The sequence below is a fragment of the Mytilus californianus genome, unplaced genomic scaffold, assembly GCF_021869535.1.
Source record: "Mytilus californianus isolate M0D057914Y unplaced genomic scaffold, xbMytCali1.0.p SCAF_12, whole genome shotgun sequence".
In the NCBI taxonomy this organism is placed as follows: Eukaryota; Metazoa; Mollusca; class Bivalvia; order Mytilida; family Mytilidae; genus Mytilus; species Mytilus californianus.
In genome coordinates, this window is record NW_026262604.1 from 28802705 (window position 1) to 28874793 (window position 72089).

Below are 72089 nucleotides of genomic sequence, written 5' to 3' on the forward strand. Positions count from 1 at the left end.
AGAATATGGGTGTTATCAGAATATCAGTATGAAAATTGAAGAAACTGCAAGATCTTTTAACTGACTAGAGAGAAAAAATAAACACATGTTAAATTTACTTGAAAAAGAAAGAAGTCTTTACTTAAATAGGTAAATGAAATAAGAACTTTCACCATTCTTATATTTTATATCATGGCAGATTCTTTTATTTGGTTACAGTTTATTTGTTTTCTGCTTCAGCTGCTGTAATTGTGGCAGTCAAATTTTATTAAAACCATTCATCTGATGAAACAATATGGAATTGCCCTAAATGCAACATATCCATATTGTTGTCTTATATTTAAGCCATTTGGTATGAAATCTTTACCTAAACAGTTAAAAAAATCTAAACCCGTGTAGGTAAAGAAATAAATAAATTAAATAGATGTTTTAATTGAAAATTATTTGGATGAAATATTTCAGTTTCTCCCAAATTTTGTTTGTCAACAAAAAAAAAATCTGTTTTATCATGTTTATTACATCCGTCCATTTTCTCTTACTCTAAAAGGAGAACACCTTGATGTTTAGGTATTTCCAAGTCACTTAATCTGTCCATATGTCCACGTACCTTGTAAGCACAACTCATTCTAAATCATTGAACAGGTTTTAATGAAATTTTATATATGAAGGTTGAGCACCATACATGAATTTATATGTGTCAAACTTGCACAGATCTGCATACATTTAGTACATGTACAATTAAATGATACACTTAGGTTTATTCTTTATCAAGAAAGACATTGTGTTAGAGTTTGCCATGATAAATGAACAGATATCGTAGCAAGAATATAGGTGTTATAAGAATATCAGTATGAAAATTGAAGAAACTGCAATATCTTTTAACTGACTAGAGAGAAAAAATAAACACATGTTAAATTTACTTGAAAAAGAAAGAAGTCTTTACTTAAATAGGTAAATGAAATAAGAACTTTGATCATTCTTATATTTTATATCATGGCAGATTCTTTTATTTGGTTACAGTTTATTTGTTTTCTGCTTCAGCTGCTGTAATTGTGACAGTCAAATTTTATTAAAAGGATTCATCTGATGAAACAATATGGAATTTCCCTAAATGCAACATAGCCATATTGTTGTCTTATACTTAAGCCATTTGGTATGAAATCTTTACCTAAACAGGTAAAAAAATCTAAACCTGTGTAGGTAAAGAAATAAATAATTTAAATAGATGTTTTAATTGAAAATTATTTGGATGAAATATTTCAGTTTCTCACAAATTTTGTTTGTCAAAAAAAAAATCTATTTTATTACATCCTTCCTTCATTTCTTACTCTAAAGGGAGAACACCTTGATCATGTTGATGTATAGGTATTTCCAAGTCACTTAATCTGTCCATATGTTCATTTACCTTGTATGCACAACTCATTCTTAATCATTGAATGGGTTTTAATGAAATTTTATATATGAAAGTTTAGCACCATACATGTATTTATATGTGTCGAACTTCACAGATCTGCATACATTTAGTACATGTACAATTAAATGATACAAGGTTTATTTTTAATCAAGAAAGACATTGTGTTAGAGTTTGCCATGATGAATGTACAGATATCGTAGCAAGAATATGGGTGTTATCAGAATATCAGTATGAAAATTGAAGAAACTGCAATATCTTTAACTGACTAGAGAAAAAAAATAAACACATGTTAAATTTACTTGAAAAAGAAAGAAGTCTTTACTTAAATAGGTAAATGAAATAAGAACTTTGACCATTCTTATATTTTATATCATGGCAGTTTCTTTTATTTGGTTACAGTTTATTTGTTTTCTGCTTCAGCTGCTGTAATTGTGACAGTCAAATTTTATTCAAAGCATTCATCTGATGAAACAATATGGAATTGCCCTAAATGCAACATAGCCATATTGTTGTCTTATATTTAAGCCATTTGGTATGAAATCTTTACCTAAACAGGTAAAAAAATCTAAACCTGTGTAGGTAAAGAAATAAATAAATTAAATAGATGTTTTAATTGAAAATTATTTGGATGAAATATTTCAGTTTCTCCCAAATTTTGTTTGTCAACAAAAAAAAATCTGTTTTATCATGTTTATTACATCCGTTCTTTTTCTCTTACTCTAAAGGGAGAACACCTTGATGTTTAGGTATTTCCAAGTCACTTAATCTGTCCATATGTCCATGTACCTTGTAAGCACAACTCATTCTAAATCATTGAACAGGTTTGAAGAAACTGCAATATCTTTAACTGACTAGAGAGAAAAAATAAACACATGTTAAATTTACTTGAAAAAGAAAGAAGTCTTTACTTAAATCGGTAAATGAAATAAGAACTTTGACCATTCTTATATTTTATATCATGGCAGTTTCTTTTATTTGGTTACAGTTTATTTGTTTTCTGCTTCAGCTGCTGTAATTGTGACAGTCAAATTTTATTTAAAGCATTCATCTGATGAAACAATATGGAATTGCCCTAAATGCAACATAGCCATGCATATTGTTGTCTTATATTTAAGCCATTTGGTATGAAATCTTTACCTAAACAGGTAAAAAAATCTAAACCTGTGTAGGTAAAGAAATAAATAAATTAAATAGATGTTTTAATTGAAAATTATTTGGATGAAATATTTCAGTTTCTCACAAATTTTGTTTGTCAACAAAAAAAATCTATTTTTTTACATCCGTCCTTTATTTCTTACTCTAAAGGGAGACCACCTTGATGTATAGGTATTTCCAAGTCACTTAATCTGTCCATATGTCCATGTACCTTGTATGCACAACTCATTCTAAATCATTGAACAGGTGTTAATGAAATTTTATATATGAAGGTTGAGCACCATACATGTATTTATATGTGTCAAACTTTCACAGATCTGCATACATTTAGTACTAACCTGAATAACTCAGTCGTTATATTCCACTGCTCTACGATGGCTACATTAACGCCTGAAGGCCTAGTCAACGAAAAATCGTCAAAAAATCATTCGGAATTAGCTCGGGATTGACCTATCTCGATAACATTTAGCTGTTAGCTGATTGGCTCTCTCTCACAGAGAGCACCAATCAAAATCCTGGATTCGTGACACGTTTTTATCGTATAAAGAGTTCAGGCCCTAGCGACTGGGAGAGTCGATCACGGGGAGGGACTGAATTATTCGGGTTAATTTAGTGCATGTACAATTAAATGATACACTTAGGTTTATTCTTTATCAAGAAAGACATTGTGTTAGAGTTTGCCATGATAAATGAACAGATATCGTAGCAAGAATATGGGTGTTTTTAGAGTATCAGTATGAAAATTGAAGAAACTGCAATATCTTTAACTGACTAGAGAGAAAAAATAAACACATGTTAAATTCACTTGAAAAAGAAAGAAGTCTTTACTTTTATAAAAATCGGTAAATGAAATCAGAACTTTGACCATTCTTATATTTTATATCATGGCAGTTTCTTTTATTTGGTTACAGTTTATTTGTTTTCTGCTTCAGCTGCTGTAATTGTGACAGTCAAATTTTATTAAAACCATTCATCTGATGAAACAATATGGAATTGCCCTAAATGCAACATAGCCATATTGTTGTCTTATATTTAAGCCATTTGGTATGAAATCTTTACCTAAACAGGTAAACAAATCTAAATCTGTGTAGGTAAAGAAATAAATAAATTAAATAGATGTTTTAATTGAAAACTATTTGGATGAAATATTTCAGTTTCTTCCAAATTTTGTTTGTCAACCAAAAAAAATCTGTTTTATCATGTTTATTACATCCGTCCTTTTTAGCTCACCTGGCCCGAAGGGCCAAGTGAGCTTTTCTCATCACTTGGCGTCCGTCGTCCGTCGTCCGTCGTCGTCTGGCTTCGTCCGGCGTCGTTCGTCGTCGTCCGTCGTCGGCGTTAACTTTTTACATTTTGAACTTCTTCTAGAGAACAACTGAATGGAATGAAACCAAACATGGCATGAATGTTCCTTATGAGGTGCTGACCAAGTGTTGTTACTTTGTAGCTGATCCATCATCCAAGATGGCCGCCAGCGGGGGACTTAGTTTAACATAGGACCCTATGGGAAATGCATACAAATGACTTCTTTTAGAGAACCACTGAATGGAATGAAACCAAACATGGCATGAATGTTCCTTATGAGGTGCTGACCAAGTGTTGTTACTTTGTAGCTGATCCATCATCCAAGATGGCCGCCAGCGGGGGACTTAGTTTAACATAGGACCCTATGGGAAATACATAAAAATGTCTTCTTTTAGAGAACCACTGAATGGAATGGAACCAAACATGGCATGAATGTTCCTTATGAGATGCTGACCAAGTGTTGTTACTTTGCAGTCGGTTCATCATCCAAAATGGCCGCCAGCAGGGGACTTAATTTAACATAGGACCCTATGGGAAATACATACAAATGTCTTCTTTTAGAAAACCACTGAATGGAATGAAACCAAACATGGCATGAATGTTCCTTACGAGGTGCTCACCAAGTGTTGTTACTTTGTAGCCGATCCATCATCCAAGATGGCCGCCAGCGGGGGACTTAGTTTAACATAGGACCCTATGGGAAATGCATACAGATGACTTCTTTTAGAGAACCACTGAATGGAATGAAACCAAACATGGCATGAATGTTCCTTATGAGGTGCTGACCAAGTGTTGTTACTTTGTAGCCGATCCATCATCCAAGATGGCCGCCAGCGGGGGACTTAGTTTAACATAGGACCCTATGGGAAATACATACAAATGTCTTCTTTTAGAGAACCACTGAATGGAATGATACCAAACATGGCATTAATGTTTCTTATGAGATGCTGACCAAGTGTTGTTACTTTGCAGTCGGTCCATCATCCAAGATGGCCGCCAGCGGGGGACTTAGTTTAACATAGGACCCTATGGGAAATACATACAAATGTCTTCTTTTAGAGAACCACTGAATGGAATGAAACCAAACATGGCATGAATGTTCCTTATGAGGTGCTGACCAAGTGTTGTTACTTTGTAGCCGATCCATCATCCAAGATGGCCGCCAGCGGGGGACTTAGTTTAACATAGGACCCTATGGGAAATACGTACAAATGTCTTCTTTTAGAGAACCACTGAATGGAATGATACCAAACATGGCATTAATGTTTCTTATGAGATGCTGACCAAGTGTTGTTACTTTGCAGTCGGTCCATCATCCAAGATGGCCGCCAGCGGGGGACTTAGTTTAACATAGGACCCTATGGGAAATACATACAAATGTCTTCTTTTAGAGAACCACTGAATGGAATGAAACCAAACATGGCATGAATGTTCCTTATGAGGTGCTGACCAAGTGTTGTTACTTTGTAGCCGATCCATCATCCAAGATGGCCGCCAGTGGGGGACTTAGTTTAACATAGGACCCTATGGGAAATGCATACAAATGACTTCTTTTAGAGAACCACTGAATGGAATGAAACCAAACATGGCATGAATGTTCCTTATGAGGTGCTGACCAAGTGTTGTTACTTTGTAGCCGATCCATCATCCAAGATGGCCGCCAGCGGGGGACTTAGTTTAACATAGGACCCTATGGGAAATACATAAAAATGTCTTCTTTTAGAGAACCACTGAATGGAATGGAACCAAACATGGCATGAATGTTCCTTATGAGATGCTGACCAAGTGTTGTTACTTTGCAGTCGGTCCATCATCCAAAATGGCCGCCAGCGGGGGACTTAATTTAACATAGGACCCTATGGGAAATACATACAAATGTCTTCTTTTAGAGATCCACTGAATGGAATGAAACCAAACATGGCATGAATGTTCCTTATGAGGTGCTCACCAAGTGTTGTTACTTTGTAGCCAATCCATCATCCAAGATGGCCGCCAGCGGGGGACTTAGTTTAACATAGGACCCTATGGGAAATGCATACAAATGACTTCTTTTAGAGAACCACTGAATGGAATGAAACCAAACATGGCATGAATGTTCCTTATGAGGTGCTGACCAAGTGTTGTTACTTTGTAGCCGATCCATCATCCAAGATGGCCGCCAGCGGGGGACTTAGTTTAACATAGGACCCTATGGGAAATACATACAAATGTCTTCTTTTAGAGAACCACTGAATGGAATGGAACCAAACATGGCATGAATGTTTCTTATGAGATGCTGACCAAGTGTTGTTACTTTGCAGTCGGTCCATCATCCAAGATGGCCGCCAGCGGGGGACTTAGTTTAACATAGGACCCTATGGGAAATACATACAAATGTCTTCTTTTAGAGAACCACTGAATGGAATGAAACCAAACATGGCATGAATGTTCCTTATGAGGTGCTGACCAAGTGTTGTTACTTTGTAGCTGATCCATCATCCAAGATGGCCGCCAGCGGGGGACTTAGTTTAACATAGGACCCTATGGGAAATGCATACAAATGACTTCTTTTAGAGAACCACTGAATGGAATGAAACCAAACATGGCATGAATGTTCCTTATGAGGTGCTGACCAAGTGTTGTTACTTTGTAGCCGATCCATCATCCAAGATGGCCGCCAGCGGGGGACTTAGTTTAACATAGGACCCTATGGGAAATACATAAAAATGTCTTCTTTTAGAGAACCACTGAATGGAATGGAACCAAACATGGCATGAATGTTCCTTATGAGATGCTGACCAAGTGTTGTTACTTTGCAGTCGGTCCATCATCCAAGATGGCCGCCAGCGGGGGACTTAGTTTAACATAGGACCCTATGGGAAATACATACAAATGTCTTCTTTTAGAGAACCACTGAATGGAATGAAACCAAACATGGCATGAATCTTCCTTATGAGGTGCTGACCAAGTGTTGTTATTTTGTAGCCGATCCATCATCCAAGATGGGCGCCAGCCGGGGACTTAGTTTAACATAGGACCCTATGGGAAATGCATACAAATGACTTCTTTTAGAGAACCACTGAATGGAATGAAACCAAACATGGCATGAATGTTCCTTATGAGGTGCTGACCAAGTGTTGTTACTCTGTAGCCGATCCATCATCCAAGATGGCCGCCAGCGGGGGACTTAGTTTAACATAGGACCCTATGGGAAATACATAAAAATGTCTTCTTTTAGAGAACCACTGAATGGAATGGAACCAAACATGGCATGAATGTTCCTTATGAGATGCTGACCAAGTGTTGTTACTTTACAGGCGGTCCATCATCCAAGATGGCCGCCAGCGGGGGACTTAGTTTAACATAGGACCCTATGGGAAATACATACAAATGTCTTCTTTTAGAGAACCACTGAATGGAATGAAACCAAACATGGCATGAATGTTCCTTATGAGGTTCTGACCAAGTGTTGTTACTTTGTAGCCGATCCATCATCCAAGATGGCCGCCAGCGGGGGACTTAGTTTAACATAGGACCCTATGGGAAATACATACAAATGTCTTCTTTTAGAGAACCAGTGAATGGAATGAAACCAAACATGGCATGAATGTTCCTTATGAGGTGCTGACCAAGTGTTGTTACTCTGTAGCCGATCCATCATCCAAGATGGCCGCCAGCGGGAGACTTAGTTTAACATAGGACCCTATGGGAAATACATAAAAATGTCTTCTTTTAGAGAACCACTGAATGGAATGGAACCAAACATGGCATGAATGTTCCTTATGAGATGCTGACCAAGTGTTGTTACTTTGTAGCCGATCCATCATCCAAGACGGCAGCCTGCGGGGGGCTTTTTTTAACATAGGACCCTATGGGAAATACATACAAATGTCTTCTTTTAGAGTACCACTGAATGGAATGAAACCAAACATGGCATGAATGTTCCTTATGAAGAGGTGACCAAGTGTCTTTACTTTGTTGCCGATTTACTGTTCAAGATGGCCACCAGGATATTTTATTAAATAAAGGGACCAATATTAATCAAAATTTGGCCTCAATCATTATTTGGGTATCTGTTATGATTTTTATCTATCTTTACATGATTTCTAAAACCAAAGTAGAGTCAGGTGGGCGACACAGGCTCTAGAGAGCCTCTAGTTCTTTTACTCTAAAGGGAGAACACCTTGATGTTTAGGTATTTCCAGTTCACTTAATCTGTCCATATGTCCATGTACCTTGTAAGCACAACTCATTCTAAATCATTGAACAGGTTTTAATGAAATTTTATATATGAAGGTTGAGCACCATACATGTATTTATATGTGTCAAACTTTCACAGATCTGCATACATTTAGTACATGTACAATTAAATGATACACTTAAGTTTATTCTTTATCAAGAAAGACATTGTGTTAGAGTTTTGCCATGATAAATGAACAGATATCGTAGCAAGAATATGGGTGTTTTTAGAGTATCAATATGAAAATTGAAGAAACTGCAATATCTTTAACTGACTAGAGAGAAAAAATAAACACATGTTAAATTTACTTGAAAAAGAAAGAAGTCTTTACTTAAATAGGTAAATGAAATAAGAACTTTGACCATTCTTATATTTTATATCATGGCAGTTTCTTTTATTTGGTTACAGTTTATTTGTTTTCTGCTCCAGCTGCTGTAATTGTGACAGTCTAATTTTATTAAAACTATTCATCTGATGAAACAATATGGAATTGCCCTACATTCAACTTAGCCATATTGTTGTCTTATATTTATGCCATTTGGTATGAAATCTTTACCTAAACAGGTAAAAAAATCAAAACCTGTGTAGATAAAGAAATAAATGAATTAAATAGATGCTTTAGTTAATTGAAAATTATTTGGATGAAATTTTTCAGTTTCTAACAAATTTTGTTTACCAACAAAAAAATCTGTTTTATCAAACCCATCCTTTTTCTCTTACTCTAAAGGGAGAACACCTGGATGTATAGGGTTTTCAAAGTCACTTAGTCTGTCCATTCGTCCATGCACCTTGTAATCATGTAACTCATTCTAAGTCATTGAACAGGTTTTATTAAATGAAATTTTATATATGAAAGTTTAGCACCATACATGTATTTATATGTGTCGAACTTCACAGATCTGCATACATTTAGTACATGTACAATTAAATGATACAAGGTTTATTCTTTATCAAGAAAGACATTGTGTTAGAGTTTGCCATGATAAATGTACAGATATTGTAGCAAGAATATGGGTATTTTCAGAGTATCAGTATGAAAATTGACGAAACTGCAATATCAATTACTGACTAGAGAGAAAAAATAAACACATGTTAAATTTACTTGAAAAAGAAAGAAGTCTTTACTTAAACATGTTAAATAGGTAAATGAAATAAGAACTTTGACCATTCTTATATTGTATATCATGGCAGTTTCTTTTATTTGGTTACAGTTTATTTGTTTTCTGCCTCAGCTGCTGTAATTGTGACAGTCAAATTTTATTAAAACCATTCATCTGACCAAACAATATGGAATTGCCCTAAATGCAACATAGCCATATTGTTGTCTTATATTTAAGCCATTTGGTATGAAATCTTTACCTAAACAGGTAAAAAAATCTAAACCCGTGTAGGTAAAGAAATAGATAAATTAAATAGATGTTTTAATTGAAAATTATTTGGATGAAATATTTCAGTTTCTCACAAATTTTGTTTGTCAACAAAAAAAATCTATTTTATTACATCCGTCCTTTATTTCTTACTCTAAAGGGAGAACACCTTGATGTATAGGTATTTCCAAGTCACTTAATCTGTCCATATGTTCATGTACCTTGTATGCACAACTCATTCTAAATCATGGAACAGGTTTTAATGAAATTTTATATATGAAAGTTTAGCACCATACATGTATTTATATGTGTCGAACTTAACAGATCTGCATACATTTAGTACATGTACAATTAAATGATCCAAGGTTTATTTTTTATCAAGAAAGACATTGTATTAGAGTTTGCCATGATAAATGAACAGATATCATAGCAAGAATATGGGTGTTTTTAGAGTATCAGTATGAAAATTGAAGAAACTGCTATATCTTTAACTGACTAGAGAGAAAAAATAAACATGTGTTAAATTTACTTGAAAAAGAAAGAAGTCTTTACTTAAATAGGTAAATGAAATAAGAACTTTGAACATTCTTATATTTTATATCATGGCAGTTTCTTTTATTTGGTTACAGTTTATTTGTTTTCTGCTTCAGCTGCTGTAATTGTGACAGTCAAATTTTATTAAAAGGATTCATCTGATGAAACAATGTGGAATTGCCCTAAATACAACATAGCCATATTGTTGTCTTATAGTCTTATATTTAAGCCATTTGGTATGAAATCTTTACCTAAACAGGTAAAAAAATCTAAACCTGTGTAGGTAAAGAAATAAATAAATTAAATAGATGTTTTAATTGAAAATTATTTGGATGAAATATTTCAGTTTCTCACAAATTTTGTTTGTCAACAAAAAAAAATCTATTTTTTTACATCCGTCCTTTTTCTCTTACTCTAAAGGAAGAACACCTTGATGTATAGGTATTTCCAAGTCACTTAATCTGTCCATACGTCCATGTACCTTGTAAGCACAACTCATTCTAAATCATTGAGTGGGTTTTAATGAAATTTTATATATGATGGTTGAGCACCATACATGTACAATTAAATGATACAAAGTTTATTCTTTATCAAGAAAGACATTGTGTTAGAGTTTGCCATGATAAATGTACAGATATTGTAGCAAGAATATGGGTGTTTTCAGAGTATCGGTATGAAAATTGAAGAAACTGCAATATCTTTGACTGACTTAAGAGAGAAAAAATAAACACATGTTAAATTTACTTGGAAAAGAAAGAAGTCTTTACTTAAATAGGTAAATGAAATAAGAACTTTGTCCATTCTTATATTTTATATCATGGCAGTTTCTTTTATTTGGTTACAGGATTGTTGTGTCATGCTAAACTATTCATGGCATTAAATTAATGTACACTATGTTAAATTTTTCAGTTTAACAATGAACTCCCCAGGATTACAAGGTACAGACATGACAAGGAACACACCTGACCACCTTGGTATGTATAGGGCAGTTAATTTATTGGAGCCTATTGTCAAAGGACAGTACAAGTCCAGTTTTTATACGCCTGTTTATGGGATGTATTATGGTATACCGTTGTCCGTCCCTCGTCAACATTTCGGATATTTACCCCAAAACGCTTTAACCAATTTGCATAAAACTTTGGTGAATTGTTTATATCTATTGACTTTAGTTCCTTTTCGTTTTTATAAATTTTAGATTTTACGTTTCCAAGTTATGGGGTGTTATTCATTAAAAAAAGGGGGATTTTCAAGTTTTCGGACAATAAATCAAGAATGCTTTCACCAACTTGCAAGAAATTGTGGTGAATTGTTTACATCTATTGACATGGGCTCCCGTTTGATTTATTTATATTTGAGTTTTTACGTTTCCGAGTTACAGGGTTTTATTCATAAAAAAAGGAGGATTTTCCAGTTTTTGGACAAAAAATCAAAAATCCTTTCAGCAGTTCTTATGAAACTTTGGTGAATTGTTTATATCTATTGATGTAAGCTCCATTTAGAATTTTATAAATTTTACATTTTACATTTCTGAGTTATGGGGTTTTATTCATTAAAAAAGGGGGGATTTTCCAGTTTTCGGACAATAACTCAAAAATGCTGTCAGCAATTCTCATGAAACTTTGGTGAATTGTTTATATCTATTGATGTAAGCTCCCTTTACATTTTCATAAATTTCTAATATGACATTGAGAATTGATTGAACTTTAATTGTTTATAGTCTGACAACAGATTTACTAAGTATTGCGCAACAGCACAGTGTATTGCACACCAGCAAGAAGTCTTTAATTGAATATAAATTCAATTCATATAACCAATTTCAAGTTCTCTGACTACTTTTTTCAGAAACCTATAATATGTCAAATATTTAATACAATCCAAATTCAGACCTGTATCAAGCTTGAATATTGTTTCCATTTTTGCCCCAACTGTTCATGGTTGGACCTCTGCGGGCGTATCGAGCTGCGCTTAGCGAAGCAATTTATTCTTTAGTTCTTACATATGTATCCATGACTGATTGCAGTGTCCACTAAGGCCAGTCTATATTGACTTAGTAATTATTATTGCAATATCATGGGGTTGTCACTGTTGTCATTAAAAACAAACACAGCCTTCACAGTTAACTTTTAAGTCCACAAGCCCAAAGCTCATTTTTTTCAAAATTTAAGTTGGATTCTGTTGGCTTGTAGAGAAGAATTTTACAAGTCAGAAAGCAATTTTACAAGCCAATGCCGTAGGACTTGTGGTTAAGCGTGAAGACTGCAAACAGTTGTCTATCATGCCTGTGAGTGCTAAAGATCCATTGCATTTGTTTATCATAATACATGTACATGTAAAGTACGCATAGAATTGAATGAATAAGTGTTTTAATTCATGTCCTGAAGCTTCTCCTTTGTCTCATTACTTTCTGTATGCATTGTATATATAAATATTAACACTTTATTAACCTCACCATTTTTTCTGTGATTTCACAAAGAAAATCAATCATAGTATTAATACCATTTCAGACACTGAGAGTTTTAGTTGTTTTGTTTTCCTCAAGATTACTTTCATTTGACTTTATCCTGCAGAATAGACATTCATTTTTTCTTGTTCGTTGTGCTGATATGGCATTTATATGCACAATCAGATAATAAAAATTTAAAATGGCTGGACTGCAGTCTGCTGTATTAATTGAATGTTCAGATGAGCTTAAAAAACATATTGATAAACTTAATAACTTTTGTCGCTTATGTCATAAAGTAATTTCGAAGCAGTATAACAAACTATCTTTTGCAAGGGAAATTTTAGCTTTATTTGGCATAAATGTTGAGGGTGAACCAAAGGAAATCTTCCCATTATATGTGTGCCACACATGTTCAAGACATTTATACAGATACAGAAGTGGGACAGACATTTCATCTTTACAAACATTACAATCAATTAAATTAAAATTTTACCTTCCTCATAGTAAAGATTGTGTGATATGTTTTATCAATGAGCCATCTGCCAAAGGTAGACCAAAGAAAAGAAAGTTGAAACATGTCAACATTGAAAATCAAGATTCCATTGACTATATACAAGAGTGTGATATATCTGAGAATATGAGCCAAGATTTGGGTCCGACAGACAATGGAGTAATTACTGTAAATTTTGGGAATGCAAACCAAACAACTGATATAATGCTTCTTTTAAAACATATTCAACATGTCATATCAAGCAGTAGCAAAGAACAGCATGATGATTTCTTTTCCAAATTTTTAGATCTATTACCAACAAACAGTTTATCAATTTTGTGTGAATGTTTAGGAAGGAAACAAAAACAATCCATTTCCAGAGATGCTGATTCTTTTTTCCTTATGTACAAAGACATGGAAGCAATGTCCAGTTTTGACATCTTTGATTGGGTGAAGAAGAGAGACCAAAGTGTCACGGCATATTTACTTGGCCTAGCTGGTTGTGGTGTCAATGCTCTTGAAAAAAATCCCAGAGATGCTCTCATAGTATCACGTGCAGTAGAACACATATATTATTTATGCAGCAGAAATTTGATTTCCCCAGTATCATTCTTAGCAAACCTCACATCATATGCCATGACAGGTAGCAAGGTTGTCGTTGATATCTTTGGAAACTCAAGTCCTTCAGGTCATTATAAAACTGTCACAAACTGGCTGAAAGATCAGGGAAGTCAACCAGTACAACTTCCATCTAATGATTTAATGAATGTATTTGACAATGAACAGGTAGTTGGCAAAACTTATTCAATTAAACCTGGCAATAAGGTACCAGTTTCTGTTATAACCAACAAAGGATTTTTAGAATTAAACATGCACTCTATTGGTAAAACACTGCAAGATGAGCTAGCTCTTAAACCTGAAGTGAAACTGAATCTTCAGGGCCATAATGTCATGACGAATAAATCATCATCTGAGGATAAAAGTGAAAATGGAGAAAATAGTTCATATCATAATGATAAGGAAGTCAAGCTAAGATCTGTGATAAATTGTATGATTGATCAAGTCAGTGAACTGTATGTTAAAATGGAAACTGACCATAATGAACAGCTTTATCATTTTATAGACCATGCTATTGAAGTTGTACTTGCTGAACAGCAAGACATGGATGGTTGTTTTGAAGATCCAATTGACTTAAAAGTTAGACAGGATATTGTTGAAGAAAATTACATCAAATGTGCCTCATGTGGCACCCTCAATTCAAAAAGAAAACAGAAATGTACTGGCTGTGATGAAAGGGAAGGTATCAAAAAGGCTAAACTTGACCAGAAAAACACAAAACCTGATCCAAAGAAAAAAGAAAAGATTCCAAAACTAGTATTCATTCACGATGAAGACCAAAGCAAAGTAAGCACTGTCACAACTGAATTTACTCAATATGACCATATCACTACAAACCATAAAGGAAAACATGAATTAGTTTTGACGGACCCAGTGAACTGCAACCCAAATAGTATAAAGTCAGTCGCACTTGTCTTGAGGAAAATTGGGGAGGAGAATGGAATTCATAGATATGGTGGGAATAAACGTCATTGGACGTTTGTTTGTTGTGATGGTTTGCCTTACTTAATTATCAAAAAACTGAAAGAAGAAGCATTAGTTTGTGCCATAACAGGCTGCCATGAATCATTTCTTTCCAGAGATTTGTATGAAAGGCATTGTGAGCAAACTCATCAAGGATCACAGAAACAGTTTATGCATGAGTTTGACTGGATGTATCTTAGAATTGGTGCTGGCCATTACGAAATGAATCTTGTTAAGTCCTTTTTTGAACTGAACTGGACTCCATTCTTAGAAACTTTATGTGAAATTATGGGTTTCTGTACAGATTCCTCTAAGCAGTTTGCTAAATCCTGTAAGGACCATCATAAAAGTTGGCGCCTGCTACTCATATTCCATCTGAGTTCTTTACAGGAGCTGGTCCTTCCATATGTTAGAAATTGCTTGTCTTCTAGATGTCCCCCACAGCTAAAGGATTCTTGACATCAAGCATAGAGAAATACTCATATGGAAATTATCAAAATTTCAAATACATGTTAGATCAAGTTTGCAAATTTTCACAGGGAATAGTAAATTTTCGAATGGCAACTCGTAGGAACAATGCAGATTTAATGAAAAGTTCCAAATACATGACCAAGGAACTATTCCATGGCAGGAACCACCCTAAGTACCAGAAGATTGAACTATACGATACAATACAGGACCGAATGATGCCAGACGATGTCAGGGAACTAAATGACCTTTATGCATCTATTACTACAAGTGGTAACCCCTCTGCAGGTGAAGATTTAGACTTTGTTTTAGAGGAAAAAAATAAACAGCTAAAGGCATGGATACCAAAAGGCATGCCAACAGATATCATTTGGCAAACAGTCTGCAGAAACAATCGTGCATTAGAAAAAATTAAAGACCACTCTCTTTCCCTTTTTGGTATTCAGTCCACCAAATATGTATCAAGACCACTAGGTATTGAGGATGCAATAACAGCATATAGAACTTGTCTCCGTAGGAGCAATTATTTGGATAAAGAAAAAGATCACACTTCCATCTCCGGAATGGCCCTTGATGAAGGACTTGTAAACTTTGTACAAGAGTCAACAAAGAAAAGAATAGTTATGCTAAGAACAGAATTTCTGGGAGAGATATTTGAAGAACAATCAACATTCAAGCACCCATTACCAATAACCCCGAGTGAAAGAGAGAAATTGCAAAGCTTTGGAAATATGACTATAAAGCAAATCCAAAAAGAAATACATAAAATGTTGAACAAAATTCCTGACCCCTTTCAGTTTGACTACCACAATTATATCTATGAGCAGGAGGTTAAAACCAAGGGGAAAACAAAACTTCTAAACTTCTTGGAAGAATTGAAGAGAGTCATGGAAACTCTTGACACAGAATTTGAAGATCAAATAAGGTACAATTTGCATGGTTACGCATGCCAAGATATAAAGTCAGACATATTATTTGGTAGCATGTGACACTGTCAATTCAACCTAATTTCTCTGATACCTTGGCCCATAACTATTAATAATTCCTACTGTCATGACTGTCATGAATGTACAAAACTCGATTATTCTTACAAAGTCATGAAAATGATGAATGAACTGTGAATCAGCATGATCTTTTTTACAATGCTAGTCTTTAAAATATTGCATGATGTATGTTGTAATTGTTATATAACTTTATCTTTTTTAGATCGCATGTATATCTTAGTGTATCCCATAAGTACAGCCATAATGATTGTTGGTGTGTTAATCTTCCTGATTTTTTTTTATTAGGAAGACAAGAATTAGAATACATGCAAGGTATTCATATATTCATTAGTTTTTCATTTCACTTTTTTTATACCCCCACAAACAAAGTTTGGGGGGGGGGGGGGTATATAGGAATCACCCCAATTTGTGGTAACAAGTCTCGTAAGCGCAGCTCCTTCTAAAGGGCTTAATCAATGTTGTTGAAACTTTACACACTTGCAGAACACAACCTAAGAATGTGCAAGAAGGAAAATAATCCTGGTTCAAAATATTTCAAGGGAGATAATTGACCTTAGTTTAATATTGCCATATGTGGTAACAAGTCTCGTAAAGGCAACTTCTCAACAGCTTGATCGGTATTGATGAAACTTTACACACTTGCAGTACATAATCTGACGAAAATAAGGTGACTACTGGCCGCTTTGGACAGGTGGCCGCTGAAAAGAGTTAAATTATTTAGAGAAAACGTTTGGGGGGGGTCTGAAAGTGGCCATTCATGGCAGGTGACTGTTAAGGCAGGTTTGACTGTATTGTAAAATTTTCACCAATTCAGAAAAAAAAAGTTGTTCAAAATAAAAGGTTTTATTTGGGGGATTTGCTAGAATACATAAATTTGGTTGATTTGCCAGTAACTACTGGCTCCTGTATAAATACGCTTTTATTGGGGAAAATATTTTACCTGTGCATATGAGCATGTAGCATGTCACACAAATGATTTGTTGACTGCACAAGTCATAGACAAAGAGTTGACTTGAACATTGATTTATATAGTACAATAGGACATTATCTTGAAGCTAAACTACTGAGGAATATTATTGACTGCAAACCCATTAAAGAATTTTATTAGTACTCATAAATTTACTTAGCACCATGAAATCAAATATTCATGAATCTCACAATGTACATGAGATGACTTATGTCATTTGGTCCCTTGTGAAGAGTTGTCTCATTGGAAATTACACCACATCTTCTTTTTTATATTTACATCTGTATAACAACTAAATGTTAATTGAGGAACATATTAAGAAAGTTTACCCAATGCATATCATGGAAAGAAATTCATTGAAGATTTTTAGCATTTGCACTTAATGACATATTTATAATTTTCATTTTTTCTTTTTAAGTTACAGAAGTGAGGCAGAGAGTGGTGGAGGCTCCTAGCTCTCCACGGGCAAAAAAACATCCATATAGATACAAAAAGAAAAAACCAGGGGTTAAAGTTAATTATACAGACAAAATTGATGAAAGAAAACACAAAAGAACAGCATTGGCTGCAGCTAAATCAAGAGCTGTATCCAAGCTGAAACAAATTGCTCTTAAATTAGAAAGAGAACAAATTTTTGATCCAGTTGATACACTCTTTATAATCAGTAGAAGGGGATCAGAACACGTACAAAAGTGCTATGGATATGGAAGTCTTTATAAGAAATTTATAAAAGGAGACAAATTGACTACATATCCACCATTTGAAAATAGAGTTAAACCAACAATGCCAGTAATCAAAAAGGATAAAGTAACATCTTTCCTGACACCTGGAAAAGGAGCATACTCATTTGCCCAGGGAAGTGGACAAAGTATATCAGAAACTCAAAGAAAAGATTTGGAAAATATCCATATAACTGTAAATGAGGATGACATTTCAATGTAAGTACTAATAAAAACAAGTTGAGTCTTATTATTTCCCTACTGGCAATGCCTAGTGGACTATAGATTTGTACACTGTCTGTCCATAGGTTCTTCCGTCAATCAGTCAGTCTGGCAGATCAGTTTTTAACACTTTTTTGTCATGCTTGAAGATTTGGTATGAAGTTTTAGCATGACATGTTCTGATCTGATATTTTTTTGCATAGCTTGGATCCCACGACATAAAAATTCAAGCAATCATTTTGCGACACTTTTTTCATCATGATTTAAGATATTGATTTGGTTTAGGGTATATAGATTTAACACGACAAGTTACAGATCAGGTTTGAATATTGTTCTTGAACACTGTTTTCCAACTGGTAGGGGACTATGTACTGCCTTGCAATACTCTCAGAATGTTAAATACTATGAATGCAGGTCTGTGTCTACACTTGTTCATAACATGATTAATGACATTATCTAAAACCAGGAGAGAACACTGTTAAATTTGCACAATGTAGTTCATCTATGTCAGGTCAAGATTTAAGACAATCGTGAATCATTTCATTTCATTAACAATACTTTAGTCATGTTAGTGGAAAAGGAAACCCATATTGCAGAAAGAGAAAATAAACATAAACAAAATGTGTCATTTAAAAGGATGAAACCAGATATTATGTATCTAAGCTCATATTCACAATAACTAAAGTAATACTTTAAATTATAATAGATCTTGTTCTTGTCATGCATGTACACTGAAATAATCATTTTTTTATGTATTTCTAGTGAACCGCCTAATGCTTTAGAAGTTCCTAAAAGAAGAGGAGAGTTGAAAAGACTTTTTTCAGAAAGGTGAAATGTTTGTCTCATATTTATTTTTTAAATTTCAATTTGTCAGGACAGAAAAAGTAAAAGAATGTGGAAAGTTCTAAACAGCCTGTGATTTAAATGATTTTGAATTGATAATGATAACTCCGGTGGATTTTTTTTTTTTTTTTTGGCTACTGCACATTGTCTTAGACATTATCGGTATTTTCCATTAAAAATGTTATGTCCTACTGACATGACTGACTGAGAATGAGAATTCTTAACTAAATGGAACACAAACAGTTTTAAGTAAGACAGACAGTTTTATCGGTCATACCAGTATCTTATTATCTCTCCTCATCAGGCTTGTTGCAAAACATAAAACTCGTACAATTTGCATTTATATTTCTGCTCATCTGATCTGTATCTTCTGTCTGTTTTATAGATCCAAAACAAGAGGCAGCCGGGGCAGAGGTCGTGGTAGAGGAAGAGGAAGAGGTGGAAAATCATCAAAAGTACTCTTGGAAAATAACAAGTATGTATCATCTGAAAGTAATTTTGATATAATATTCGTGTACAAAACAATAGAAAAAAGAAGATGTGGTGTAATTGCCAATGAAAAATCTCTTCACAAGAGACCAAATGACTCAGAAACTAACAACTATAGGTCACTGTACCGCCTTCAACAATGAGCAAAGCCAATACCGCATAGTCAGCTATAAAAGGCCCCGAAATGACAAATGAAAAACAATTCAAAGAAAAAACTAAAGGCCTAATTAATGTACAAATAAATGAACGAAAAACAAAAATGTAACACAGCAACAAACAACAACCACTGAATTACAGGCTCCTGACTTGGGACAGGCACATACATACATACGTTGTTTGCAAAAGAAAAAAAGGGAGGTCTATGTGCTTATTTTGAATGTGAAGAAAACAAAAAAGATTTTCAAATGCTCAAGATTTTTGCGCTAAAAAACGTCACAGTGTATGATTATTGGGTCATCATTGTGCATTTCTTTGCATCTTTCATCCAAACATTATACAAATTATTCTTCACATCAAATTTTTATATGTCAAAACATAAGATTTCGACTTTTTAAATATACAGCATGTTTGTTTTCGATTGCAAATGCATTCATTTCAATGTAACCAATTAAATGACTTCAGTAATTTTTCGATGCTTTTCTTAAGTAACGTTTCGAAAACAACATTTTGAATTTGGATTCATTATTGTCTGATCTTGCTAATGTAATGTATGCTTAAACTTTCTACTTTATTTGGTCTTACATTTATTTTGATCCGAGCGTCATGATGCGTCTTATATTAGACAAAATGGCGTCTGGGGTAGAAAAAAATTATAAGCCTGGTACCTTTAATAAGTATTTATGCCCTTAAATTCTTAAATAGTAAGTAACATACAATTGTAATTGTAGCAACATTGAAATGCCAAGCAGTGATGACAATGAAATGAGTCCTGTTTATGCCTTAGAAGATAATGTTGATTCTGTGAAATTGAGGTAAAAAGTTTTTTAGATAGTTTAACGATCATTCTTGTTCTCAGTTTTAGTTTCATCCATGATGATTGTTTAAAATTTCACACATGTATACTTTTTTTACAATATCATATGACAAATTAACAAACAGAAAAATATTTCAGTTCACAGAGAATAATTTGATGTTATTTGATGTTACTTTAAACTTCTTTTTTTTTCAGACCAAAGAGGAAAACAGCAAAGGTTCTAGTCTATGAAGATGACAAGTAGGTATTATCTGATGAAAACAACATTCTTAAGTACAGCTGTCTACTCAAATATTGGTGACTAGAAAAAAGAAATGTTAACAAAAAAAATAATAAAACACTTGAAAATCCCCTGTTAACCTTTTAGTTTCAAATGAAATCATTAGAAAATTGCACAGACACGATCATTTGTGATGTCCTTAAATATTCTGTAAGTGTACAGTCTACTCAAATATTGATGACTAGAAAAAAGAAATGTTAAAAAACAAAAAAATAAAACACTTGAAAAATCCCCTGTAAACCTTTTAGTTTCAAACGAAATCATTAGAAAATTGCACAGACACGATCATTTGTGATGTCCTTAAATATTCTGTAAGTGTACAGTCTACTCAAATATTGATGACTAGAAGAAAGAAATGTTAAAAAACAAAAAATAAAACACTTGAAAAATCCCCTGTAAACCTTTTAGTTTCAAATGAAATCATTAGAAAATTGCACAGACAAGATCATTTGTAATGTCCTTAAATATTCTGTAAGTGTAAGTATTAGACGTAAGCCTCTCAATTGTAAGGGGATACCTCATCACTGTATATTTAACATTATTTGTATTGTATAATAAGTTTGCTGTCTCTTAGGGTTTTACTGGTTAATTTATCAAAATCTGAACTTTTTGCTGAAAAATGGTAAATGATGATAAAATTCTTATTGTATTGAAATGGAAGTTCCAGACAGCCGGGAAATGAGTCCTGTCATTGTTTTGGAAGATGTTGTGTTAAATAGTTCTTTACTAAGGTGAGCATGACAGGATATTTCTCTTGGATATATACTTTAAAGGGACTTCTGACTATCATTATAAAGATACTGCTTGAAAATGTACAACTCTGTATCAACTTTGCATGGCGTGCTCACTTCGAGTGCCTCGTCCGGGTCAAACCAAAGACTTGAAAATTGGTATTTGCCGCTTCTCCACCAAGCACATGTCATTGAGGAGTTAGAGCAAAGACTTGTCGGCCCAGAGTCAGAATAATGTGTCCGGGTAAGTTGACATGTCTTCCTGCAACCTGTAACCTTGTGAGCTAGCACATTAAAAATCCGGCTCAGCATGTCTGTCTCGTACAAAGCAGGGTTAATATTCATGTATCATTATCATGTTCTCGTCCTGAATATGCCACTGGACGTTAAACAACCATCCATCAATCCATCAACTATGCATGTATGTAAATCATTTCTTATAAATTAATCTTTCAAATTTTTGGATGAATATCATTTGATATGATTTTCTTTTTCTCAATTTGTTTAAAGAAGTTTTAATTATTTCTTTTTACATTTGACAAAGTTAATTACTTTATTACAGAGAGGCCTCTGTCCTGATGGAAAACATGGATTTTTATGTTGATCCAACAGAAAAAGTAAGTACATACATCTTAATTATCCTAATTTTGATCATGCGTTTCTTGTTACAGTCACCTGTAATAACTATTCTAATTTAGTTGCCATAATCATGATACTGTTATAAAATAATCCATCAAATACAAAAGAGCAAATTTAAGACAATGTCTATATCTATCCTTACACTCTCAACATTTAACTCAACAACATGAACATCACTTGACTGATTTTAACCAAATTTGACAGGAATGATGTATGGTATAAAACTAAGCAAAGATATCAGGCTAAAAATATTTGTGCACGTCAGACAAATGTTTCTCCTACATTAGAATCATCAGTGATGCTCTAATGGAAAGTTAAAAAGCTAAATCAAGTTTAAAACTGTAAATTTATAAATATGACTATATCAGTCATATATCTTGTCAACACCTAATAACAATCAACTTTTGGTGTAGCTTGATCAAACAAGATTAAGAGATTCAAGCTCTATAGCGCCTCTTGTTTAGTAATATTTTACTTTAAGAAACAAAAATTATTGAATCAGATAATCAATAATGATTAAATACTGTAATTTAAAGGAGCCAACTGAAGCATCTAAAAACCAAGAGGAACAACCAGAAAATACACAAAAACAATCGGAGGAACAACCAACCCAACCAGAGGAAACATCAGAACATTTTAAGGTTCAACCAGAGGTACAACCACAGAAACAACCAGAGGTACAACCAGAACATCTAGATGTACAACCAGAGGTACACCCAGAGGTCCAACCAGAAAAACTGGAGGTACAACCAGAGGTACAACCAGAGGTACAACCAGAGGTACAACCAGAGGTACAACCAGAGAAACAGCCTGAGGTACAACCAGAGGTACAACCAGGACAACTGGAGGTACAACCAGAGGTACAACTAGAACAACTGGAGGAACAACCAGAGGTACAACCAGAGAAACAACCTGAGGTACAACCAGAGGTACAACCAGAGGAAATTTTAAGTAAAGGTATACTTTGCTACTGTCTTTCATGTTGCAATTTAATTGTATTTACAAAATATTCACACATTAAAAAAGGGAACTGCTGGAAGATTATATTCATAAACCACATTTATATAAAGCAGTTAGTATGTTCAGAAAGGAAATGTTTCAACTTCTTAACTGTTCTTTCAGCATTGACAGCAATTATAACTCACTTTATCAGGTGTCTTTAGGGGACGAAATTAGTTGTGGGAAACACTTTACAATTATAGCCTTTGTATGAGGTTGATACAAGGATATATTGACCTGAAAAAAGTATATTGACTGAGGACGAAGTCTGAGGTCGATATACTTCTTTGGGTCGATATATCCTGTATTGACCGAATACAAAGGCTATAATTGTTATATTATTAACTACTGACCATATCAGTGTACTATAATATTCCCTTTTTTGATTGTTTTTTTTTTTACATTGTCTCTTAGACAATTTCATCATATTTGTTCTGATTGAAATTTTTTATGTTCTTGTTAGTACATTTTATATATTTTGAAGATTTTTTTAAACTTGATCATATATATACACTTTTTTAAAACAATATCATGAAATTCATTAGTTGACATGAAAAAGTATATCGGTTCTTAGATATTCTAAAAATAACCATGCAATATCACTTTTCTATAAAATACCGTGCAATATCACTTTTCAATCTGCCGTTTTTCAGTCTACCTTAGAAAATATAGTTTAACATGTGACTATCCCTGAACGAATCAAATTAGTTAGAATATACAAATTAATAATATTAATTAATATATATTTTTTTGGTTTCAGGTGATTTTGTTCTAGTGGAACTTCAAGTTGAAAAGACTTCAAGAACAAAGCAGTTCATTGGAAAGGTTGGTAAACAATAGCATTCTGTTGAAATGTTAGACTGCACTTGTTCTGATTTTATGTATGGGCCTTATATTTTATTTAAATTGATCCATAGCTTAAACATGATTGACGACTGTAGATTAATTGAAATAAATAGCAAAGTATTAATAATAGAATAAAATAATGTTTTAGAAAAATATTTTAAAAGTAACAGATCCTGATTTTCAACAATTTATACAAGTTTGTAGCTTTATAAATCCCTGACAAGGAAAATAAGAATTTGCATGAAACCTCATTGTGAATCATTCTCGCTTGAATTGGGTACATTCTTTCATGAAAGAATTAGAAAGCAAACCAAGAAGCCAACTTTACTCTTCAAATGCTTTTTTGTTAAAAGCTGTGTCCACAAACTAATTCCAGCAAACATATACTTATACCATTGTCCATAGAAACATGAAACATATTGTGTTTGTATATAATTTCTGTAAAGACTTTTAAAGCCTTGATGTGTATATTATATACATATAAGTTGCAGTTATTTCTATTTAAACCTGATTTGACCTTTCATAAATATAGAAAAATGATTGCATTTTAAAGTTTATTTTTAGCTCACCTGGCCCAAAGGGCCAAGTGAGCTTTTCTCATCACTTGGCGTCCGTCGTCCGTAAACTTTTACAAAAATCTTCTCCTCTGAAACTACTGTACCAAATTTAACCAAACTTGGCCACAATCATCATTAGGGAACTAGTTTAAAAAATGTGTCCGGTGACCTGGCCAACCAACCAAGATGGCCGCCATGGCTAAAAATAGAACATAGGGGTAAAATGTAGATTTTGGCTTATATCTCTGAAACCAAAGCATTGAGAGCAAATCTGACATGGGATATAAATGTTTATCAGGTCAAGATCTATCTGCCCTGAAATTTTCAGATGAATCGGACAACCCGTTGTTAGGTTGCTGCCCCTGAATTAGTAATATTAAGGAAATTTTGCCGTATTTGGTTATTATCTTGAATATTATAGATAGAGATAAACTGTAAACAGCAATAATGTTCAGCAAAGTAAGTTCTACAAATAAGTCAACATGACCAAAATGGTCAGTTGACCCCTTAAGGAGTTATTGCCCTTTTATAGTCAAATTTTAACAATTTTTCGTAAATTTTTGTTATCTTTTACAAAAATCTTCTCCTCTGAAACTACTAAGATGAATTTAACCAAACTTGGCCACAATCATCATTAGGGTATGTAGTTTAAAAATTGTGTCTGATGACCCGGCTCGCGAACCAAGATGGCCGACATGGCTAATAATAGTACATAGGGTAAAATGCAGTTTTTGGCTCATATATCTGAACCCAAAGCATTTCGAGCAAATCTTTCAGAAACAAAATTGTTCATTAGGTCAACATCTATCTGCCCTAAATTTTCAGACCATTCAGGCAACCCGTTGTTGGGTTGCTGCCCCTGAATTGGTAATTTTTAGAAATTTTTTCAGCTTTTGGTTATTATCTTGAATATTATTATAGATAGAGATAAACTGTAAACAGCAATAATGTACAGCAAAGTAAGACCTACAAATAAGTCAACATGACCAAAATGGTCAATTGACCCCTTAAGGAGTTATTGCCCTTTATAATCAATTTTTAACAATTTTCATAAATTTTGTAAATTTTTACAAAATAATTTCCACTGAAACTACTGGGCCAAGTTCATTATAGATAGAGATAATTGTAAGCATCAAGAATGTTCAATAAAGTAAGATCTACAAACACATCACCATCACTAAAACACAATTTTGTCATGAATCCATCTGTGTCCTTTGTTTAATATGCACATAGACCAAGGTGAGCGACACAGGCTCTTTAGAGCCTCTAGTTTCTATTTATTACATACTTAATTTTAAAATCCAACAAAATCGATTTATTTTCTTTCCAGGTCATAAGTATAGCAGAAGAAGATGTGGATGTTTCTTTTATGAAAAAGAATCAAAATGAAATGTTTATATGGCCAGAAATGCCAGATCAAAGTATTATTGAAAGAAAAAGCATTATAAAGAAATTGCAACATCCGAAACAAGTTAAGAAGAGGCGTTCAATTGAGATGTTTTTTCAAGATACATGTATGTGAAATGTCATGTCAGAATGTATATAATAGTCCAGTTCAGTGGCTATTTACCAGACACCTGATATTAATCTTTACTATGACATTAACTGGCTTATTGTTACTTAAATTTTATATATCATGTATACACTTTCCCCCATGTTTGCCATCACTTGGCGTCCGTCATCGTCGTGCGTCCGGTGTTAACCATTTTAAAGATCTTCTCCTCTGAAACTATTGAACCAATTCTAATCAAACTTAAGCTGAATGATTGTTTTGTGTTTTATTTTCGGTTTCTTAAAAAAACATGGCTGCATTGACTAAAAATAAAACATAGGGGTCTAGTATAAAGCTTGTGTTTTATTTTCTTTTATGTCAAGAAAAATAGCCACTATGGCTCAATAAGAACTTATGGGTAAAATGCATTTTTTTGTTTGCCTTTGAAGACAATAAATTACAGATACAAAGAATAGCTTATTATTTATTTTTAAGCACACATTTATATATACATTAAAAAGCTAAAAAATCATTGATAACAGATTTAAGTAAAGAATTACAGGTGAGCAATTCAGGCTCTTGAGAGCCTCTGTTTTTTTAAAGATATCTATGTGGATGTTTTATTAGCAATATGAATAGCTATATAGTGTAACATAATTGTATATATGTTTTTGCCTAGTCGTTATTTTTGAACATTATTACGAACATTTTATACTTTGTTTTACAATATTCTTGTAACATGTTAAGTCAGTTTTAAAGCTTGATGCTTCGTAACAAAATTTGTTTACATTTTTTATTTCAGCTTATTGGTATTATCCAGAATAATCCTTTACCCATATGAATATGTCGTGAATGAACCGTCCAATACTTTTTATGATCTATTTGAGCATGCACATCCCATTTTAATGTGTATTGCTGATGAAAAAAGGTTGAAATATACCATATACATGTAGGGCCTTTTTTTTAAATATTGTTACTGTTGTATTTAGGTATATGATACTTTTTTTATCATGTTCATTGTTACTGAATTTATCAATGTTCACTGTTTTGAAAGCAATCGTTTTATAAGCACTTTATTGTTTTGATAAGTTTTATATATGTTTGTAAGTCCCATATGGTGCTTTTATTTTTCTCCATTGAGCTTTCTTGGCTCTATTAGCCAAGTGAGCTATTGTTGTCACTATTTTGTGATTTTTTTCACAAAAAATCTCAGGGATGTTATCAAAATTCTAGTGGAATAATCTCTTTAAAAAGGAATATGACAGCTCAAAGAGGATTTGAACTAATTTATCTGATTGTTAAGCCTTATTTTCATTGTTACTTTCCCCTAAAAAAGGGGGGTGGCTGTATCTTGGAAACCTCTTCTCTAAATTGCTTTTAAGTTTACACAGCTTCTACTTCAATTCTTTGCTCCTAAAAGAAAACTTAATAATGCATTGTTTTTGCACGGTCACTTGAGAATATCTCATACATTGCATTTCAAAGTTGATTGATGTGGTGGTGTAAATTTCTACATTTTCTGAAATAGATCGGTGTTTCATGCGCTCATTGCGTAGCAGTTTGTTTTTTTTTTTTTTTTTTTTTTATCAGAGAACAAACTTTACCTGAATCCAAAATTTTGTGATTGATTTAAAAAAAATATTTTGATATTAGTTGGAAATTTAATATTAAAAACTGGAAGAATTATTTAACTCTTAGATAATTAATCCTAATATTATTTGAATGCCATGATTCAATTTTCTTCAATTTTTATTTATGGATGGCAATCTCAGAAATATGAAATTTTGTTATTCACATTGTACATGTATGTAAATAGTATTCATGGTAGATAGAGGTTGTATTTTATTTCTACAATGTTTTTATTTTCTGTACTTGTGTATTTCCTATTTTATCTTTGTGTTAAGCAAGTATTTTTACCATACTTAGTTTTTTATGAGGTATTGTTTGCCCACAATGTTTCACCAGAAATGACACAAATGTTGAAATCATTGACGCATTCCCCATACTCTATTCTCAATTTTATTTTAGATGTAAACAACAGAACTAACAGCGTTATTTGTTTTATATGACTTGATTTGACTGACCGAAATTTTGTAACTGAATAGCATTATTACAGCCATTGTTTCTTTGTACAAATAACCTACATGTATTATTTCAACATAACTCGTGAAAGGAGATAACCTCATTAGAATTCACACAATAACAGTATACCTGTTATTTTCTTGTGTTAAATTATTCAATTGACTGAAGATAATGGATCTCTATGTACCCGTCCATGTATCTGTTTTACATGTAGAACAACCTTTAGTTGAAAATTTAATTTAGCTACTGATAGCTTTTTCTAGTCATGAAAGTGGTTTAACAAATGATTAAAAACTTCTTTTGTTATTTGAACATTTGATAAGATGCATGTATATGTATATGGTCTGTGTCCACACTTGTTTCTATATATTTCATGAATGATTTTTGTTCAAAAACACATATTCCTTTAGCTGTCAGTTGTTTAGTTTTATGTTGATTAATAAAACATATTTTTACACTGTATTATTCCTTTTCCTTGATTCAACAATAACAATGTACCTCCTAATATTCGATATAGAATTTGTGAAAGTCATTGAAAGTTGTCTTTTGAATTCAAATTAATTATAGTATTTACTTAAAAAAGTAAACAAAAATAAGGGAGGTAATCAAAAAATCTAGTGGACTAGGAATATAAGATGATCAAATAAAAAAAAGATCATTTGTCAAAGGGAGATAATCCAGAGTTCTTTTTTTTTACCTATTTAGGTAAATTCAGCATATTTGCATAGGTAAAAGAATTTTACCTGTTGAAGTTATAGGAAGTTTACACAATCAGGTAAATAATATTTACTTCTGCCAGTGAGACCCCAGACTGTACTACTGCGAAATAAGAAAATTAAAAAATAGCTCTCTAAATTTGCGGCGTTTGCCGCGGATTTCTATTTTTACTTTCATCAGGAACAGTCAAATTAAAAAAAAAAACTGCACGCCATACATTGACTGGAATCGCCATGTCATTTGTCCTTAGGCATCTGCTTGTGTCATATTTATGAAAAGTATCAAGATATGTAGCAGACCTCTTATTTGCATCAGTAAGAAAGAATGAAGTTAAAAAAATATGCATGTTTATTTGATAAAATAACCTTTATTTTAAACTGTATCACGGCACAGGGTATAAAATCGTGCCAATAGCTTGTCTGAATTTAGTATCATATGTAGGAATTTGATATATTAAAATAATTATAATTTATAATTATTCAGTATGATGTGATCATTTTTCAAATCCAATCTTTATTTCATTCATGTTATAAAATCTGACATTAACATTTTAATTCATCATGTTTTTGTGTGTTCATATACAACACATTTGAGTTCTTGATATATTATGATTTAAAAAGTAATAGAACTAGATTAGTGTACATATAAATTATATTGATTTACTATCAAAATTGACATCTGGAGTCATAAGGTTGTCTTGTACATATCATGTTTATAAAAAGACACTTTTCATTGTTTTGACAAGCTTCATTTTAAACAGTATAGATATATCCTGTTTCTATTAACTCTCTGGAGTGAAATGGGCTTGAAACTTCCAGTTATGATTGTATCTTTATCTTTTTTTTTCATTTGAAAGATTATCACCACACATTAGAATGAAATATCTAATACACAGAGAGACATTTATAGTTTCCATAATGTCGAACGAGAGGTCTACAAAATGTAAGCAATGATCTGATGATATTATTATATTTTAGTAGGTGTAAATAATAATAACTTTTCTGCCTCACTCAGTTCATGCAGTCAGCACAGCTAAAGTTATAAATGAATAGCATATTGATTAAGCAGTGATTTGATCTCAGGAAATATGTTTTAGTATCATGTGGTTTAAACTATATTGTAATTGTAAAGAAACTTTTTACTAAAGAAATGCATCTTTAATTACAAATTCATATAAAAGTTTACTTTTGTGTCATTTAGAAAGATCAAATCTAAAGTGTTTACTATTTTTCATTACAAACTGTGCTGTATCAGCCATCCGTGATGATATCGATATCAGTCACGGTTGCAAGGGTTTTATTAAACCCCTAAACTGTATTACGTCACGTAATCAATATCAGTCACGGTTACAAAAGCTTTATCAACCAAATATGTATTACGTCACGTCTCGAGAAAAATATCTAAGGGAGATTAGTTGTCTTTGAGGTATATAATAAAGTGTATATGATATGGCTTTTTTAATATCACACACCGTTTCAACCCTTAACCAATATAATCCCTCGGGCGGAACTCTTTGGATTATATTGGTATCTCGGATTATTACAGATGTGATATTGATAAAAACAAATGATATTTTATATTTATCAGATCATATATTTTATACCAACGAATTTGAAAATTGTCAATAATAATGTTTATTATACTTTTTACAGCGTAAAGATTACTTCAAAGCAATGGTATTATACCACATAAGGGAGGTAAATCAGAGAAAAAAATTGTGCACTGGCTTTTTTTGAAAATTAAACACAAGGAAGTTGTGTATAATATAAATGTATCTAAGGACACGAATATCCCCGCCCAAGCTTTGCAATTTTCCAAGTTAAAAAGGAGCATAACTCTAGAACAGTAATTGACTCACAACCCAAATTTGATCTCTGTATGTGTGCTGTAATTCTTAGCATTGTGTATGAGTTTCATAAAATTTGCAAACTTAAGTTAGAGTGCGGAAACGAAAATGGAACGAACGGAGGGACGGACAGACGGTCAAGGGTAACACTAAATGCCCCCGTTGCCGTCGGAGGCATAAAAATACAGAGATGCTTTGGTATTGACATACATGCATGAATAAAATATGTTAAAAAATAGATTTGAGAATTATTTTAGATATATCATAGAAAACTAATTACTGTGCTTTGTATAAGATGATTCGTGATATGTCACATTTGAATTAAAAGAAAAACTGAGGAGTACAGCAATTTTCAGTATGACAACAAATGAATATCAATGTATACATTGATTCTGGAACATAGAAGACAGAGAAATAAAAGTATAAATCAGAGGAAAACTGTGTATTTGTTTCGTATAGGGATTAACAAACAAATGAAAATTGTCAGATAATATGTCATTGTGATGAAATGTTTATGAATATGTGTGACAATTGATACTAAAATGTCAATACAGACTGATGGATGTGCTTTTTTGAATATTAATGTATTATGCTGATTTGTGGCATGCTAAAAGTGGCCTTAAAATAAATCAGTTGAAAAACATAGAAGTGAAAAAATGTTAGTATTACAACAAATAGACATCAAAAGAAGTAACCATCAACTAATTTGATTCTAGAATATGTAGGACAGAGACATTTAAATGTTTAATATGAGTTTGATATATTAAAATAAATAGTGTAGCAGGATTTTATAGTTTCTAAATAAATGTGAAGCAATGTTTAGAACAGAAATATATGAAGATTCATCAGATATCATTATAAATCTTCTAAAGTAGATATTTACTATTTTATCCTTCATTGATGCTACATTTTGAACCCACAAATCAAAAGCTTTCACTATCACACTGCAAACTATTGTATTTGAAGGTAAATAAATTTTTTAACCTTTCTCAGAAATTCTCTTATGTTATGCTTTATATTTTCTTTTATTTTTATCATGATTTTTTAAAGTTTTGAACCAAATGCAAGTACTTCATGTACTTGTTTGATTAATGTTAGAAAATAACTAAGTTTTAAACTTGGACAAATGGATTGATCGTTAAAAAAATATAATTGATGACATTTGTTGTAGTCATTTTGTCTAAACTTGCCCAAGTTTAAAACTGACTTAATTGTTAACACTAATCATGTCAAAACTATTATGTCTAGCAATTGATAAAAAATCTATTGGCTTTTTAATAATGAAGACAAAACCATTTATGTATACTTTCAAATGTCATGCAAACTAACTATGGGATAAGAAACAAATAAACTCATCATAGATACCAGGATTGACATTTTGTATTTACTCCAGACGCGCGTTTCGTCTACAAAAGATTCACCAGTGACGCTCGAATCAAAAAAAGTTAAAAAGGCCAAATAAAGTACGAAGTTGAAGAGCACTGAGGACCAAAAATTCCTAAAAGTTTTGCCAAATACAGCTAAGGCTATCTATTCCTGAGGTAGACATTCCTTACATATATGTTCACATATTATTTCTGTAAATCTTTTGTATTATGACATTATACAAAGGATATAAACTGTACTTAAATCTTTAAATATAATTACTCAAATAATATCATGTGTCAGAACATAGTTTATGTTATTGGTATCTCTACTTTGATCGTTCTATTCTCATAACATATATGTATCTGTGTGCCCCAAAATGGCTCCGAATTGGAAGTAAAATAAGTTTGATGTTTATACAAATACTTGTCTAACATACACCACATCGTATCGCTATTTAGTCCAATCCGGTTCAAGAGTCGCAAAACCAAAGGTAATCAGTAATGAGCTGAGGTAGGATAGCTTATTTTGATAGCTTATAATCCATTGTTTTAAACATGAATTAAAACTAATAAAAACAGGGCCCCAAAATAGCTTTAACTTAATTGTGACTTCATGAAAAAGTTGTGTAATTTCAGAACTTATCCGGATTGGATTAAATAGTGATGAGGTGTATTGTGTGTGAAATATGATACACCCAAACCCTATTTTCTTTTTCAAAAAACTACTTGCATGTTAAAAGAAAGGTATTCTATAATTAAAGAATAATATTAATTTTCGATTATTAGTGGTTTCCTGAAAATGCATGCTTGATATTATTAGAAACAACAGCGCTAGTATGTTTTAATTTTTCAAATTGAAATTCCCATAAACGCACTTTTGGAATGTTTTACCTGGATTACCTCCGTTTCCCCGATCAGTAAAGTGTTTTTTCACTGGTCGCCATTTCAGACGATATATGCGGACAACAAATAAACGAGTAGAACAAGTTACCATCAGTTATTATATTTCAAACCCCTTGAGTTGTTTATAGAACAATATTGCAGCTTATTGACAATTGCTAAACGCTCGTACAATTTTTTTGTTCAATTGAAAAACGAAGTATTTTTTATGATAAAGGTCACAACAACGGACGTGAATTTCTGGTTTTCATATTGTTTCGATATATGTAAAGGAAATAATTTTCAGTGAGCGATCACCAGGTTTATGGACTATACGGTATCTTTTACCATACTGTAAATTTTCACGGCGAAATTTTAGTATGGGAACGTTTTCAATCTACAGGCTAAAATATAAGGTAATTAATCATATCGCAAAATCACGTTACGATAAAAATGTTATGAAAATAGCTCATGTGGTCTATTAGGCATAGAGAGCTAAAGAGGGATAATTAAATCAGATCCTGGTTCGTGTAATGGTATATGATGCTAATTTTTCCAAAGTACCATCAACTTTAATTGCACTAACTGTTGATTTACTTTGACAATAAACAGATTGATTATAGTTTTTTGACATTCAAGTTAAGTATTTTAAATGAAATAACCGATAGCACTTGGGAGGTTGTTTATCTACTACAAAAATACAGACTGATAATTTTCATCAAATGTAATTATGTAATCCCACCATATGTGTCCGATCCAAGTCAGGTGCATATAATTCAGTGGTAAAAGTTTGTTGCTGTATATCATATTTGTTTTTTGTTCTTTTTTTTTTTTTTATAAAATCAAGCTGTTAGTTTTTTCGTTTGATTTCTTTTGCATTAAATTTTGTAATTTCGGGGCCTTTTATAGTTTTCTTTGCAGTATGGGTATTGTCGATTGTTGAAGGCTGTACGATGACCTATAGTTGTTAACTCCTACATCATTTTATGTCTGGTGAAGAGTTGTCACATCGATAATCATATCACATCTTATTTTAATACAAGATTATATCGTACTTACAGCTACGCTCGCCATATACTTTACAATATTGAACAATTAAACAACTGTTTCCTAGGACCCTGGATCCACCCATGATTGTTGAGCTATAATATTTTCATATTTCAATATAATCAAAAATCTACTTGTCATTTTCACTGCCTTATTTGTGTATCCTACCAAAATTACTTACGGGGAAGACCAGTTGAATTTGAAGTCGGTGGGTAGGCAGTTATTGTGCCACTTTTTGGACAAGCAGAACATATATATTCTGGCCCTCGTCTGAGTGAAAATAAATAATCCAGTCGCTTTCAAGTTGGAAAAACATATTCTGACATCAACAAAGTTGCCAGGCCCCCTCAGAATTAAATTGTTGTCCCTTTATAGCTGATTATGCGGTATATATTTGGTCATTGTTGAAGTGCACTATAGTTGTTAACTTCTACGTCAGTTGGTCTGATGGACATCTTCTTATTTTTATATGAAGTTATTTCATGCCCACAGGTAAATTATATTTTAAGACCAAACAGTAACGCATTTATATTGAAGGCCGTACGGTGACCTGTAGTTGTTTACATCATTAAACGTATGTGCTTAGGTGATATTTGTCTCATCTGTTTATATTATCACCGTTATGTAAATGTTGATTTTTACCTTTAAAGGAATATCTTGTTTGGAAATTTTCCGGTTAATTATTAATTCTTAAAAGCAAAAGACCAAAGCTTCAACGCGTTTTTTTTAAGTGAAACGGATTTGGTTGTAAATTTCAATGAAGCAGCAACCTATATTACAAGCTATACTTCCCAACTTAAAGCCTATTGGTATAAGAGACAACTTATATGACCATATCTACAACTATTTATTCATTAAATAATAAACAAAATAAACAAACAAAAGATCAAACAAGATTAGCATACAGACAGAAAGATCATTTGTAGTGTGCTTTCCATATTTTTATGGTTTTATCTAATGATAAAAAAGAGTTATTTTGCAGAAAATATATTTCCAGTAATAAAACATAAATATTTTTATACGATATAATGTTATTAATTGAATGTTAGTTGCGTTGCAATTATATCATGCATATCCAGTATCTACAAGTAATACTTTCATAATTGTCCATTACGATAAACTATAATCTTTTTAGAAACGAAACGCACGTGATTCGTTGATTGTTTTGTCCTTTGTGACGATTGAATATCAACTTCTTTGTTAAAGAAAAGCCTACAACAAAATGATGAAGCAAGAAGAACCCAATATAAACTGTTTGTTCTAGGATTAAATCTGGTGCTCTGTTACTCCTGTAAAAATGCATTTGCGAAACAACCGTTATCAGATATCATAAGGACATGGATTGGTTATTTTCTTTATATATGTTTTCATTTATAAAGAATCATTGCTTTATGCAAAATGCCAAATTGATGAAACGTTGGTTTAAATTGAATATCTCACAGGTATTTATTATAGTGATTCCGTAAAATTGGCATTCATTCCATTATCATTCTTAATAGATTTGTATATGTGAAGATTCACTCATACTAATGAACACAATATTTTGGGATAAAGAGCTGTGCAAGAAACGCTTGATACGCCGATCGCTTTTTCAAAGAATAAAGTTCCATTACTCGTCAATGTCATATCAGAAATTTATTTAAAAAACTAAAGGGATCTTATTTTATTAGATATAAACCAGTTTCCAAAGTTTCATGAAAACTGCACTAAGCAATTTTGAGTTTCTGTCCGAAAACTGGAAAAATCCCATCTCCCCCTTTTTTTATGAATAAAATCCCATTAATCAGAAACGTAAAATCTAAAAATTTATATAAATCGAAACGGAGCTTACGTTAATAGACATTAACAATTCACCAAAGTTACATTAAAATTGGTTTAAGCGTTTTCGAGTTATTGTTCGACATGTTGACGACGGATGGACGGACAACGGTATACCATAATACGTCCCCTAAACGGGCGTATACAAATGGGCTTAGACTGTTTAATATTAAATATTTAATTGAAAAAAAAAACAAAAATTTATTTCAAATGAGATGAATAATTTGATAAAGGATAATGTTCCCTTTTCTTGTATCAGTGCCAAACGTATGGAAATTATATAGATTTCTCACATAATGTCCCCTTGCACTCTTAAATTTGACAATTTAGTACTTTATCGTAGATGTACATAAAATGTTTATAACATATTCAAGTAGTTTTGCTATGATGCGCTCGACTTAAGTATTTTAGCACTAACATGGGTAAACACGTCGCAATTTATGTGTAAAATGTTATACACAACACAATTGTAGCAAAGTCTTTCTTGTTTTACAAGAGAAAAACTTTGGCTTGATTTGTCACGTTTTGCCTTCAATGCAACGAAAAAATATAAACCATTTACGTAATCGATGTTTCTAAATGGCATATTTACTTTGTTTGTTATTTTTCTGGTTTGATCTTAGTGCATTTTGAAAATTTCATTATACAAATGCCTTCAAACGAGGTCTTCAATCGTAAACAAACAGCCATTTTATATACTTTAGCGTAAAAATATAATATCAGCAGAATACTCCATCCTAATTCTGAATTTAAAATTCTTGCGAAACACCAAAAAAGAGAAAGACACCTACACTAAACTGGTAAGTTTGTTAATAGAAAAATGCGACATGCCAAGCTTAGGTAAACATAGCATAAATATTACATAATGGTTTATTTGCAATGGTCTAGGGATCACTGAACTTTGATTAAAGGTCAAAGTAGATGCTAATGACTCATGTTAGTATATAAAGAGTTGTCATCTGTAGTTTTTCATTTTCAATGTTAACTGAAATCCGTCAAAAATGAACAAGGTATGTTTATTTTATCTGAGTATGCTTTATGAAACAAAAACTGGGATAAAATATGTAAACTTTAAATTAATTGAATTCACAGACACATTTCTTGTTTAAGAAGTTTGGCTGTTTTTAATTTAGATGCGTTGCTTTTTTTAAACTTAGGACAAAGTAACGTTATGTTTGTTGTGAGATTTTAAAAAACAGAACAGTTATATCGAAATATAATCGACTATACGTTAAATAGTATTACTCGTTTTTTTTCAATTTGTGTTCTAATGTATTAGCTGTGTACTTTTGGGAACATTTGCAGTGCTTTGACTTGTTTGATATATGAACAAACAACATTATTGAGCCATTTTCCAATTACCATGCATTTCTTGATATATTTACAGTTGACTACCAATGATGCCCTCCATTCAGCTGTCGCTGAGAAAAAACTCAAATTGTTGAAAATTCTGCTTGAAGGTGGATCCGAAGTTAATAGTCGTGCATACGATGGAAAGACAGCTTTAATGATCATATGCTGTAATTTCGGAGTGGACCACAATGAAGAATACATAATTGGTGTCATTAAGTTACTCCTGAAGCACAAAGCTGACCCGAACGTTCAGGATCGTAAAGGTAGAACCGCTATAATGTATGCCGTGCGAAACATTAAGCCAAAAACAGCAGTTAACTTATTATTAGAACATGGTGCAGATCCATTAATTTGTGACAATTTCGGGAAAAATGCAATAAGTTTTATACGAACAGAGTGTTGGTCTCAGTACATGGACAGCTGCAGTCAGTATGTGGAACCAGCGAAACAACAATACCTTGTAATTCCGACAACTGCTTCTGTAAACGACAAATATATTGACAAGATAAAAGCCTGTAGATCATCACAAGTGGAAGAGAGACGTAAACTCAGCTTAGGCTATCAAGATAACATCTGCAGACTATTAACGTGTACAAAATTAGACGAAATAAAAAATAAAGCATGTGTTTATAAATATTGCCGTTGTTCTGACGATGTGTTTTGTCCACATTCTGCACCACCTGTAAAAGAAGATGCAGTTACTGGAGAACATTTACTAGTGCATAAAATATCACACATTCCAAGTTACATAAATGAAGATATTTCATGTACATCGGTGATAGAAGAGGCAGAGTTTGGTAACGCACGTCAAGAAAGGGTCAATTCAGACCCAACTACAGAAAGAAAGTCTGTTTACCAGAGAGATCGTACATATTCTTTACAAGGAAAACAACGTCGTCAAAAGCCATTACGGCGACATTCTAGTCAAGAAGAAAGTACGATGTTCATGCTGAACAAAGATGATGGAGGAAGGACATTGATGCTCAGAAAAACGGACTGCACGAGCAACTCTGACACTGACATGTCTTTAATGGACAAAAACATCCTTAAACATGGTGTTGTGAGATGTTTCCCTAAACTTCCTCCTATTGAAAAGATTCCAAGGGAAATAATCAAGTATGCTTAAAAAATATCGGAGCAGACATTACAGTAACTGACTTGTCGTTTTGACAAAACTAGTATAACAATGTTGTCATTGCTTTCATATTGTAGGAAAATATGTCATCCAATCACAATAATACTTGATAAATACAAATGTACTATAAAGATGATAAACAATAAAGCTATATACCTTTAAAATAGTTTCAAAGGTCACTGCTGATAGCAATGAAATTAAAAATAGAAACTTATGAATAATCTATCAAATGCATTTTTAGATGTCAACGAGACATATATAGATTGTCAGACATCAGTATTTATACTTTTATATATTGAATAAAATATTTCCCACAATGCATTATGGATATGTTTTTCGTCAAAGTACGGTCTTCGACACGGAGCCTTGGCTCACACCGAACAGTAAGCTATAAAGGGCCCCAAAAATTACTAGTGTAAAACCATTCAAACGGGAAAACCAACGGTCTAATCTATATAAAAAACGAGAAACGAGAAACACTTATGAACCACATCAACAAACGACAACTACTGAACATCAGATTCCTGACTTAGGACAGGTGCAAACAAATGCAACGGGTTTAAACGTTTAAATGGTACCAAACCTTCGCCCTTTTTCTGAAACAATAGTGTAACATCACAACATAGAAATACACACTATAAAATATCAACTTAAATAGTTTACTCAATCAAAGGACATATTAACACCAGTGAACATACACTGAACAAATAAATTTGACCTATGATACAATGTGATGTTTAAACTAAACAAACTAGTTTATTTTATGTGAATACCATGTTATAGAAAAAAGACCACTGGATGACATATACAATATTTCATTAGTTTGACTGGTATCTTTTGTCCCTCTTTTATCTACGGAATTGTTTGTTTAATTAATTAGTATATTCTATCCCTGATTGTGGTTCAAACATTTAAATTCGTGATGTATGTGCGTATCTTCTCGTGTAAGGAGTTAACTAACAAAGCCCGTTTCGCTCTCCTGTCAAGTTATTCGAGGTAATTGGCCAAAAGCTTAAAATAAATTAAACATTTTAAGCTGATCATTTTTACTGTTTACAGTTTCTTACTATGTATCATAGTTTTGATACAATGCGGTCTATGATAATAATTCATTAGGGGTTTAATTTACCAGTTGTGGCATGTTGACAATTTGTAGATCTTATTCTGAAAACCCCAGTGGTCATCCCTTGGTCTTCTTCCAACCGGCAGTGAAATCGTTGCCAAATTGGGCCGTCCGTTTGACATTGCGGGATGTATAGTCAGAATTTGGACGTTAAATCCAATGACTCGTAAAGACAAAGTGCCACGCTCTGTGTACATTAGGGACCCTTGCAACAACTCTTAGAGGGGCCCATAGGTGGCCTGGTGCAAGGCTACATATCTGCTTTTATCCAATATACCCTAATTTTCTAGTGGCATTCCAAATTTCCCACTATTTGTCACGGTAGACCACTATTGCAGTACCTACATCATTGTTAGCGTGTCTTTCTCCTGATCAAGCAAGAAAGAAATATTTGCCACAGGACGTAAAGCAAACAACAATCAAACACGTATTTGGATGAAGATTTTTGCTATGATTTTTTTGTCTATTACAGTGTCTGCCAAAACACAATAAATTAACTGAAACGTGTTAACATTTTCGCAATTTTCCCCCCATCAATTATACTATACCTCCTTCAAGATTGGGTTCAAATAGTCATTCGTATAATAACTATGGATTCTGTCATTTGCAACTTTATGTGAAGCAACCAACAATCAATCAATCCATCGATCCTGTCATATAAGAGGTCAATTGAAATTTCGACCATGTTAACCTTTTGTTGATATTAATGTGCTGCTTCTTTTTTCCGACTTGAAAACTCAATTTAGGTTCGTTATTTTTTAATTAAAAAAGGGTAAAAATCATCAGTATTTCTCTTATAAACAAAATAAACTTTATTAATTTGGTGCGTGCGAAGCGCTTAACTAACATTTCCTTCCACAGGAACGCCGCTAAAACTCAACATGAAAAGCTAGGGATGTATAAAGACGTACATACGTTGGAGTAAATGTCATCTCCTAATTTTCATATTGATCACTGTTTTAATGAATGATGATTTTTACATTTAGTTTCTAGAAAATGTTCCTGTAAATTTAGAATAATATGTACGATATTTCCAGATTATAAGGAGTCAATTTACGATCTGAGCATCACTGATGAGTCTTGTGTAGACGAAACGCGCATCTGGCGATTATAATCCTGGTATCTTTGATCACTAATGGCCATTTGATTTATTTGTCCTGGTAATTTTGACTTTCGAATTTGACATCTTCCTTAAATTGTTTTCAAGATAGTAATAAAAACTAAATTTGCTAAAAAATGTTTTTAAGGGCAATAACTCCAAAATGGGTTCACTGATTTTTCTTAAAATTCCATCGGAAATATATGTGCTGATAATGTTTATCCTAGCCAGTTTTGATGTTACTGCTTTGGTTTTTGAGATGTTATCTATAAACTGCGTTATTTTCTTAAAAAAAATATATGGCAGGACCAATTATTACAAAATGGATTATTAGATTTTTCTGAAAATTCCATAGAGGAAAGATCATGAAAATTTTATGGAATTTTCCCGGATATATCTTTAAAAACTGCAATGTAGATGTTTGAAAGAATTGGCCTGGCTTTGTTTTATTAAAAAGAATTGCCAACCTAGATACAAGTATCTTGTCATATGGAGGGATAAATCGTACTTGTAAAAACTTACTGATTCAACCAAAAAATTCTCTAAATCTGAACATATTGTTACGTTCGGAGGTTGTGTTATTCAACAAACAATCCACATCCAATGGGAACCAACTGTTCTCTTCTTCTTGGTGACCTGTTTATATGAGGCTGACTTCATGCAGGAGCTCCTGGGAAAGAATGAAAAAAATCTTGCATTTTCCTTAAACTTCACTTTTCGCTCTATAGAGGATGTTCTCTCGCTACAAAATTCAAAGCTTGGTGATTATGTTGATCTATCCCATCGAACTTTAAAAAAGGACGCATCAGATACAGGTAAGTTTGCCTTGCATCTTGACTTACCTTTAGATAAACTCATCATAAATTCCAGAATTAAAAATGCTGTACGGCAGACGCGCGTTTTGTCTACAAAAGACTCAAAATCCCGAAAGCTTTTGCCAAATACAGCTGAGGTAATCTTTTCCTGGGATAGAAAATCTATTTCTAAATACTCAAAGTTTTATAAACAATTTATTCATGATTATGACCATATCATTATAAATTGACAATGTAGGTAGTTTGATCTCCCACTTGACGACAGACGGGTGCCACATGTGGATCAAGATCTGCTTTCTTTTCTGGAGCACCCGAAAAAACCCCAGGATTTTGAAGGGTTTCGTGATGCTAAGTCTTTGATTTAGTATGTTGTGTTTTGTATACTGTTATTTAAAATTAAGAATTGAAATGGGGAATGTGTCAAGGAGACATCAACCCAATCAAAAAGCATAAAACACCCAAAGGCCACCAATGGGTCTTCAACAAAGAAGGGAAAATCCCGCACCCGGAGGCGTTTTTTTTTTGTATTTTTAAGCCATGGCGTTATCAGTTTGTTTTCAGCCTATTAGTTAGAATGTACCTCTTTGTATCTTTCACCCCTCTTTCACGTTAAACTTGGTAACAAATAATTTGTCCAGTAGTTTCAGAGACGCTGTTTTTACAGTTAACGATGTCGAACGTCAATTTATGGCAATGGCTACCATTTTTAGGCAAGGGGATCTTCAAGTACATTCAACATACATACCAAGATTAATTTCGTAGGCCAGACGCGTATCTTGAATTTTAATTATAAGATCCTGGCATGTTTAACACGTCAATGGTAAATGATGATTTCTTTTAGTATCGAAAAACGTGTTTCAATTTCCAAATTTTACATTCAGACAAGTTTCAGGGTTCAATCATTTTACATGACCAATAGTTTAGAGTCTGGCATTGGGTTAGATAAGAAACAACTTCCAATCCATTATTGCGTGAGTAACACGGAGGATGTCACATGTGGAGCAGTATCTTCTTATCCTTACAAAGCACATGAGGTAACCTCTAATTTGTTTTGAAGGGGTTCATATTGATCTCGCTTTAATTTGACGTGTTTTTATGTGGTTTTTTTATTTTCTAATGTTTGTGTTGTTTATTTTAGTAAAAATCTCGTCTATCCTTTGTTATGAAAAACAAGTTTCCAATTTACAATTTCACTTTTGTTCAATTTTCAAGGATTAGAAAATTTTACATGACCGTAAATTTGGAATTTGGTAAGTCTTCGGGTAAGATAAGAGTCAATTACAAATCCGTTATTGCGTGATGTCTAATCACTTGACATAACTTATCATCGTCATTTATAGGAGTAACACGACGGATGTCACATGTGAAGCGGGATCTGCTTACCCTTCCGAAGCACTTGTGAACATGCCAAGTTTTTGGTTGGATTCGTGTTGACAAGTCTTTATATTTTTGTGTTGTGTGTTGTGACCTGTTGTTTGTCTTTTTGTCGTTTATTGAATTTTGCTATGTCATTGTCAGTTTGTTTTTGATTTATAAGTTTGTATATCTGTTTACTATTTTTTGCCTCTCTGGGATCATTAGATATGATTACAGTAACTGTTAAAATAAATGTACTTTGACAATAAACATAAATGACAGTTTTGTGACCTTTAAGTAAAATATACAACATAAAATAACTGATACAACTTGGGAGGTTGTTTATCTTCTACAAGAATGCAGCTTACTTATGTTTACAGAACACTCAGTAACACATCTGTGTTAAATCAATACGGTGAACTGAAGCTGTTTACATCCTTGAAAGTATGTGCTTACTTGATAGTTGTCTCATCTTCTTGTGTTTAAATTATTACTATTTTGTAAACGAGGATGTTTACTTTTAGTTCTTAAAGAAATAAAACGTCTGTGACCTTTTCTGAAAATTATTTCTTGGTAAAAGATATTTTTGGCAAAAAATTAAGGCCACAACGATTTTTGTTCATATATAAAGGTTGTGATTATGAGGGTTAAAGTAGGACGTTTTGCCTACCCTGGCCTGGCCTTCCTAAGCACATGAATAGACAATGACAGCTTATGTTTCATATGTTTGGATCGATTATTTTTGTGTGTTTTCAGGTTTTTATTTCTTTACTCAACTTGAATGCATTGATTTTTTTGGTATTAATGGTTGATGATGACCTCTCCGCTGCTTTCTTACTTTTTGTAAAATCTGGCAATATAATTAGAATTATGATCATTATCAATACATTTTTATTTGTCTTAATTTGATGCTCAATATCACAAGATTATCTTTACAAGCTAAACCAAAGATGTCATTCCTATGAAATCTCATTTTAAATGCACTTAAAAATAGTCTGAAAATGCCTCAGAGTGCACCATTTTCAATGTAAGTTCACCTGGCCTTGGTGGGCACAAAAACATACAGTGACAACCAATGTTTAATGTACACAAACAGATTGTGACATAGTCAAGATTGGAGAGACAATGAAAAGAACTTACATTTGTTTTTTTCAGCACTTGAATCATAGCACGAAAGTATCAGATTGTATGATTGTCATAATCAAATTCATCAGAGTCGTCACTCTCATTCGTATCATCTTCCTCACTGTCATAGTCCGCATCATCTTGGAAGCCAGTGAGATTGGGAAGTTTCAAACTGTGTGCCATTTTTGTCCTCACAAGTCGCATTTCGTCTTCATTGTTTACATTCAAATCTGCCTGAACACTTTCATATGTTTCAAACACTTCTTCACAAGCAGTTGTTATGACTTTGTCTTTAGCCTTGATCTTAAATTTTCTCCTTGGTTTTGCCTCATACCAATAGTCAACACATTTATTGATAAGCTCTGTTGCCTCTATCATTAGAGGTTCATTTATGAATACTTGAGTAATCCTGAAATCCTGCTAACCTTTATTGTACTTCGAAGGCGTGTCTTGATACGCTGCACAGCTGAAGATCCACGTTCAGGCCAGGCATTGCTGACTGCAGGGATAGTATTATTGCAGCTATAAGAGATAATCTGGAGAAAATATACCCTGTGTCTGATGGATTATGTAGTGTCATTAATCTTTTAAGAGAACGTCTGTAGTGTTTTTCCCACAGCTTGAAAGTACTTCTTCTTTTAACCTTAAAATATGGTACTTGTAGCTCATCCATTCAGCAGAAAGGTCATTTCTGGCCTCCTTGTCTCCAGCTGAAAAGTGTGAGCCCAAATTATCTGTCTGCTCATCTCTGTTATGCTTAAAGGTCGGTTCTATTTTATCTGAAAGAAGATAAGGATTAAACACACTAAAAGCAATCAAAAGTGTTGCTGCCTCATCAAATCTCTCATTCAAGTTGGTTCCGAAAGCTTCAATATACTTGGTCATCTTTCCTGTTGCTCCTTTTAGCTGTTCCTCAGTGGGTGTAAAATCCAAGTCTAACCTTATATTTCTAGTTTCTCTGACAATTGTGGATGTGACTTTATCAATTAAACTTCTGTCTCTTAGAGTGTCTTTAGCTTGTTGTATGCAAGGTTCTATACAAGCATATTTGATTGTTCGTGCTTGATAAGTTTTGTTTAGCTCAGTTTGCAAGAATTGGCATTATTTCTTTCAGAATAAAAATGGTGGTAATAAAGTTGACATTTTTCATCTTCTTTACAAGTACTGTGGCAACAACATCTTTCTCAAGCAATGACAAGCATTGCATAATTGCTGGAAAGTCATCATAACATTCCTGAACTGTTGCGTAGAATTCCAGCCATCTGGTTGACCATACATTTTCTTGTTGTGTGGACAATTGAGATCCTTAATGTTTTTGGTAGTTGTCCATTGCATTTTGCCATTTCCATCTTGAAGAATCTTTAAAAAAAACTACTATGGGAGCTACAATTTTATGAGGGCTAGGATGAAATTTGAAAAAAAGCAGTACAGGAGATTTGATTTATGAAAAAGGGCAGGATGAGCAACTTTGCAAAAAACAAAAAGGCAGGACCTAATAGCGTCAAAAATAAAAAGGCAGGACAGAGATTACATCTAAAAAAAATGCAGGACAAAATGTTTCATCCTAGCACCCCATAAAAATCAATGGTATCGCGCGATGTCAGATGTGTCAGCTACGAATTCACAGTCTTTGTTTGAATCTGTTCATGCCAGCGTTGTGCGATGACATATGCAGTGAACAGACGCAACTGTTGGTGTTCCTTTTGGTAAACTACTATTGACTACTAATCTACTTTTAAAAGAATAGCAATACAATAATTGTTCCTTTATTTAATTGGGGTTTTTGTCCACTGCATGTACATGATGTATGGATTTTGTATTATGAAAATCTGCACTGTTTCCTTTGTTCCTGTTTTCTCATTTCAGAGACAACAACAGGATAGCAAATGGCCTTAACAATAAAAAAAAATGTCTCTACCAATATGACAAACTATAACAAAGCTGTAGACAAGTTGAGACTACGTCGAAAATACCTGCCAACAACTTAATTCCGGAAATCAAAAGGTACCTGACCTTAGACAGGCACAAAATTATGTGACAAGTTAACCTTTTTTATTTCATGAGTACTCAACTTTACCGTTTTGTTGAAGACAATTCAATAAAAAAAGTTTAGAGTACACATAGTTTGCCAAACATACACAGGAATTAATTATGTAGTATCGGGACACACAAGAACAATTGAATTAATACTTAACTGTACCTTATTAAGGAATGACAATGTTGAAGAAATAGAGACATTCCATAACTTCTCCCGTCCGGTCTTGTCCGCCAATAAAAATCTCAAAAAAGTCAGGCGTCTGGTTAGTCATGCGGGATGTATTAATACGCAACAATGTTTTTTGTCGTATTGGAACCGAAAATTGTTGGAGTGTCGTTCGATTGCGTACGTTGTCCATGCGGGTGCATAATTATTTGAAAGCTTACGGAAGAACATTACGGACGTATATCAGCGACACACTTGGTTAAAGTGTATGCTACTACTGAGACATTAATAAATGAAATTTACACCCTTTAAATGTGCTGCCTCTGAAGCGCATTTTTGATATTTACATGTAGCTTTATTAGGAACACTCAGATTTAAAAAGAAATTGCAAGCCAGACGTTGACTGAAACCATCATGTCATTGAATCTAGTATTTATAAAATTTTCATGAAAGGTATCAAAATATGTAGCTTACCTTGCAGTTTCATCAGTATCCTAAAAATTTAGTTCACTGTGATAAATGATATACAAGTATTCACTGCAGTGTGAGACACATGTATCTGAACGTCAGGATATTTTCAATATATCTGAATGTGAAATACAGAACAAATAGACTGATTTGCGATAATCTAAACAACTTTTTGTCGCGAAAGATAGAGATGGACAAGTGTTGAATTATTTAGTTACAGGACATTTTCAATATATCTGAATGTGAAATAAAAACAAAATGCCGGATTAATCCTGAATTCCCCTTTTTCGTAAAGGATAGAGATGTACAAGTAGGATTCCCAGATTTCAGTTGAACCTTTTTGTTAGATATTCCATAATATGATTTGTGCGAATACACCGATATTGCTTTAGGCTTTGTTTACCAGAACAACAAATCATCATGTCTTAGAGAGGTGATAAATTAAATTCAAGGGACAGCTACCACCGGTCAAAATGTTGATATTAAATCCAATGCCTCGTGCAGAAAATCTTTAAATTTTAAATTTCGTTACAGTTTGCCCTGTCGTTTGAGTAATTTTTATTACGACAACGAACGTAATGTAAAGGCAATAGCTCATATGGCCTTTTGTCGTCGGGTTTTCGTTGTGAGCTTTTAAGGGAAAACTGAAATCTGATAACAGATCCTGGCTTGTTTAAATGTCAACGGTTTATGATGTTGATTTTTGCGTAGCCCCTGTTCATAAATTTTAATTGCAATAACTGTTAATTTACTTTAACAATAAACATTGAATACAGTGTTTTGACATTTAAGTATAAAAAATTCAACATAAAATAACTGATAACACTGGGGAGGTTGTTTATCTACAACAACAACAACAACAACGGTGTAGTAATTTTCTTCAAATGTAAACACAAATTTGATCCCCACCACATTTTATATGTGCCTGTCCTAAGTCAGGAGACTGTAAGTCAGTGGTTGTTGTTTGTTGCTATATATACACCGGGCCGGTAGTTTTCTCGTTTGAAATATTTTACATTTATCTTTTTTCTTATATTCAACTAACTCACCCAGCTTATTATTCTATATTGTGTTTGCTCATTGTTGAAGACCTATAGTTGTTAACTTCTACGTCGTTTAGTCGATCGTAGAGAGTTGTCTCATTGGCAATCATACCACATTTTCTTGTGCTCACAGCTTTATTATATTTTAAGACCAAACAGTAACGCATTGATTTTGAAGGCCGTACGGTGACCTAAAGCTGTTTCCTTAAATGTATGTGCTTAGGTAATAATTTTCTCATCTTGTTATATTATCATCGTTATGAAAATGTTGATTTTTAGCTATAAAGGAATAAATTGTTTGTTAATGTTTTCTTCGTTAACGCAAAAGACCAAAGCCTCAACACGTTTTTTTTTTTACTTGAAACGGGTGTGGTTGATAATTTCAAAGAAGCGGCAACCTATATTACAAGCTACACTTCGCAGCTTAAAGCCAATTTGTACATAGAGACAACTATTATGACCATATCTACAACCATTACTTAATTAAATAATAAAAAAAAGAAACAAACAAAAGGCCAAACAAGATTAGCGTACAGACAGAAAAATCATTTGTATTGTGCTTTCCCTATTTTTATGATTTTATTTAATGATAAAAAGGACATATGTTGTAGAAAATATATTTCCAGTAATTAAAACAAATGATATTTTTATACGATATAATTTTATTAATTGATTGTTGTTTGTGTTGCAATTATATCATGCATATCCAGTATCTACGAATAATACTATTCATAATTCTCCATTAAGGATGGACTTAGGTGAAATTAAAACAATCTAGAATTTAAACTTGATATTATAAGTCAGAAGAGCATTGGTTTAGGAACAAAATAAGCTCAAAATATTGATAGGTTATGTAGCTCCTTTTCCAGATATTGATTTTTTTTTAAATTGGCGGGAAAATCTGACTCGGACTTTTACCTTATGTTTGCATTGGTATTATTTGGGTCTCAAATCGAAAGAAAAGAATCTAGAATCTGCTTAAATTTTGCTAAATGACCATTTATGAGCTATTGAATTCTTATATGAAAAGAAAAATGGGTGTTATGGGGCAAAATGTTTTAACGTGGGGAAAAAACCAAGGAGTCCGAACATCTGACACAAATTCCTAAACCTCATCTAAGTACATGCTTAAGACAAACTATAGTCTTATTAGAAACGAAACGCACGCGATTCGTTGGAGTTTTTTTTTTTTGTCCTTCGTGATAACTGAATATGACCTTCTTTGTGAGAAAAAAGCCTACAACAAAAATGATGAAGTAACAAGAACCCAATATAAACTGTTTGTACTAGGATTATAATATAAACTGTTTGTACTAGGATTATAATATAAACTGTTTGTACTAGGATTATCTCTGGTGCTCTGTTACTCCTGTAAAAAGGCATTTGTGATGTTAATATCAGTGAAAATACATCTACGTTATGTAATTGTAGTAATTCAGAATACACTTATGGCCCCATTTCCCATGTTATAACATGAGACCTTAACATCGTTCGCGACCGAGAATTAAAATCATTCCTCAGTAACGGACCTAAATATCGTCCTCCGTCAATTATTAATTGGAATGAGTGTCGTAATATCATCCACGACTCACTTCGTGCTTACTGTTTGAAATGGATAAAACGGGAAAAAGCTGACAAAAAATCTTTGGACTCTTTTTTTAATTCAGTAATGAAGATAGTTGATATACGTATACAACATTTTAAAGAACATTTTACTCTTAACAACAACCATAAAAATCCTATTTCTCGTATCAAACATAAACTAAAAGAACTAGCCAAGGAATTTGTTTTTGTTCCGGCAGATAAAGCTGCTAATAATATCATTATAGTTTGACGTAAATTTTACATTGATGTTCTGCAAAAGGAAATCACAAATTCACCAACATTCCAACTGACTTAATTTTCAGAAAACGATAGCTGTAGCAAACATAAACTATTAGCTACTTCTTTACAAGCAGAACCAAATACAATGAAAGTCCCAACTATGTACTGGCTTCCGAAGCTACACAAATCACCTTACAAATATAGATTTATTTCGTCTTCAAGGCATTATTCCACTACAAAATTGTCTATTCTACTTACTATTAAACTTGGTACAATCAAAAACCTGATAATAAATTGTTCAAATAAGGCCTTTGAAAATAGTTGAATTAATTACTTTTGGAGTGTCAAAAACTCGTTGTACTTAATAAATTGCATGCATATATTGGTGATTTTGAATCTGTTCAAAGTTTTGATTTTCTACCCTATATACCACTTTGCCTCATATTCTTATTAAGAAAAAATACACACACCTAATTAAATAGGCATTTGAAAAGTCGGAATGCGAATACATATGTTCAAACTCTTTTACGTCATTTTTTAGTAGCAAAAAAACAAAAGAACAATGTCAATTAGACGTGCTTTGATACTATATCTGCCCTTGAATTTTTACTTGATAACATTTTTGTTCGCTTTGGAGATTCCGTATATCGTCAAGTTATCGGAATTCCAATGGGGACTAACTGTTCACCACTTATTGCGGACCTGTGTATTGTTATGAGTTACAATTTATGACTAAAATCAGCAAAAACCCATCGAAACAACATCTGATACAAAAATTTAACAATACTTTTAGATATTTGAATGATATATTGGCTCTCAATAATGACCACTTCAGTATGTATACTAAAGAAATTTATCCAGTTGAACTTACTTTAAATAAAGTTAATACTAACAATGACATTCGTGATGTATGTGCGTATCTTTTCGTGTAAGGAGTTAACTTACAAAGCCCGATTCGCTCACCTGTCAAAAGTTATTCGAGGTAATTGGGCAAAAACTTAAAATAAATTAAACATTTTAAGCTGATAATTTTTACTGTTTACAGTTTCTTATTATCTATTATAGTTTTGATGCAATGCGGTCTGTAATTATAACTCATATGAGGGTTTAATTGACCAATTTTGGCATGTTGACAATTTGTAGATCTTATTCTGAAAACCCCAATGGTCATCCCTTGGTCTTCTTCCAACCGGCAGTAAAATTGTTGCCAAATTGGGCCGTCCGTTTGACATTGCGGGATGTATAGTCAGAATTTGGACGTTAAATCCAGTGACTCGTAAAGACAAAGTGCCACGCACTGTGTACATTACGGACCCTTGCAATAACTCTTAGAGGGGCCCATAGGTGGCCTGGTGCAAGGCTACATATCTGCTCCTATCCAATATACCCTAATTTTCTAGTGGCATTCCAAATTTCCCACTCTTTGTCACGGTAGACCGCTATTGCAGTACCTACATCATTGTTAGTGTTCCTTCTCCTGATCAAGCAAGACAGAAATATTTGCCACAGGACGTAAATCAAACAACAATCAAACAAGTATTTGGATGAAGATTTTTGCTATGATTTTTTTTGTCTCTTACAGTGTCAGCCAAAACACAACAAATTAACTGAACCGCAATTTTCCATTTTCTCCTAATCAGTTATTCTTCCTTCAACATAGTGTTTAAATAGTCTTCATACAATAACTATCGATTCTGTGTTTTGCCACTTTATGTGAAGCAACCAACAATCAATCAATCCATCGATCCTGTCATATAAAAGGTCAATTTTAAATTTCGACCATGTTAACATTTTGTTGATATTAATGTGCTGATACTTTTTTCCGACTTGAATAATCGATTTAAGATTGTTTTTTTTTTTTTTAATTAAAAAAAGGTAAAAATCATCAGTATTCCTCTTATAAACAAAATAACCCTTTATTAATTTGGTGAGCGATTACCAATTGTTATGGACTATACGGTATCTTTTACCATACTGTAAATTTTCATGGCGAAATTTTAGTATGGGAACTTTTTCAATCTACAGGCTAAAATATAAGGTAATTACTCATATCGCAAAATCACGTGACGATGAAAATGTTATGGAAATAGCTCATGTGGTCTATTAGGAATATAGAGCTAAAGTGGGAAAATTGAATCAGATCCTGGCTCGTGTAATGGTATATGATGCTGATTTTTCCAAAGTACCATCAACTGTAATTGCGCTAACTGTTAATTTACTTTGACAATACACAGATTGATTATAGTTTTATGACATTCAAGTAAAGTATTCTAAATGAAATAACCGATAGCACTTGGGACGTTGTGTATCTACTACAAAAATACAGAATGATAATCTTCATCAAATGTAATTATGTAATCCCACCACATCCTGTATGTGCCCGATCCAAGTCAGGTGCATATAATTCAGTGGTTGAATTTTGTTGCTGTATATCATATTTGTTTTTTGTTCTTTGTTTGTTTATAAAATCAAGTTGTTAGTGTTTTCGTCTGATTGCTTTTGCATTAAATTTTGCAATTTCGGGGCCTTTCATAGCTTACTTTGCAGTATGGGTATTGCCAATTGTTGAAGGCTATACGATGACCTATAGTTGTTAACTCCTACATCATGTTATGTATGGTGGAGAGTTGTCACATAGATAATCATATCACATCTTATTTTCATACAAGATTATATCGTACTTACGGCTACGCTCGCCATATACTTTCCAATATTGGACAATTAAACAACTGTTTCCTAGGACCCTGGATCCACCCATGATTGTTATGCTATATTATTTTCATATTTCAATATAATCAAAAATCTACTTGTCATTTTCACTGCCTTATTTGTGTACCCTACCAAAGTTACTTACGGGGAAGACCAGTTGAATTTGAAGTCGGTTGGGAGGCAGTTATTGTGCCACTTTATTGACAAGCAGAACATATATATTCTGGCCCTCGTCTGAGTGAAAATAAATAATCCAGTCGCTTTCAAGTTGGAAATACATATTCTGACATCAACAAAGTTGCCAGGCCCCCTCAGAATTAAATTGTTGTCCCTTTATAGTTGATTATGTGGTATAGGATTGGTCATTGTTGAAGGTCGTACAGTGAACTATGGTTGTTAACTTCTACGTCAGTTGGTCTCTGATGGACATCTTCTTATTTTTATATGAAATTATTTCATGCACACAGGTAAATTATATTTTAAGACAAAACAGTAACGCATTTATGTTGAAGGCCGTACGGTGACCTGTAGTTGTTTACATCATTAAACGTATGTGCTTAGGTGATAATTGTCTCATCTGTTTATATTATCACCGTTATGTAAATGTTGATTTTTACCTTTAAAGGAATATCTTGTTTTGAAATTTTCCGCTTAATTATTTCCTCTTAAAAGCAAAAGACCAAAGCTTCAACGCGTTTTTTTAAGTGAATCGGATTTGGTTGTAAATTTCAATGAAGCAGCAACCTATATTACAAGCTACACTTCCCAACTTAAAGCCCATTGGTACATAGAGACAACTAATATGACCATATCTACAACTATTTATTCATTAAATAATAAACAAAATAAACAAACAAAAGATCAAACAAGAATAGCATACAGACAGAAAGATCATTTGTATTTTGCTTTCCATATTTTTATGGTTTTATCTAATGATAAAAAAGAGTTATTTTGCAGAAAATATATTTCCAGTAATAAAACATAAATATTTTTATACGATATAATGTTATTAATTGAATGTTGGTTGCGTTGTAATTATATCATGCATATCCAGTATCTACAAGTAATACTTTCATAATTGTCCATTACGATAAAATATAATCTTTTTAGAAACGAAACGCACATGATTCGTTGATTGTTTTGTCCTTTGTGACGATTGAATATCAACTTCTTTGTTAGAGAAAAGCCTACAACAAAATGATGAAGCAAGAAGAACCCAATATAAACTGTTTGTTCTAGGATTAAATCTGGTGCTCTGTTACTCCTGTAAAAACGCATTTGCGAAGCAACCGTTATCAGATATCATAAGGACATGGATTGGTTATTTTCTTTCTTTATTTTTTTCATTTATAAAGAATCATTGCTTTATGCAAAATGCCAAATTGATGAAACGTTGGTTTAAATTGAATATCTCACAGGTATTTATTATAGTGATTCCGTAAAATTGGGATTCATTCCATTATAATTCTAAATAGATGTGTAGATGTGAAGATTCACTCATGCTAATTAACACAATATCTTGGAATAAAGAGCTGCGCAAAAAACGCTTGATACGATACGCCTATCGCTTTCTTTTTCAACGAATGAAGTTCCATTACTCTTCAATATCATATCAGAAATTTATTTAAAAAACTAAAGGGATCTTATTTTATTAGATATAAACCAGTAACCAAAGTTTCAGGAAAACTGCACAAAACAATTTTGAGTTTTTGTCCGAAAACAGGAAAATCCCCCCCCCCCCCCCCCCTTTTTATGAATTAAATAAAATCCCATTACTCAGAAACGTAAAATATAAAAATTATATAAATCGAAACGGAGCTTACGTTAATAGATATAAACAGTTCACCAAATTTCATTAAAATTGGTTGTTGCGTTTTTGAGTTATTGTCCGACATGTTGACGACGGATGGACGGACAACGGTAAACCATAATACGTCCCCTAAACGGGCGTATAAAGATGGGCTAAGACTGTTATATTAAATATTTAATTGAAGAAATGAGATAAATAATTTGATAAAGGATAATGTTCCCTATTCTTGTATCATTGCTAAACGTATGGAAATTGTATAGATTTCTCACATAATTTGCATCCCTTGCACTCTTAAATTTGACAATTTGGGACTTTCTCGTTTGAGATCTACTTAATAAAGTGCTACCAATTAAAAAATACAAAAACAAACATGTACATACAATGTTTATAACATATTCAAGTAGTTTTGCTATGATGCGCTCGACTTAAGTATCTTAGCACTAACATGGGTAAACACGTCACAATTTATGTGTAAAATGTTATACAGAACATAATTGTAGCAAAGTCTTTGTTTTTTTACAAGAGAAAAACTTTGGCTTGATTTGTCACGTTTTGCCTTCAATGCAACGAAAAAATATAAACCATTTACGTAATCGATGTTTCTAAATGGCATGTTTACTTTTTTGTTATTTTCTGGTTTGATCTGAGTGCATTTTGAAATTTTCATTATACAAATGCCTTCAAAAGAGGTCTTTAACCGTAAACAAACAACCATTATATATACTTTAGCGTAAAAATATAATATCAGCAGAATACTCCATCCTAATTTTGAATTTAAAATTCTTGCGAAACATCTAAAGGAGAAAGACACCTACACAAAACTGGTAAGTTTGTTAATAGAAAAATGCGACATGCCGACCTTAGGTAAACATAGCATAAATATTACATAACGGTTTACTTGCATTGGTCTAGGTATCATTGAACTTTGATTAAAGGTCAAAGTAAATGCTAATGACTCATGGTAGTATATAAAGAATTGTCATCTGTAGTTTTTCATTTTGAATGTTAACTGAAATCAGTCAAAAATGAACAAGGTATGTTTGTTTTATCTGAGTATGCTTTATGAAACAAAAACTGGGGTAAAATATGTAAACTTTAAATTAATTAAATTCACAGAACATTTTTTGTTAAAGAAGTTTGGCTGTGTTTAATTTAGATGCGTTGCCTTGTTTAAACTTTGGACAAAGTAACGTTAAGTTTGTTATGAAGTCTAAAAAACAGAATTTGAAAACGATCATGTGTTTTAAATTAAAAAAAAAACGTAAAAACTATGTCCTTCAACCTTGGATAGATAAATGAAATGCGTTTATCATTCAAAAACGAAAAAAAACTAAATTATAAAAAGATTAAAAAAATGCAGTTATATCGAAATATAATCGACTATACGTTAAATAGTATTACTCGTTTTTTTTCAATTTGTGTTCTAATGTATTAGCTGTGTACTTTTGGGAACATTTGCAGTGCTTTGACTTGTTTGGTATATGAAAACATATCGAACAAAAAACATTTTTTGATCCATTTTCCAATTACCATGCATTTCTTGATATATTTACAGTTGACTACCAATGATTCCCTCCATTCAGCTGTCGCTGAGAAAAAACTCAAATTGTTGAAAATTCTGCTTGAAGGTGGATCCGAAGTTAATAGACGTGCATACGATGGAAAGACAGCTTTAATGATCATATGCTGTAATTTCGGAGTGGACCACAATGAAGAATACATAATTGGTGTCATTAAGTTACTCCTGAAGCACAAAGCTGACCCGAACGTTCAGGATCGTAAAGGTAGAACCGCTATAATGTATGCTGTGCGAAACATTAAGCCAAAAACAGCAGTTAATTTATTATTAAAACATGGTGCAGATCCATTAATTTGTGACAATTTCGGGAAAAATGCAATAAGTTTTATACGAACAGAGTGTTGGTCTCAGTACATGGACAGCTTCAGTCACTATGTGGAACCAGCGAAACAACAATACGTTGTAATTCCGATAACTGCTTCTGTAAACGACAAATATATTGACAAGATAAAAGCCTGTAGATCATCACAAACGGAAGAGAGACGTAAACTCAGCTTAGGCTATCAAGATAACATCTGCAGACTATTAACGTGTACAAAATTAGACGAAATAAAAAATAAAGCATGTGTTAACAATATATATTGCCGTTGTTCTGACGATGTGTTTTGTCCACATTCTGCATCACCTGTAATAGAAGATGCAGTTACTGGAGAACATATACTAATGCATAAAATATCACACATTCCAAGTTACATAAATGAAGATATTTCATGTACATCGGTGATAGAAGAGGCAGAGTTTGGTAACGCACGTCAAGAAAGGGTCAATTCAGACCCAACTACACAAAGGAAATCTGTTTACCAGAGAGATCGAACATATTCTTTACAAGGAAAACAACGTCGTCAAAAGCCATTACGGCGACATTCTAGTCAAGAAACAAGTACGATGTTCATGCTGAACAAAGATGATGGAGGAAGGACATTGATGCTCAGAAAAAGTGATTGCACGAGCAACTCTGACACTGACATGTCTTTAATGGACAAAAACATTCTTAAGCATGGTGTCGTGAGATGTTTCCCAAAACTTCCTCCTATTGAAAAGATTCCAAGTAAAATAATCAAGTATGCTTAAAAAAAGTCGGAGCAGACATTTTAGTAACTGACTTGTCGTTTTGACAAAACTAGTATAACAATGTTGTCATTGCTTTTATATTGTAGGAAAATATGTCATCCAATCACAATAATACTTGAAAAATACAAATGTATTATAAAGATGATAAACAATAAAGTTATATACCTTTAAAATAGTTTCAAAGGTCACTGCTGATAGCAATGAAATTAAAAATAGAAACTTATAAATAATCTATCAAATGCATATTTAGATGTCAACAAGACATATATAGATTGTCAGACATTAGTATTTATACTTTTATATATTGAATAACATATTTCCCGCAATGCATTATGGATATGTTTTTCGTCAAAATGCCATATAGCAAAACTTTGGATGTGGCCGCAATTTAGGATTTCATTTCTATTTAGACAAGAAGCATATATTTACTCAAAAGATACTTTGATGATATTTCTCATAACTTCACGTTACTTTTTGACTAAGATAGTTTTGTGTGATTAATATATAATACCATTTATGCATGTTGTATGCATAAAATCATATTTCTTATGCAGTGCGTTGTCTTGTAGTCAGTTTTTTTTATTTGATTATCTATGTGCTTATATAGGATTGACCTGTTTTACCAATCCAATTCAATCTATTTGATATAATAGATATAAGAAGCTGTGGTTTGAGTGCCAATGAGACAACTCTCCATCCAAGTCAAAATTTAAAAAAGTAAACCATTATAGGTCAAAGTACGATCTTCAACACGAAGCCTTGGCTCCAACCGAACAGTAAGCTATAAAGAGCCCCAAAAATTACTAGTGTAAAACCATTCAAACGGGAAAACCAACGGTCTAGTCTATATAAAAAACAAGAAACGAGAAACACTTAAGAACCACATCAACAAACGACAACTACTGAACATCAGATTACTGACTTAGGACAGGTGCAAACAAATGCAGCGGGTTTAAACATTTTAATGGTACCAAATCATCACCCTTTTCCTAAAACAATAGTGTAACATCACAACATAGAAAGACACACTATAAAATATCAACTGAAATAGCTTAACTCAATCAAAGGACATATTAACACCAGTGAACATACACTGAACAAATAAATTTGACCTATGATACAATGTGATGTTTAAACTAAACAAACTAGTATATTTTTTGTGAATACCATGTTATAGAAAAAAGACCACTGGATGACATATACAATATTTTTTGAGTTTGACTGTCCCTATGGTATCTTTCGTCCCTCTTTTATCTACGGAATTGTTTGTCTAATCAATGAGAATATTCTATCCCTGATTGTGGTTCAAACATTTAAATTTGTGATATATGTGCGTATCTTCTCGTGTAAAGCGTTAACTAACAAAGCCCGATTCGCTCTCCTGTCAAAAGTTATTCGAGGTAATTGGCCAAAAGCTTAAAATAAATTGAACATTTAAAGCTGATCATTTTTACTGTTTACAGTTTCTTACTATCTATTATAGTTTTCACACAATGCGGTCTATGATAATAACTCATATGAGGGTTTAATTGACCAATTTTGGCATGTTGACAATTTGTAGATCTTATTCTGAAAACCCCAATGGTCATCCCTTGGTCTTCTTCCAACCGACAGTAAAATTGTTGCCAAATTGGGCCGTCCGTTTGACTTTGCCGGGTGTATAGTCAGAATTTGGACGTTAAATCCAATGACTCGTAAAGACAAAGTACCACGCTCTGTGTACATTAGGGACCCTTGCAACAACTCTTACAGGGGCACATAGGTGGGCTGGTGCAAGGCTACACATCTGCCCCTATCCAATATACCCTATTTTTCTAGTGGCATTCCAAATTTCCCACTCTTTGTCACGGTAGACCACTATTGCAGTACCTACATCATTGTTAGTGTGTCTTTCTTCTGATCAAGCAAGAATGAAATATTTGCCACAGGACGTAAAGCAAACAACAATCAAACAAGTATTTGGACGAAGATTTTCGCTATGACTTTTTTTGTCTATTACAGTGTCGACCAAAACATAACAAATTAACTGAATCGCAATTTTCCATTTTCTCCTTGTCAGTTATACTTCCTTTAACATAGTGTTCGAATAGTCTTTCATGCAATAACTATCGATTCTATGTTTTGCCACTTTATGTGAAGCAACCAACAATCAATCAATCCATCGATCCTGTCATATAAAAGGTCAATTGAAATTTCGACCATGTTAACATTTTGTTGATATTAATGTGCTGCTTCTTTTTTCCGACTTGAAAACTCAATTTAAGTTTGGTTTTTTTTTTTTTAATTACAAAAGGGTAAAAATCATCAGTATTTCTCTTATAAACAATAAAAAACCTTCATCAATTTGGTGCGTGCCAAGGGCTTATCTAACATTTCCTTCAACAGGAACGTTCAAACTCAACATGAAAAGCCAGGGATGTATAAAGACGTATATACGTTGGAGTAAATGTCATCTCCTAATTTTCATATTGATCACTGTTTTTATGAATGATGATTTTTACATTTAGTTTCTAGAAAATGTTCCTGTAAATTTAGAATAATATGTACGATATTTCAAGATTATACGGAGTCAATTTACGATTTTGGCCACTTGATTTATTTGTCCTGGTAGTTTTGACTTTCGAATTTGACACCTTCCTTTGATTGTTTTCAAGATAGTAATAAAACTTTGAAATTTGCTAAAAAAGTGTTTTTAAGGGAAATAACTCCAAAATGGGTTCACTGATTTTTCTTGAAATTCCATCGGAAATATATGTGTTGATAATTTTTATCCTAGCCAGTTTTGATGTTTCTACTTTGGTTTTTGAGATGTTATCTATAAACTGTGTTGTTTTCTAAAAAAAAATATATGGCAGGACCAATTATTACAAAATGGATTATCAGATTTTTCTGAAAATGCATAGAGGAAAGGTCATAAAATTTTTATGGAATTTTCCCGGATATATCTTTAAAAACTGCAATGTAGATGTTTGAAAGAATTGGCCTGGCTTTGTTTCATTAACAAGACTTGCCAACATAGATACAAGTATCTTGTCATATGGAGGGATAAATCGTACTTGTAAAAAATCACTGATTCAACCACACAATTATCTAAATCTGAACATATTGTTACGTTCGGAGGTTGTGTTATTTAACAAACAATCCACATTCCAATTGGAACCAACTGTTCTCTTCTTCTTGTTGGCCTGTTTATATGAGGCTGACTCCATGCAGGAGCTTCTAGGAAAGAATGAAAAAAATCTTGCATTTTCCTTAAACTTCACTTTTCGCTCTATAGAGGATGTTCTCTCGCTACAAAATTCAAAACTTGGTGATTATGTTGATCTATCCCATCGAACTTTAAAAAAGGACGCATCAGATACAAGTAAGTTTGCCTTGCATCTTGACTAACCTTTAGATAAACTCATCATAAATTCCAGAATTGAAATTGATGTACGCCAGACGCGCGTTTTGTCTACAAAAGACTCAAAATTCGGAAAGCTTTTGCCATTTGCAGCTGAGGTAATCTTTTCCTGGGATAAAACATCTATTTCCCTATACTAAAAATTTAATAAACAGTTTATTTATGATTATGACCATATCATTATAATCTGACAATGAAGGTAGTTTGATCTCCCGCTTGACGACAGACGGGTGCCACAAGTGGATCAAGATCTGCTTTCTCTTCTGGAGCACCCGAGAAAACCCCAGGATTTTGAAGGGTTTCGTGATGCTAAGTCTTTGAATTAGTATGTTGTGTTTTGTATACTGTTATTTAAAATTTACTGTTATTTGAAATTAAGAATTGAAATGGGGAATGTGTCAAGGAGACATCAACCCAACCAAAAAGCAAAACAACACCCCAAGGCCACCAATGAGTCTTTAGCATAGCAAGAAAATCCCGCACCCGGAGGCGTTTTTTTTTATATTTAAGCCACGGCGTTATTAGTTTGTGTTCAGCCTATTAGTTAGAATGTACCTCTTTGTATCTTTCAACCCTCTTTCACGTTATAAAATAATAAAAAAAAAAATTTAAACTTGGTAACAAATAATTAGCCCAGTAGTTTCAGAGACGCTGTTTTTGCAGTTAACGATGTCGAACGTCAATTTATGGCCAATGCTACCGTTTTTAGGCAAGGGGATCTTCAAATACATTCAACATGCATACCAAGATTAATTTGGTAGGCCAGACGCGTATCTTGAATTTCAATTATAAGATCCTGGCATGTTTAACACGTCAATGGTAAATGATGATTTCTTTTAGTATCGAAAAACGTGTTTCAATTTCCAAATTTTACATTCAGACAAGTTTCAGGGTTCAATCATTTTTACATGACCAATAGTTTAGAATCTGGCATTGGATTAGATTAAAAGCAACTACCAATCCATTATTGCGTGAGTAACACGGAGGATGTCACATGAGGTTCAGTATCGTCTTATCCTTGCAAAGCACATGAGATAACCCCTAATTTGTTTTAAAGGGGTCCATATGGCTCTCGCTTTAGTTATACGTGTTGTTTTTGTGCTTTTTTGTATTTTTTAATGTTTGTGTTGTTTATTTTAGTAACAATCTCGTCTATCCTTTGTAATGAAAAAAAAGTTTCCAATTTACAATTTCACTTTTGTTCAATTTTCAAGGATTAGAAATTGTACATGACCGTTGGTTTGGAATTTGGTAAGTCTTCGGGTAAGATAAGAGTCAATTACAAATCCGTTATTGCGTGTTGTTTAATCACTTGACATAACTTATCATCGTAATTTATAGGAGTAACACGACGGATGTCACATGTGAAGCGGGATCTGCTTACCCTTCCGGAGCACTTGAGAACATGCCCAGGTTTTGGTTGGATTCGTGTTGACAAGTCTTTATATTTTTGTGTTGTGTTTTGTGAACTGTTGTTTGTCTTTTCATCGTTTATCGAATTTTGCTATGTCATTGTCAGTTTGTTTTGGATAAATAAGTTTGAATATCTCTTTGGTATCTTTCGGCTCTCTTTAATCATTAAATTTGATTACAGTAACTGTTAATTTACTTTGACAATAAACATAAATGACAGTTTTGTGACATCAAAGTAAAATATACAACATGAAATAACTGATACAACTTGGGAGGTTGTTTATCTTCTACAAAGATGCAGCTTACTTATGTTTACAGAACACTCAGTAACACATTTTTCTTAAAAGCAATATGGTGAACTGAAGCTGTTTACATCCTTGAAAGTATGTGCTTACACGATAGTTGTCTCATCTCCTTGTGTTAAAATTATTACTATTTTGTAAACGAGGATTTTTACCTTTAGTTCTTTAAAGAAATAAAACGTCTGTGACCTTTTCTGAAAATTATTTATTGGTAAAAGATATATTTGGCAAAAACTTAAGACCACAACGATTTTTGTTCATATATAAAGGTTGTGGTAATTAAGGTTAAAGTGGGACGTTTTGCCTACCCTGGCCTGGCCTTCCTAAGCACATGAATAGACAATGACAGCTTATGTTTCATATGTTTGGATCGATTATTGTTATTTGTTTTCAGGTTTTTACTTGTTTACTCAACTTGAATGCATTGAATTTTTGGTATTAATGGTTGATTATGACCCCTCCGCTGCTTTCCTACTTTTTGTTAAATCTGGCAATATAATTAGAATTATGATCATTATTAATACATTTTTATTGGTCTTATTTTGATACTCAATATCACAAGATTATCTTTACAAGCTAAACCAAAGATGTCATTCTTATGAAACCTCATTTTTAATGCACTTAAAAATAGTCTGAAATTGCCTCAGAGTGCACCATTTTCAATGTAAGTTCACCTGGCTATGATGGGCACAAAAACATACAGTGACAACCAATGTGTAATGTACACAAACAGATTGTGACATAGTCAAGATTGGAGAAACAATGAAAAGAACTTACATTTGTTGTTTTTTTCAGCACTTGAATCATAGCACGAAAGTATCAGATTGTAACATTGTCATAATCAAACTCATCAGAGTCTTCACTCTTATTCGTATCATCTTCCTCATTGTCATAGTCCGTATCATCTTGGAAGCCAGTGAGATTGAGAAGTTTCAAACTGTGTGCCATTTTTGTCTTCACAAGTCCCATTTCGTCTTCGTTGTTTACATTCAAATCTACACTTGCATCTACAGTTTCAAACACTTCTTCAGAAGCAGTCATGACTTTGTCTTTAGCCTTGATCTTAAATGTTCTCCTTGGTTTTGCCTCATACCAATTGTCAACACATTTATTGATAAGCTCTGTTGCCTCTATCATTGGAGGTTCATTTATGAATACTTGTAGTAATCCTGAAAGCATTCTAACCTTAATTGTACTTCGAAGGCGTGTCTTGGTACGCTGAACAGCTGAAGATCCACGTTCAGGCCAAGCATTGCTGACTGCAGGGATAGTATTATTGCAGATATCAGAGATAATCTGGGAATGAAAATAGCTCATGTGGTCTTTAAGCATAGAGAGCTAAAGAAGGAAAATTAAATCAGATCCTGGCTCGTGTAATGGTATATGATGCTGATTTTTCCAAAGTACCATCAACTTTAATTGCACTAGCTGTTAATTTACTTTGACAATAAACACTCATTAATTAGGAGGCGGTACCCGGTACTTTTATCTTCCTATGCTATTGATAAGTACCGCCTAATTGTTAGAATTTTTATATAAGGTATTCATGGAATAAATTGAAAAGTACCACCTACAAACGGGCAAAGTACCAGTCAACATGAAAAATAATAAAAATAAATTTAACAGATTGATTATAGTTTTTTGACATTCAAGTAAAGTATTTTAAATGAAATAACCGATAGCACTTGAGAGGTTGTTTATCTACTACAAAAATACAGAATGATAATTTTCATCAAATGTAATTATGTAATCCCACCATATGTGCCCGATCCAAGTCAGGTGCATATAATTCAGTGGTTGAAGTTTGTTGCTGTATATCATATTTGTTTTTTGTTCTTTGTTTTTTTTATAAAATCAAGTTGTTCGTGTTTTCGTTTGATTTCTTTTGCATTTAATTTTGTAATTTCGGGGCCTTTTATAGCTTACTTTGCAGTATGGGTATTGACAATTGTTGAAGGCTGTACGATGACCTATAGTTGTTAACTCCTACATCATTTTATGTCTGGTGGAGAGTTGTCACATAGATAATCATATCACAACTTATTTTCATACAAGATTATATCGTACTTACAGCTACGCTCGCCATATACTTTACAATATTGGACAAATAGACAACTGTTTCCTAGGACCCTGGATCCACCCATGATTTTTATGCTATAATATTTTCATATTTCAATATAATCAAAAATCTACTTGTCATTTTCACTGCTTTATTTGTGTACCCTACCAAAATTACTTACGGGGAAGACCAGTTGAATTTGACGTCGGTGGGGAAGCAGTAATTGTGCCACTTTTTGGACAAGCAGAACATATATATTCTGGCCCTCGTCTGAGTGAAAATAAATAATCCAGTCGCTTTCAAGTTGGAAATACATATTCTGACATCAACAAAGTTGCCATGCCCCCTTTGAATTAAATTGTTGTCCTTTTATAGCTGATTATGCGGTATAGGTTTGGTCATTGTTGAAGGCCGTACAGTGAACTATGGCTGTTAACTTCTACGTCAGTTGGTCTCTGATAGACATCTTCTTATTTTTATATAAAATTATTTCATGCCCACAGGTAAATTATATTTTAAGACCAAACAGTAACGCATTTATATTGAAGGCCGTGCGGTGACCTGTAGTTGTTTACATCATTAAACGTATGTGCTTAGGTGATAATTGTCTCATCTGTTTATATTATCATCGTTATGTAAATGTTGATTTTTCCCTTTACAGGAATATCTTGTTTGGAAATTTTCCTGTTAATTATTACTTCTTCAAAGCAAAAGACCAAAGCATCAACGCGTTTTTTTAAGTGAATCGGATTTGGTTGTAAATTTCAATGAAGCAGCAACCTATATTACAAGCTATACTTCCCAACTTAAAGACCATTTGTACATAGAGACAACTAATATGACCATATATACAACTATTAGTTCATTAAATAATAAACAAAATAAACAAACAAAAGACCAAACAAGATAAGCGTACAGACAGAAAGATCACGATCATTTGTATTGTGCTTTCCATATTTTTATGGTTTTATCTAATGATAAAAAAGAGTTGCTTTGCAGAAAATATATTTCCAGTAGTTAAAACATAAATATTTTTATACGATATAATGTTATTAATTGATTGTTGGTTGCGTTGCAATCATATCATGCATATCCAGTATCTACAAGTAATACTCTTCATTACGATAAACTATAATCTTTTTTAGAAACGAAACGCACGTGATTCATTGATTGTTTTGTCCTTTGTAACGATTGAATATCAACGTCTTTGTTAGAAAAAAGCGTACAACAAAATGACGAAGCAAGAAGAACCCAGTATAAACTGTTTGTTCTAGGATTAATTCTGGTGCTCTGTTACTCCTGTAAAAAAAACCAAACCGTTATCAGATATCATAAGGACATGGATTGGTTATTTTCTTTATAGATGTTTTCATTTATAAAGAATCATTGCTTTATGCAAAATGCCAAATTGATGAAACGTTGGTTTAAATTGAATATCTCACAGGAATTTATTATAGTGATTCCGTAAAATTGGCATTCATTCCATTATCATTCTTAATAGATTTGTTTATGTGAAGATTCACTCATGCTAATGAACACAATATTTTGGAATAAAGAGCTGTGCAAGAAACGCTTGATACGCCGATCGCTTTTTCAAAGAATAAAGTTCCATTACTCTTCAATGTCATATCAGAAATTTATTTAAAAAACTAAAGGGATCTTATTTTATTAGATATAAACCAGTTACCAAAGTTTCATGAAAACTGCACAAAACAATTTTGAGTTTCTGTTCGAAAACTGGAAAAATCCCCCCTCCCCCTTTTTTTATGAATAATATCCCATTAATCAGAAACGTAAAATCTTAAAATTTATATAAATCGAAACGGAGCTTACGTTATTAGACATTAACAATTCACCAAAGTTACATTAAAATTGGTTTAAGCGTTTTCGAGTTATTGTTCGACATGTTGACGACGGATGGACGGACAACGGTATACCATTCGTCCCCTAAACGGGCATATAAAAATGTGCTTAGACTGTTAAATATTAAATATTTAATTGAAAAAAAAAAAAATTATTTCAAATGAGATGAATAATTTGATAAAGGATAATGTTCCCTTTTCTTGTATCAGTGCCAAACCTATGATTGATTGATTGTTGGTTGCTTAACGTCCAGTGGCAAATATTTCATGCATATTCAGGACGAGAACAAGTTCACAATAAATACAATAGGTAGGTTCTGTAATAGATTAAGGGGTTAGGGTCGGAGAAATTTAGACTGCCACGGGAAATGAGGGTATATTGGATAGGGACAGAAATTTAGCCTTCCAACAGGTCACCTACGGACCCCTCAAAGAGTTGTTGCAAGGGTTCTTAACGTGCAAAGAGCGTGGCACTCTCTTTACACGAGGCATCGGATTTAACGTCCCCATTCTGACCGGACGTGGCTGCAAATTTGTACATCCCGCACAGCCAAACGGACGCCCCACTTTAGCACGGGTTTTACTGCCGGTCGGAGGAAGACCAATGGTGACCATACTTCTATTCCCCAGTCACCCTTAGGGGGGGGCCAAACCTATGGAAATTGTATAGATTTCTCACATAATGTCGCCTTGCACTCTTAAATTTGACAATTTGGTACTTTATCGTACATGTACATAAAATTTTTATAACATATTCAAGTAGTTTTGCTATGATGCGCTCGACTTAAGTATTTTAGCACTAACATGGGTAAACACGTCGCAATTTATGTGTAAAATGTTATACACAACACAATTGTAGTAAAGTCTTTCTTGTTTTACAAGAGAAAAACTTTGGCTTGATTTGTCACATTTTGCCTTCAATGCAACGAAAAAATATAAACCATTTACGTAATCGATGTTTCTAAATGGCATATTTACTTTGTTTGTTATTTTTCTGGTTTGATCTTAGTGCATTTTGAAAATTTCATTATACAAATGCCTTCAAACGAGGTCTTCAACCGTAAACAAACAGCCATTTTATATACTTTAGTGTAAAAATATAATATCAGCAGAATACTCCATCCTAATTCTGAATTTAAAATTCTTGCGAAACACCAAAAAAGAGAAAGACACCTACACTAAACTGGTAAGTTTGTTAATAGAAAAATGCGACATGCCAAGCTTAGGTAAACATAGCATAAATATTACATAATGGTTTATTTGCAATGGTCTAGGTATCACTGAACTTTGATTAAAGGTCAAAGTAGATGCTAATGACTCATGTTAGTATATAAAGAGTTGTCATCTCTAGTTTTTCATTTTCAATGTTAACTGAAATCCGTCAAAAATGAACAAGGTATGTTTGTTTTATCTGAGTATGCTTTATGAAACAAAAACTGGGATAAAATATGTAAACTTTAAATTAATTGAATTCACAGACACATTTCTTGTTTAAGAAGTTTGGCTGTTTTTAATTTAGATGCGTTGCTTTGTTTAAACTTAGGACAAAGTAACGTTATGTTTGTTATGAAGTCTAAAAAACAGAACAGTTATATCGAAATATAATCGACTATACGTTAAATAGTATTACTCGTTTTTTTTCAATTTGTGTTCTAATGTATTAGCTGTGTACTTTTGGGACCATTTGCAGTGCTTTGACTTGTTTGATATATGGAAACATATCCAACAAACAACATTATTTTGCCATTTTCCAATTACCATGCATTTCTTGATATATTTACAGTTGACTACCAATGATGCCCTCCACTCAGCTGTCGCTGAGAAAAAACTCAAATTGTTGAAAATTCTGCTTGAAGGTGGATCCGAAGTTAATAGACGTGCATACGATGGAAAGACAGCTTTAATGATCATAAACTATTAGCTACTTCTTTACAAGCAGAACCAAATACAATGAAAGTCCCAACTATGTACTGGCTTCCGAAGCTACACAAATCACCTTACAAATATAGATTTATTTCGTCTTCAAGGCATTATTCCACTACAAAATTGTCTATTCTACTTACTAGTAAACTTGGTACAATCAAAAACCTGATAATAAATTGTTCAAATAAGGCCTTTGAAAATAGTTGAATTAATTACTTTTGGAGTGTCAAAAACTCGTTGGAAGTACTTGATAAATTGCATGCATATATTGGTGATTTTGAATCTGTTCAAAGTTTTGATTTTTCTACCCTATATACCACTTTGCCTCATATTCTTATTAAGAAAAAATACACACACCTAATTAAATGGGCATTTGAAAAGTCGGAATGCGAATACATATGTTCAAACTCTTTTACGTCATTTTTTAGTAGCAAAAAAACAAAAGAACTATGTCAATTAGACATGCTTTGATACTATATCTGCCCTTGAATTTTTACTTGATAACATTTTTGTTCGCTTTGGAGATTCCGTATATCGTCAAGTTATCGGAATTCCAATGGGGACTAACTGTTCACCACTTATTGCGGACCTGTGTATTGTTATGAGTTACAATTTATGACTAAAATCAGCAAAAACCCATCGAAACAACATCTGATACAAAAATTTAACAATACTTTTAGATATTTGAATGATATATTGGCTCTCAATAATGACCACTTCAGTATGTATACTAAAGAAATTTACCCAGTTGAACTTACTTTAAATAAAGTTAATACTAACAATGACAACTGTCCTTTCCTCGATCTTGATATCTATTAACGGTAAGCTTAATACAAAAATTTATGATAAAGAGATGATTTTTTATTTCCTATAGTTAATTATCCATTTTTAGATGGTGACGTTCCCTTGTCACCATCTTATGGTTTTTATATATCTCAACTTATACGATTCGCTCGTGTATGTAACAACGTATTAGATTTTAGTGAGAGAAATTTATGTATTACTGAAAAATTATACACCAGGGTTTTCGATATTATAAACTAGTCAAAACATTTACTAAATGTTATCATCGGTATAAGGACATCATTAGTAAATATAACTCAACATGCAGACATCTTATACGTTCAGGTATTTCACATGCAATCTTTTATGGTAATATTCTTTACAATGCACAAAAATGTCAGTATTCACCTCAAAAGCTAACAAAACCTTTAAACAGACTTATCAAGAAGGGATATAGTTACGATACTGTTGTCAGGTCATTTAAGATTGCATATTTTGGCTTTAATACTGATTCACTTATAGGGTCTTTGCATCGGAATTAAACACATTTATTCTAAAACCAGTTGTTGGCTTGACACGGGTTATGTTCTTCTCATATATTTTATGATAGTATAATACTAAACCCCTAACAGGAGGGATTGTGCCTGATATTCATATGATGAAGATATAATCTTTCAATCAGTTTCATTGAGGTATGGAGCTGGCATGTTAGTAACTGCTAGTAGTCTGTTGTTATTTATGTATTATTGTCATTTTGTTTATTTTCTTTTGTTTCCTATTCTGAAATCGGACTCGGACTTCTCTTAAACTGAGTTTATTCAGTGCGTACTGTTGTGCGTTTGTTTTTTCTACATTGGCTAGAGGTATAGGGGGAGGGTTGAGATCTCAAAAAACATGTTTAACCCCGCCGCATTTTTGCGCCTGTCCCAAGTCAGGAGCCTCTGGCCTTTGTTAGTCTTTTATCATTTTTAATTTTAGTTTCTTGTGTATAATTTGGAGTTTAGTATGACGTACATTATCACTGAACTAGTATACATATTTGTTTAGGGGCCAGCTGAAGGACGCCTTTCGGGTGCGGGAGTTTCTCGCTGCATTGAAGACCCATTGGTGGCCTTCGGCTGTTGTCTGCTCTATGGTCGGGTTGTTGTCTCTTTCACACATTCCTCATTTCCATTATCAATTTTATTTGTGAAACAACCGTTATTAGATATCATAAGGACATGGATTGGTTATTTTCTTGTCTAACATTTATGAATTGAAGAATCACTGCTTTATGCAAAATACCAAATTGATGAAACGTTGGTCCAAATTGAATATCACACAAGTATTTATTACAGTGATTTCGTGAAATTGGCATTCACTCTATTATTATTCTAAATACATTTTTATATGTGAAAATTCACCCATGCTAATAAACACAAGATGAATTTTATTTTGGAATAAAGAGCTAATCTATATGCGCATGATACGGCCGTGGCTTTTTCAACAAATACAGTTCCATAACTCCTCAATCTCATGTCAGAAATTTATAAAAGGAAAAACCATTTTTGTCCAAAAATTAGAAAATTCCCCCTTTTTTATAAATAAAAAACCATTTCTCAGAAACGTAAAATCTAAAATTTATATAAATCGAAACAGAGCTTACGTCAATAAATATAAACAAGTCACCAAAGTTTCATGTACATTGGTTAAAGCTTTTTTTATTCATTGTCCGACATGTTAACGACGGACGGACAGACAGACAACGGTATACAATAATACGTCCCGTAAACGGGTGTATAAAAACAGGCTTAGACTGTTATATTAAATATTTATTTGAAAAAAAAACAACAAGAATTTATTACCAATGAGAAATAATATGGATAGTATTCCCTTTTCTTGTATTAATGCTAAACGTATGAAAATTGTATAGATTTCTCACATAATTTCCCCTTACACTCTTAAATTTTACAATATAGTACTCTATTGACTGAGAATTACTCCATGTAGTGCTACCAATATTGAAAAACAATTTACATACAATGTTTATTATCTAATTACTACCACATTTTATATCAATTAGTATTGTAATTTTCATGGTTATTAATAAATGTTATATGAGTATTATAAACAAAATCTTGAATTCTATCCTAATTCTATCCTATTTTGGGGAAATTTCAGAAATTCAAATGTGACGTCAATTTTTTTGCGTTGATCCTTTTGGCTAACTCGGCTGTGAATTTTTATCCGTTTTTATTCTGTAGTTAGTCACCACTTCGGTGTTATGATGTATATCTATTATATAGTCATGTTTATAAATTTACTGTTTGCATAAGTATGAATTATTCTAAATACTAAGGATTTTCTTATCCCAGACATATAACCTTAGCCGTTATTGGCACAACTTTTTGGAACTTTTGGTCCTCAATGCTCTACAACTTTGTACTTGTTTTGGCTTTCGTACTATTTTGATCTGAGCGTCACTGGTTAGTCTTGTGTGGACTAAACGCGCGTCTTGCGTATTAAATTTTAAACCTGGTACCTTTTGTTAGCAATTATTCGTATGTTTCTCTGTTCTATATTTTCTCCCAATTATTTGTATTGTAGTCCTGTCATGTAATGTTGTCATTTTAATGTTATATTTAACATTGCCATAAAAGCGGGAGGTTTGGCTAGCCACAAAACCAGGTTCAACTCACCATTTTTTTCTTAAATGTCCTGTACCAACTCAGGAAAATTGCCATTGTTATATTATAGTTCGTTTCTGTGTGTGTTACATTTTAATGTTGTGTTTCTGTTGTGTCGTAGTTCTCCTTTTATATTGGATGTGTTTCCCTCAGTTTTAGTTTGTAACCCGGATTTGTTTTTTTTCTCAAACGATTTATGAATTTCGAACAGCAGTATACTACTGTTGCCTTTATTTATTACATGTTCAAGTAGTTTTTCTATGATGCGCTCGACTAAAGTATTTTAGCTTTTTATGTAAACAATAAATGACAGTATAACTTGGGTAAACACGTGAGTAATTTATGTGTAAAATGTTATACAAAACATAATTGTAGTAAAGTCTTTGTTTTTTTTTTTTTTTTTTTTTTTGGTTTTTTTTTTTTTGACAAGAGAAAAAACCATGGCTTGATTTTTAACGTTTTGCCTTCAATACAACGAAAAAATATAAAGTTGTTATGTAGTTGTTGTTTCCAAATGGCATGTCTACTTATTCGTTATTTTTCTGGTTTGATATAAGTGCATTTTCGTTATACACATGCCTTCAAACGAGGTCTTCAACATTAAAGTAAAAAAAAGCCATTTTCTACTTTAACGTAAAAATATAATATCAACAGAATACTCCATCCTTATTTTGAATTTAAAATTCTTGCAATGCATCAAAAAAGAGAAAGACACCTACACTAAACTGGTAAGTTTCTTAATAGAAAAAATTCGACTTGCCAAGATTAGGTAAACATATCATAAGTATTACATAACGGTTTGTTTACATTGGTTTAGGTATCACTGAACTTTAAATAAAGGTCAAAGTTAATGCAATTGACTCATGTTAGTATATAAAGAGTTGTCATCTGTATTTTATCATTATAAATGTTAACTGAAATCCGTCAAAAATGAACAAGGTAGGTTTGGTTTTAGCTTGGCATTTTTATAAAACAAAGACTGGGGTAAAATATGTAAACTTTAAATTAATTGAATTAGCAGACACATTTTTCGTTAAAGAAGTTTGGCTGCTTTTAATTTAGATGCGTTGCTTTGTTTAAACTTTGGACAGAGTAACGTTATGTTTATTATGTAGTCTAAAAAACCGAATTTGAAAACGACCATGTGTTTTAAATTAAAAAAACAAACGTAAAAACTTAAAACTTTTAACTATGTCCTTCAACCTTGGAGAGATAAATAGAATGCGTTTATCATCCCAAAACGAAAAAAACTCAATTATAAAAAGATTTTAAAAAATACAGTTATATCGAAATATAATCGACTTTACGTTAAATAGTAATTACTAGTTTTTTTTTCAATTTGTTTTCTAATGTATTAGCTGTGTACTTTTGGGAACATTTCCAGTGCTTTGACTTGTTTGGTATATGAAAACATTTCGAACAAACAACATTATTTGAGCCATTTTCCAAGTTCCATGCATTTCTTGATATATTTTCAGTTGACTACCAATGAT

The 72089-nt window shown here is 32.8% G+C and overlaps 2 protein-coding genes across 2 annotated transcripts; both read left to right on the top strand.

The window, feature by feature from the left end:
- Positions 1 to 16200: 16200 nt before the first annotated feature.
- LOC127721646 (uncharacterized) lies at positions 16201 to 20423 on the top strand. Its single transcript, XM_052228420.1, has 6 exons — positions 16201 to 16271; positions 17345 to 17864; positions 18630 to 18695; positions 19096 to 19185; positions 20087 to 20170; positions 20368 to 20423. Exons 1-6 carry the CDS (start codon positions 16265 to 16267, stop codon positions 20414 to 20416), a joined length of 816 nt encoding a protein of 271 aa, XP_052084380.1. The 5' UTR covers positions 16201 to 16264; the 3' UTR covers positions 20417 to 20423.
- A 683-nt stretch (positions 20424 to 21106) lies between these two features.
- On the top strand, positions 21107 to 27304 carry LOC127721648 (protein TsetseEP-like). Its single transcript, XM_052228423.1, has 5 exons — positions 21107 to 21183; positions 21746 to 21800; positions 22359 to 22779; positions 23582 to 23646; positions 25555 to 27304. The coding sequence occupies exons 1-5, from the start codon at positions 21107 to 21109 to the stop codon at positions 25744 to 25746; spliced, it is 810 nt and encodes a 269-aa protein (XP_052084383.1). The 3' UTR covers positions 25747 to 27304.
- The last annotated feature ends 44785 nt before the right edge of the window (positions 27305 to 72089 follow it).

Coding starts and splice junctions, on each gene's coding strand:
- LOC127721646 (XM_052228420.1), top strand. Junction 17,865..18,629: donor AATGAGGATGACATTTCAAT/GTAAGTACTAAT, acceptor ATGTATTTCTAG/TGAACCGCCTAATGCTTTAG. Junction 19,186..20,086: donor GTACTCTTGGAAAATAACAA/GTATGTATCATC, acceptor TTGTAATTGTAG/CAACATTGAAATGCCAAGCA.
- LOC127721648 (XM_052228423.1), top strand. CDS start 21,107: ATGGAAGTTCCAGACAGCCGGGAAATGAGTCCTGTCATTGTTTTGGAA. Junction 21,184..21,745: donor TTAAATAGTTCTTTACTAAG/GTGAGCATGACA, acceptor ACTTTATTACAG/AGAGGCCTCTGTCCTGATGG. Junction 22,780..23,581: donor AGAGGAAATTTTAAGTAAAG/GTATACTTTGCT, acceptor TTTTGGTTTCAG/GTGATTTTGTTCTAGTGGAA.